Source organism: Pleurodeles waltl, chromosome 5, assembly GCF_031143425.1.
Source record: "Pleurodeles waltl isolate 20211129_DDA chromosome 5, aPleWal1.hap1.20221129, whole genome shotgun sequence".
In the NCBI taxonomy this organism is placed as follows: Eukaryota; Metazoa; Chordata; class Amphibia; order Caudata; family Salamandridae; genus Pleurodeles; species Pleurodeles waltl.
The window spans coordinates 1,459,766,125-1,459,838,213 of record NC_090444.1 but is presented as its reverse complement, the minus strand read 5'-3'; positions in this window follow the sequence as shown (position 1 = coordinate 1,459,838,213).

Below are 72,089 nucleotides of genomic sequence, written 5' to 3'. Positions count from 1 at the left end.
TTATTGTTTAGGGGAAGTGGACCCTTTTTTTATGGCTGGGACCAGGGGGTGGGTGAGGTGGTCCCTGGGGCCAAAATCAGTGTAATTCCATTGAGCAGTTCAAACTGTAGTTGTGGTCGAAATCCCTATGGAGAACAGGCTTTGGGACCTCCCCTTTTTCTTGGCCCCCGCTTGACGAATCACACCAAAACTGTCCAGACAACAGTTGAAGTGAATGGCAAACTAATTTTGATTTTTTTTTCAAAGGGCACCAAAGTTATTAGCAAAACAAAAAACCCTTTTCTTATGCAAACTAGGTCCTAACTATAACTACATACTGGCAACCACCAGTAGGTATTCATAATTAGGACCTAGTTACCATAGGAAACCATTTTTTGATATATAGATACATATGTATATATATATCATAGTAGATTAGCCATATATCAAAGCTGGTTTGCTGAAGGTTTGAATGACTCTGCATTGTTCTCATGTGCTATCCTGCTGCTCATTACTTTCATTCTGACCAATCAAAGAATCAAATCACATGTCCTGTGGCAAGTCATCTACATGATTTTTTGGTAATAATCACAATGAGGATAAAATCGGTTAGATTATAGTTTTACACCCAAAATGCTGCACAGACTATCATGTGTGATTACCGTTCCCAGGACCATGCCACAAAACGACTTATCATGAACTACAGTTGATTCCCATCTATTGGTGAAAACGTTGGACCCGGTTTAGAAAGGAAACATCTTGTACATATATGATGCTCCAAAGTTCTCTTTAGTTTGCAGTGGAGATCGTCTGATGAATGAGGTATTTCCCTGTTTCTAAAAAAGTACTAGGTTGGTTGACAGTTGATTGATTCTTGGTTTCTGCTAAATTATTATCATACTTTCCTTCAAACAGCACTGTGGGATTCACATTGCACCATGTTATCATATTTAATTATTATTAGCTGGAGAGTATTATGATTACCACCTATGTGTGTGTTTCTCTATAAAAATATATATAGGTTTGAAAAGATTATGGGGGTCATTATGACCCCAGCGGTGAGTGTTAATATGGCGGTATGACCGCCAACAGGCTGGCAGTACATGATGAGATTGGTTGGCTGGCTGCAGGCAACCCACCACATCTCCACTCATACCGCCATGGAGGTATGAGCCGCCGGGCCGGAGATGTGCATCTCCAGCCTGGCGGCCAGCATAGTACCGCCAGTGGCATTATGCGACAGACTACCACCATGGTTTTTGTGGCATTTGCAATGGCAGGAAAACCATGGCGGTAAACCTTACCACTGACAGAGAATTCCTTTCCTATCACCGGTAGGCGGCTCGCCCACCCCTTTCGATCCTCAGACACACCCTCCACCCCCTTCGATCCTCAGACACCTCCCCACTCCTCATACATGCAAACACCAGCAAACACGCACTCACACTGGCATACACGCATTCACATACACACTGGCATACATGCATACATCCAGACATGCTCACACACATTCTTACAATGATCACACTGAAATGCAGACACGCACTCACTTCACCATTCTTACATGCATACACTCACACGCAAACAACACAACACACACAGACACATTCACACACTCACTCAGACATTCCCACCTTCCCAGCCCCCCATCCCCTGTCAAAAGCCCGACTTAACTTGGGTGAGGAGGTCTTCCAGTAGGGAACAGAAAGGGGCACTGCCACCGTCAGCAGAGCCCGCCAGCAGAACACCGCCAGGCCATTTTACTTGTCGTTATACATTTGCCAGTGTGCTACTGGCGTGGCGGTGCCCGTCGTAGCAGCGCCAGCTTACCACCATCCACCACCATGAACACTGCCGGATTTCCGACCTTATTGTGGTGGAAGTCAGGCAGTGCTCTTTATATGGCGGACGGATGGTAGCCACAGTGGTGGTACTTTGGCAGCCGTCAACCCCGGCGGTAGGGTTTTTTTTATTGCCGATGTCATAATGAAGACCTATATTTCTCTTCTGTATAAAGGAAAATTTGAGAAGGAACCATTGCTTAAAAAATATTGCTTAATTTTGGTAAAGAACTTGAGTACATATGTTTATTATGTGATATGTGGACCTTCAACTCATGACATGGTGTCAGAGTGAAGATGAGAATTAACTGCTCAAAATAACCCAAAATCCTGCCAGGGCAGAAAATAAAAATAAAAACTAGCATGCCCATCCTTATGGCAGGAATAAAGTGCAACCGTGACCACATGTAACTCTAAAAAGGCACAAGATGTTGTGGAGTAACCTCCGTTAAACTTCCAGTGTTGGCCATAAGTATTTTGTATTTCTGTACAAACATACAACTCAACCCTAATGATGAGGGAAGGAAAGAGCAGTTGGGTATGTTGCCTTTCAGCCGTTGTGGCATGTCCAACTCTGCTTCCATCCCAACAGTTACCTTTGTCTACGACTGACAACTGATATTCGCGATTTTGCTCCACTTCTTTTGCACTCACATCTGATTAATACTGGTACCTCTGTCACAACATAGAAACCAGTACACTTCCAATCAGTGGAATATGTTCCCTGAATCAACATGACTGGTGATTCATCCTGCTCCTTGCTGCTGACCAATGGTAACAAAAACTAAGTAACCCTCAACTTTCAATTACGGTGTTATGCTACAAAAAACCCAAAGCTGCACTTTGGTACATTTCTACCACTCATGTCCTAAAAGCACACACACAAAATTATTAACACACTGATTCTGCCACGTCGGGCAGGGTCTCATTGATTGACCTATAATTCTTAGCTACGCTAGAAGATGTTTTTCATCACTATTAATAGCCCTGCTTGAATATTGTATCTAATAAGAGAGATACGAGTGCTAGCAGAATGTCATCTCGTAATCAACCTTCAGCACTAAGACCCCATTGTTACGTTTTGCAACCCGCTGAAATTCAAAGGTCAAGATATCAAGGGCCAGATTTATGCTTTTTGCATCAAAAATTTAAGGCGGGCTATCACCATTTCTTAACGCCGCCCACGCATCAAATTTATACTTTGACGCACAGTGGCGCTAAGAACAGGTTAGAGTCATATTTTTTTTTTACACTAACCATTGCGCCTTGTCGTAAAGCAAAATGACGTTAATGCAGGAAAAATTACTCTAATCCGGTTTGCGACATGGAAAATGTCTCAAAAAGGATATGCACCTTTTCTCACAGCAATAGCCTCAAAAAGCGACACAAAAGCAGCAAACAGTGCTAGGGAGCCCCAAAATGGTTCCCAGACGCTAAGAGTGATTCTAGGGAGACCTCAATCAACCAGGAATGAGCCAGGAGGACACAGACAAGATCCAGGGGAGAAACAAGAAGAGGAAGTGTCACTTCATTGCAGAGGAGCATGAAATACTGATCAGAGAGGTGACGGAGCACCAGCATCAATTATTTATCACCTCTAAATTGCCGATTGGAAGGAGAGAGACAATTTGGCAATAAATTGTGGACAAGATTAACAGTGTGGCAGAGGTCAGGAGAACTGTCACCGAGTGTAAGAAACACTGGCATGACTGCAAGCGCAGGACAAAGGAGAAAATGGCAAGGAACAGGAAGGCAGCACTGCAGACCAGAGGTGGGAGTCCAGAAACGCAGGAGGACCTGGACGAGATGGTGGAGATGGTTGCATCCATCATCCCAGAGGAGATCGTCACAGGAATCACAGACCAGGACAGCACAGACTTCCAGGAAACAACATTTATGCGGGGTAAGATGCATGTGGACAAAAATGCCTAAATGTCACGTGCAAGAATGGGGAGGAATATACCTACTACACAATGCATGTCAGCCCGGAAATCAGGCAGTGGAAAGGGCAAAGGGGTACGCACGGGTGCATGGGCTATGTAGGGGCATCCTGGGGCACAGCACTACACAACACCAACAACCTTTGCATGAGGGTAAACCGCCATGCCAAGGCTGCTGGAAATGCGAAAGCAAACCAGGAGGGTAGGGTAGAACGTAAAACTGGGCTGCTGTCACAGGACAGCTGGTATTGTCAGAATGTAAACTAGAGGACAATGCCCAGTCTCAGACCATGGGCTCAAGCAGCATTTACCATTGACAGCACTTGCCACTGCTACCTGTGCTGTGTGTGCTGGTCAATTAGGAAATGGCAGTTAAGTGCCTATGGCACAAACACACTCAAAATGAGGGTTCAGTATGACTACGTGATCAACCCCCATCAATCGCCATCCAAGTGCAACTCCTGTGTGGTGCTAGGTCTCAGCACTGCACAGGTATTTGTGCAAAATTAAAGAGTGGGACAGGGCCATATTGTAATGTGTAGTGCTGTGGCATCACCACACCAACATTCATTGCAAGGCCTCACAAGCTAAGACAACAGCATTGAAGGAGAGGACATATGTGTGTAGCTAGGGAAACACACCCACACAGTCATAAGAGAAAATGGAACTCTCGCCAGGCCCATCAGTGCAATGCAATGTAGCACACATATGCAAACATCAACATGAGAAAATACCAATGCTGACACCTGTATTGTTCCATGGAAATGCAATACATGGTATGGTGCTATGTCTCAGCACCATATAGGGGTATGTGACAAATGATAGACTGGGACAGGGCCAAATTTGTATGTGCTGTGCATGTGGTATTAGCACACAAACAAGCATTGCAAGGCCTCACCATGCTAATGGTATAAGAGGGAGGGTTGATTAGGACAAGAAGGTGGCAAGCCAAAATTTGGACAGAAACTTCACCTGGAAGATGTGACGCAGACAAATCCCAAAACTGCCCACACTACATGTGATATGCAGGTGGGCATAGGCCTGAGAGACTGCAAACATTAATGATAGGAACAATGATTACATAGTACCACCAAATGGAACTTTTTGATGTCACATTACAACTGCCACAACACAGACACACTAATTGTAGAATATCTCATTGCAGAGGACGGTGGCTCTCCTGTGGATCTGTCTGTCCTAGACTACCCTGATGACATGGATGAGCAGCTGACAACCATCATACAGGAAACCCTCCAAGATCTCCTGGGAACCCTCCAGACACCACGTCCAGTCGCAAGGAGGAGAACACATGTAGCAGCCATCCCAGAGGATCCACCCACCACCACATTGTACAACCTGCCAGCTCAAACACAGCTGAGGAGTCTGTTGACACTGGGACCACCTTTGGGAGGACAGTTGTGGGAGTACAGCGGGAGCTGGCCAAGGAGGAGCAGGTGGGGATGCAAACTATGGCAGCCAGCCTTGAGGGGATGCACAAGTGCATGATGACATCTGCAGAACAGTCAGCAGCCATACAACTCACCCAATCACAACTGCAAGGAGTCCAACACTGTGTGAGGGACCTCACCACTGATGTGAGGGAGTTGCAACAACACCTGCCCTCCCAATCGTGCAGCTGCATGCATGACAACAAGCTGGACTCCCTCAGGGCAGACATGGATGCCTACCACAGGGATGTTGCTGCCATACTCAATACTCAGCAGCTCTTCCTTGCTGCAGTTATGCCATATCTAGTTACACAGATGGCAGCTGCCGGGAATTTGGAGTCCACTTCTCCAACCACTGAAGTGTGTGTTGCCCCGTCAAACCCACCACCACCACCATCAAGGGCAGAGGAGACAACACACACATCAGAGGATGAAGATGTGGAACAGATCACCTTCACCTGTAGGAGTACCCGGTAGCACCAGCCCATGCCACCTGCCATTCCTTTGTCCTGTGCTTGACAACATGCCAGTGTTGCTACAGTTGGTGATCTGCAGTCTTCACCCACACACTGTTAACCTTACCACTGTGGACTCTCACTAACCAATTGGCAATTCATGCTCCTCTGCACTGAATGACACTTCATCTTAGCATGTCAAATGACATGTCCCTCAACCTTGCACTTGTGGTGTGTCACATTCAAATGCTTTACACTAATGGGCTCACAAACCTGGACTATGCAAATATTGTGCTACAGCACTTTAAAATAAACAGTATGTAGCCGGGCGATCCCGGCTACAAGCGAGTCGGATGACGTATCGGACGAGGCCGATACGTCATTTCCGCGTCTTCCCGTTGCCGGGGAGACACAGCGCAAACGAGGCAGGCGGGACGGCGTTGCCCGGGAAACAAAGTCAGTTTCCCGGGCTAGAGGACAACAAAAGGGAGACGCGCTGGGAGAGAGGGAGAGAGACAGGAACACGGAGACCGCGAGACAGGAGGAGAGCGAGGAGGAACGAAGGAACAGGAGGAGAGAAGCAGACGAGGACCAGGAGGAGGGAGAGAGAGAAGAAGAACACCAGAGCCTGGGAGAAGGGGACAAGCAGGAGGACCACTACAAAGCCAGCCACGACCCTGGAGGGTCGTGGCTAAACAAGGTACGGTCCTTTTGGACAAAAAGAAGGGAAATTGGAGGAAAGGGGACTGGGGAGGGGTTATAGAGGAGGGTTGGACAGGGAGGTAGAAGGAAGGGCACTATAATTATCACACCAGTGTCACTTATTCCTGTACTAAGAATAGATGTGGTCACACTATTCCCTAAAACTCCTCACCGGCACCAACCCCCTCCCTTTGTGTTTACCGCTTCCCAGTCCAGAGATAAGAGAGAGGGGAGAGCCCCAATTATAAACCAATGCTTACCTTAGCATTTTCCCTTCTGTTTCCGGCATCACCCTGGACTCCGACGAGCGAGCAAGAAAGATGGGTCACCTGTAAAACAAGAAGCACAAACATAAAAACACGAACCTGGGAAAAGATACGGAAGAAGAACAGAACGACTGAGAAAGACAATAACACTTGTGATTTTGTTAACATATCCTACTTCCCATATAACTAAAAATAAACCACTTACCACTAACAAAATAACGCTTCAGTGGTCTTCATACTGTTCGACCTGCCACACAGTATTTACACAACCACTTTGTCTCTATGTGATGTGGAGCTCACTCATATAAAATGTCACAAATTGCTGGAGATTTGTGATGCATGTAACATTTAATGGTCACAGAGTGTCAATACCAGAGTGCAGAAATAATATGGGCAGATATTTGTGCACAAGGGTCTGGATTTTTTAATCATCTGTGCTGCCTGTGGCTCATTTCTGAAGTGAAAGCAGCACAAACCTAAAAAAGATCATTGTAATTTGTATGTTTGTGCTGCTGATGGGTTAAAAAATGAGGCAAATGCTGTGTAAAAATGGTATATTTCAGGCCCAAGGTACCTACATGATTAAACTCAATGCTGGCAACATCCCCTACTAGACAATCATTGTGTATGTGGCATTTGACTCAAAACATACATGCCACACCCACAACATACAGCAGGAGTGTTTGGCCAATAACGTCAGCTGGGAGTAGAATTTAAACCCATAGGCATGAATTTTGTATTCTTAAACTCGTAAAAAAATTACACCACTCAGTTTATCAGGGTTCATATGAACCTCAGGCTGCAGGTAAACGTCACACAGTGCCCAAGATTCCAACACAGGACCCAAAAGATGACAGTTTTAAAATCACACCTACCTGTCCAATACATGGGAACCATAGTCACCTTGAGTGGTGGGTACAATGAATGGCAGATGCAAAGAGAGGTAGCTTTGTTGTAGCTGCCAATGTGACAGCTCAGTTGGAAGTGAGAATTAACTTGTCAAGAGTGGGATATGGATGCAGGACAGAATACACAGGCCAACACAAATATGATCTGTACACTCATGCAAAGACCCAGATCCACAAGCATATCACACATGCCGTAAAGGAGTACCTAAAACTTTATTAACTATGTATAAAAGAGAATTTAAAGCTATGTCAAACACCTATACTATCCTAACCTATCCCAACTATACATTACCCACAACTGGCCCTACCTACCCTATGCTAAACGTACTTACTACATTAACTAAACACTCTAAACATTTACTCACCCACCCCTTATATGACAGGACACAAGTAGGACAACATATACTAACCTAAACACATACTACCCAATACTAAACAAAGATACATTTGTTTGTATTTTTTAATTGTGTTAATTGTTTTTATAGAAAACACAAAAGCCCCAACATCAACCCCCATCCACCCACGCACAAACTACCATGTAATAATATAACCCCCAACCTAATTATCCTATCTAAACTACTAGCCTACTCTAAACTACCACTAAACCCCCTAAACCCACTAACAAACAGGATAAGGAAAGAGGAGGGAGGAGGGAGGGAACGAAATTAGGGGTGTGGCAATGCAGGGGTTAGAGGTTTGCCCTCTTGAGAGTTTTCTTAATGGATTTTACCTCCGGCTTTTCCTATCAACGTCCCGCTGGAGACTGTCAATTTTACTCAGGACCTTTCACATGTTCCTCTGTAGCTGCCTGATTGTGGCCATGTCCAAAGCAGCTGCTGTGGTGGTCTGTGTCCCTGATGTTGTTGCTACTGCAGGTGCCATGGTCGGGGGTGCTTGAAGTGAAGGTGCTGCAGGTATTGTGGCTGTAGCTACTGAGGATGAGGGTGCAGCAGGTGGGGCTGATATACTACTGGCCACTGTGCCACTGCCTGCAGTCGTGGCCCCCTTGGTTAAAACCCCGCCCTGCTCCTGTAGCTCTCTCCCTATGATAGCGTCTTGCCATCATTCTAAAGCCAGACTCAACATCCAGGATATGCTTGCATCTCACTGCCCGCCTCTGGAACTCTCTAATCTCTGGGGCATTCATGTTGGCAGCTGTAAAAATGAGACAGGCAACCATTAGTGTCATCATTGTGTGATGCATGTGCAGATGATAATCGAACACTCTCCCTCAAATTGCACATGCACTCCAAATCACAGTACAGATGATACATTGTCCCTGAGGAATGACATGACAACGCGGCCTACCCATCAAGTATTTAACAGCACAGCAAAGCACAACAAGATGTGTACCAAAAAAAATTATCTGTGCATTAATGTAGTGCAATATGTCACAATGCAAATGCAGCAAGTACTTAACATGGGCCAGGCCGACTAACCCCTATCATCTGGATTAACTTCAAGGCACACAAGACCTGTGATTTGTATATGTAATTGGCAGGATGATATGCAGTTGCTAATCATAAGGGGTCAGTGTTGGTTGGGACACATGCATGCTTGAATTAGATGTCTGTCATCTACACTGTGACCATCACACCTACCTACATATATGTTCTCCCCCCACCCCTGTGCCTCGGGAGGGATGGGCATGCAATACATCATCACAACCGTCAAGGACAAGAACAAAGCCTTGGCCAGCTGTACATGGATTTAGTGAGTGGAACACATGTGAGGAAGCCTGCCAACTAGGAGTGAGATATACACTGGTCAATCACATCTGCAGTCATGTTTCCATTTGTGGACCTCCATCAACATCTGATCTGCCAACACATTTCCTTAATCACCCACATTGATGCAAGCATGCATCTGGCCTTGACCTGCATGCACGCCTACTATATACCACATAAGTGCCACGTAAATGGAGTACAACATTTGGGGCTAGATGCTGGGGGACAGTCACCCATACAGTCCTACATGTATATTGCAATACAGGGATGCACAATTTTGTGTTGAAAACTGATGCATCACTGCCTTGTGTAAATGAGGGTATGACTTGCTGTCAATATTCTGACACTGGACCACCTCCAAATCAAACGTGGCCCTACATGTGGCTACCAATCACCTTGTTCACCTGCTGCTGCCTATTGCGCAGCAAAAGACTTCCAAGATATGACTCTCTGCCAGTGAATATCTAACCCTCACATGGAAGACTATGTCAACCTCCAGTCAAATCATATATCAGTTCACGTGCCAGCTCATCATATCTTGCAATGAGTCCAACACACAAGAGTCAATTGCACAACAGCTGCAATCACAACACAGGACAGTCATTTTCACACTTACTGGATATGTCTGGGTCCTCAAATCGAGCCACTTCCCTGATGGTATAGGGGGCCGGTCCACCTGTAAGACATGGAAAGGAGATATATGCTCAATATCTGATCACTGTACAAACGTGGGAACAACAAATCACAGTGTGTGACATTTTATATGAGTGAGCTGCAGATCAGGCATGTAGACACTCCACCAGTTATACCACCGCAAACTTGCATTGACACTGACACTCCAGTGAGTGATAGGCACACATATGCACACATGCACTGGCCCTAACAATCATGTGGTGCTAAAACTGACTACAAATGTTTGTGGCTAATCCATTTCATTTGGTACTCCATGCCATGATTTGTAATTGTGTGACAATTGCAATGGCACTTCCCTGGTGCACTGCAATACAAGTGACTCAGGTATTGTGGCTTGTGCATCAAGGGACAATGATTAACTGTGTGATGGACATGTGGGTCAATTTTCTGTCAGCAATTATCGTGCATTCAGTGGTCCATAACAGATGTGGCACAGTTGTATGCGTAACAAATGCCCCATTGGCAGTGTCCCCTAAGCCATATATGCCCCCTGTGCCAACATGATGGCAGAGATCAGGTGTGTGTAATGATGACAATGTAGCGCTTAACATGGGTTGCCCACTTTGCTGTCCCAAAACTTTGAAACATGGCATGCTGACAGTGTCTTAGATGATCATCATTGACAGAATGCATGGGCACAGATGTGGTCATTGCACCTGAAATTTGTCACTCAGGGCCATATGTACCTATATCAGGTTTTGTGATTCACACATTGGGAGACTTAGCAGCTCACAATTAGCAAGTTGGATGATCAGAGGTAGAACACTAGAAAGGACACTGTTTGCAATTCAAAAATGGGGTAGCAAATGACCAACCTCTTGAATAAGGATGAGGTAGGTCTAATTTTCCACTTGGAAATGGCAGCACATACAAGGGATGCTGGCCTGCTGGGCCCAGAAGACCACCATGTCTGTGACTGCTTTCATATTGGAATGCAAATATTCCTTTAATTGCAGCCTTATTTCAGCAGGGGTGAACAGAAAGTATTTTAAAAAACTATTTTATTACTGAAATACATTTTTGGAAGCAGTCAGTGATCTGTGGCAGAACTTACTGGTCAGAATCTTTTTTTGGCCATGCATTCACAAAGAGGAAGGGATCCCATGGGGACCCCTCCCCTTTTGGAAATGGGTTAGCACTAACTTGAAACAGATGGTAACTGCAATTGCTTAGTGCCAGCATTTGTGCCCAAGAAAAAAAACAAATAGCCTCCTGCGACTCAATGATAGGATAGGAACGCCTATTCCTAAATGCCACTAGAAAACCCTGTTTTGTGATTGTGCAATGTGATAACAGAATGGCAAATTTTGGTTTGTGCATTTGAATGAATATTAGTCCTGACGTAAACACAAAAATTCAGTAAACTATCCCATTTGATAAATTTATAGCTTGGTACATATGGTCCTGAATAATAGTCAGACATGGCTCAAGGAAACTATGAACTGCATTGTTAACAGGTATAAACATGTGTAATACATCTCAGTACTGGTACACTAACAGTTTGTTCAACTTGCATTCCACATGGAAACAAACATTGCATGCAGCACTTCAAGACATCTGTTACTGTCACTCAGGAGCATTCTACTGTACACATTTGTCAATGTGATACTCACCAACAGGGCCACCGATCACCACATCCAGGTGGTCAAGCAGGTCCTGTTCTCAGACCACAAGGTCAGCCAAGTGATGCTTCAGCTGGTGCTCGTTCTGGGAGGTGTTGAAGACTCGTTTAAGGTGGAAGAGCACCTTTGCCCAACACAGCCGCCTGTCTCTGTGTGATACCCCTGTATCACACGGCCCCCTGCCTCCAGCATCATTGGAAGGAAGTGGCACACCAGCCACACAAATGCCCCAAGCTCCTCCTCACCCATGCGCCCCAGCCTCGCCCTACCCGACATGGTACAGACCATTATTTCAACAAAAAAATGAAAAATAAAGGTCAAGAAAGTAGAAAAATCAAAACTTACAAACCCAAATTACAGACCCCAACTAATCTAACCCCCAAACAGACACCCGACAGTACCAATACAATTCAGACAACAATAAAAGACACAAAAACACTTACACAGGTACAAAATACAATAAGGATACACCAAAAGACAAAAGATAGACCACATAAGATACAATATACGCAATCCACAAGAGAGCAACACCAACACACAGCCACACAGTCAAGAAAAATCACAGACTGCAAAGAGAAAGTGAAAGTACACCCACTGTACCATGTCTGTAAACAGGATTTCCTATTACATCACTTCTTGTCCCCTTTGCACCCCGTTTTCCGTCTTGCGCATACGTAGTTTGCATGAATATATTCAACGTACAACCTGCATGTGTGGCAAAATCCAACGCATTACCAGGAAACTACTATTTTTATGGATATCCGCACGCGTGGGGTGCACTGGTGGAATTAACACTAGGGACCCATTGATGTTTAGTATGTGTTTGTGTGTTTTTTCGATTCATTTGCATCAAAATTCCTGACTCAAACTGTGTTTGCGTGATTTTTCATTATTTAACATGCAAGCAGTCTGTATCCAGACGAAGATAGGATGGTATGGCCTGCAGTGTGTGTTCTACTGTTTTGCCACATGTGGTAGACCATGCAACTGTGGCCCACATTTCTACTATCTTTCCGCAGGATATCCCTTCTTTTTTCTGACGCAAAAACACCATAAAGTTGGGAAATTTCAATGGAATTCGTAAGTTTGCTCTGATTTTGCATCAATAAATGACAGCAAGGCTGTACTACAAAAGTATAAATCATGGCCTGTGTGTTTTGTGTGTGAATTGACTTACAACTATAGGTGTGCTTCTGATGGAACGGCATGCAAAACATTTGGTGTAATGTTCACGTGTGAATGTGTTACAAATGGGTATCAACATCAGATGGCAATCGATGATGTACAACAGTCATGATATGTGTTTGTAATATGTGTTGACTCATTTGCTGTGTGTAGTTGTTTGACTTCGGAGACATGACATTTCCCACGACAAACAAAACACAGGGAAGATTGAGGATGGCTGGTGAGGGCTATGTCGGATATGCTACCTCTCACATGTTATTAATTTTTGGCTACAACTTCATGGTGACGTGTGTAAACTACCCAAAAGTCGGGCATTTGAACAATTTGGTAGGTACAGTGTTTGCAACACAGCCTCAGTTCCAATCATAAAATTGTTATGAACATGTCAGTTTGACTAATGTAAATTACCTATGTTCCTCCTGTGGCTGTGGTGGACCTGCATCCCTGGGTGCATGTGTTCACATATTTTCAGAGGTGCATTGCACAAAAGTGTCCAGTTCAAGTGTGTGGGCATGTGTACCCTGCGTCAGTATTGGGCTCCATGGCATTACGGTTTCGTGCAGATCTAGTCAGGAGTCTGTTGGGACAACCCTTGAGTTCACATAGTATCTTTCAAGACAGATTTGTCCTAAAGCCGACGATCAGCTAAAGGCATACAAGGGAAAAGGGCAGCTATGGTACGGCAGATAACACAGAAGAGTGAAGACAGATCAACCTTAGTGTGGACAAATATGTAACAGGTCAGTAATGGACAAACATGCAGGACTCATCACTACGTTTGTACACAGGGTAGGGCTTAGAACTTCCCACAGCAACAGGAACGTCAGTGCCTCTGTGCATATTAATCTCACAGCTAGTCACCATGCAAGCCCCATCGAAAGGTGAGGTGAATCTGTGTCTGGACCCTCAGGGCACAAACATGGATTGTCCTTACATACACAAGACTAGCCTTTGTTTGTCGGGCTGGAGACACAGTACCAAATCCAGGAATACAGCCATAGCACACTGTCACTGTTAGGCACTAATAAATAATACATGCAAAACTAGACAAAGGATGGGGGCTGGATTAAGCTCCTTGAAACCATGTGCCAGTACAAATACAACATTAAACAATTCTATACAATTTTGGACTGATAGTACATTTACCTGACACACTACCCCAAGAGGAAACGGAGAGCAAGGGAACCAATTAGGAGGCAATTGCAGGCACAAGGAACAGGCTCTGGTTGATGCAAAGACTGGAACAGGTCTGGCTAACAGGAAGCAGGCTCTGTCAGGAAGCAACATGAACAGGGCTAAAAAACAGGGAGCAGAGTCTGACTGGAACACGCAGGAACAACACTGTGTAAACAGAGAGCAGTTTAAGGCGTAATCAGGACTGTAACACAATCCAACAAGGGCTCTGGTACTCAAATGAATTGTACTTCAGTGCACGACGAGGAGCTTCAGGGAATTGCAGCTTCTAAGCAGTTCCAGGGAGCAGCAAGGCTAGGGCAGAGTCACATGGCTGGGCTGCACAAGAGAGCTCAAAGGTGTGTGCAGCTTCAGTCTCTCCCAAGTCCTGGAGGAGAGAATCCAGTATAAGGGGACAACCGGGCATTTCCCATGGGAAGCTATGGACAGAAGATTACAGGTCTTACCATCTACAAGGCAGTGCATTATGGGACCTGAAGTCCATGCAGGCTAATGTAGTTGTTCTATAGCATGCCATATAGAAAAGGGAAGCAAACAGGAGTCAGAATGGGAGTCTGGGTGAGTGTTAATGAGGATTCCCAGGGTACAGATAGTCCATTTACAGCGCCCCCTAGAGAAGGGAGGGCAGAAACTTAACACATGGCAGTGGCAGGGATGGACTGCGCAGGACATGTGTTGTGACCATTGATTGTCATACCTGGGACACTCATGCTATACATTTTCAGGATTGATGCACCTCTTGTCACATAAGCTCCTTGCAGAGATAACAAATATCACACTTACTAATGTCAGGGGTCTGTTCATACATTCCTGTTACCAATGATACTTCAAATCCAGTGCCTCATGTAGGATGTGCTTAATTACCTTATGATTGAAGATGTCATAGATGTATGGCATGTGCTACAGTAGACCATGTTGGCAACGTGGATGTCTGTCATATGCTGTGCGTCTATGATTTCGTCCTTCGTATGTGAAATAGAAAAGATGTTTTTTTTTTACAAACTGTGTGTGATGTTTGCTGACCAATCATACGCATCACATGTGGTGTTGCATCAGAAGTAGTCAGATTTGTCTTTGTGACATGCTCCCAGAGGTAATGCTCACATTCCTAAAGAACATGTGATGCATAAATAAGTACCCAGAGCAGAATTGAGCGATAAATTGAGGTGTTTAATTACATATCGGAATAATGTGTTTATAGTGACTATTGTTGAAAAATGTTTTTAACTATCTGCAGTCTGTGACGCATTCCTGCAACTATGTTAGGATGCCCCCCTCATTTTCCCTGGCACCAATTGCCTCCCCCTCCTCAGGCAGTTCTTGTTTGGGTTCATATAGGGGGATGTTGTGCAGGATGGCACAAGTCAATATGATCTTCCAGACCATTTCTGGGGAATATAGGAGGCTGCCTCTGGTGATGTCCAGGCACCTGAATCTGGACTTCAGGATGCCAAATGTCCGTTCAACAATGGTGTGTGTCCTCCGATGTGCCTCATTACAGGCACGCTCTGCTTCTGTGCTTGGGTTGGGGAATAGGGGCATGAGCCATGGCTGGATCTCGTAACCCTGATCAGCTAAAAAAGAAAATAGGAGTAAGTATTTTTGTGTTGCTTGCACCAAGAATGTCATGTACCATGGTAGTTGATATCTTGTGTTGTCTGTGACTCATATGTGTTTGTGGCATTGTGTGAGATCCTGGGCTTCTGTGAGGTTCTTTCTGCATTGGGTTGTTTGACTTGACAACTTGTGTTTGGCTCATTGACCTGATATGTATGGTTTAGTTTCCAAAATGCAGTTCATTGTGTATCGCCCATGAATTGTGTAGTGACCTACATTTGGCAGCATGGAGGTGTTCAGTATTGACAATGCACAATTGTCCCATGTGTGACTTGGTTCTGTGTAGACCGTTGTGGTTCCCTCTGCCAGTGGCTCATGTTCAACCGTGCACCTACACTACCGAACTTGCTCCAGGTAACCTGGCTAACTGCCTTGTGGAGGTGGATGTATCTGTGCAGGAAGGGCCATCTCCCTGTACATCTGTTATTTCGATGGAGAACTGGCTCTTTCAGTATGAGCAGCAGTGTGCAGTTTGCATTAGTGGCACATCAATATGTGTTCATAGCATAGTCCACGTCCTTATTGCTAGCTGGCAACGTCACCCAGGAGTGCTGTGTGACGTTAGGACTGCCTCAGTATTTCAATGTCACCTACATGTGAGTTAGCATCATCATACTATGGCCCTCATTCTGACCTTGGCGGGCGGCGGAGGCCGCCCGCCAAAGTCCCGCCGTCAGGTTACCGTTCCGCGGTCGAAAGACCGCGGCGGTAATTCTGACTTTCCCGCTGGGCTGGCGGGCGGTCGCCTTCAGACCGCCAGCCAGCCCAGCGGGAAAGAGGCTTCCACGATGAAGCCGGCTCGGAATCGAGCCGGCGGAGTGGAAGCTGTGCGACGGGTGCAGTTGCACCCGTCGCGTATTTCACTGTCTGCGCAGCAGACAGTGAAATACATGTAGGGGCCCTCTTACGGGGGCCCCTGCAATGCCCATGCCAGTGGCATGGGCACTGCAGGGGCCCCCAGGGGCCCCGCGACCCCCCCTACCGCCATCCGGATCTCGGCGGTCCGACCGCCGGGATCTGGATGGCGGTAGGGGGGGTCGGAATCCCCGCGGAGGATTCAATGGGGCGGCGGTACACTGGCGGGACCCCGCCAGTGGTGCCGGTCCGACCGCGGCTTTACCGCCGCGGTCGGAATCCCCATTGGAGCACCGCCGGCCTGTCGGCGGTGCTCCCGCGGTCCTCCGCCCTGGCGGTCAAAGACCGCCAGGGTCAGAATGACCACCTATGTGTCTCATGGTGTTTGACCTGCAGAAACACACATTGCACACCCCTTCCACAGTACGTATTGCTTGGGGGGGTGGGATTGACTATGTGGCCTAATGTAATAGTAAATGGTTCATCTCCCAAGTTGTACTTCCAGTGCAGGCCGTGTCTTTGTCACTGTGTGCTTTGACATTGATCCCTTGTAGCTCTACTGTGGCATCTATTGTTATTGGCAGCCGTCATTTTTCCATAGGTGTGTAGCCCATTGTGTCAGGATGTCCAACATAACTACCTGTGTCACACCTCAGTGTCTTCCTGCCTACATGTCAATGTAGTGATGTATGTATTGTGTGTCCTACATGGTTGCTGTGCCGTGTGTATATTACTAGGTTTATGGACTTACCAACTAGAAGGCCATTGCCATATTGTCCGTCCTGGAAGTGCTGATTGATGGTGCTGTGGCTAAAGATGAAAGAATCATGTACACTCCAAGGATACTTGGCCAAGATGTTGGTAAACAGTCCCTGGTGATCAACTATGGCCTGCACACTTATGGAGTGGGTGTGCTTTCTGTTGCGGTATAGATGCTCTGTTGCAGCAGGTGGTACTATATGGACATGGGTGCAGTCAATGGCACCAAGCACATGCGGGAAGCCATGTATTTGGTAAAACCCCTTTTGAACAGCTGCTTTGGCAGCTGCTTCTGCCATGTGTTAGGAAAGCTGATGTGGTGGATGTGAGGGAGATGATGAGAACAAGGACCTTGGGAAGGAAGGCAGAGAATGAGGGCTGTGATACCCCAACAACCAGGGCACCCGTTGTTTGGAATGATCCACTTGCCAACATGTGCAGGACAGCTAGCAGCTTGGTCACCGGTGGAATATTGTGTGGTGCCTGCAGGCTTGCTGTTATCTGTGGCTTCATTTAGCTCAGCAGCTGCTATATGGCTTGCCAGGTGAGTCTGTACCTCCAGATTATGGGGGTCATTCTAACTCTGGCGGGCGGCGGAGGCCGCCCGCCAGAGTTCCCCCTCCAGAACACCGCTCCGCGGTCCGAAGACCGCCGCGGTGATTCTGTGTTTCCCGCTGGGCTGGCGGGCGACCGCCAGAAGGCCGCCCGCCAGCCCAGCGGGAAACCCCTTCCCACGAGGAAGCCGGCTCCGAATGGAGCCGGCGGGGTGGGAAGGGTGCGACGGGTGCAGTTGCACCTGTCGCGAATTTCAGTGTCTGCTAAGCAGACACTGAAATTCTTTGTGGGGCCCTCTTATGGGGGCCCCTGCAGTGCCCATGCCATTGGCATGGGCACTGTAGGGGCCCCCAGGGGCCCCACGACACACCATACCGCCATCCTGTTCCTGGCGGCCGAACCGCCAGGAACAGGATGGCGGTATGGGGTGTTGGAATCCCCATGGCGGCGCAGCAAGCTGCGCCGCCATGGAGGATTCCTAAGGGCAGCGGAAAACCGGCGGGAGACCGCCGGTTTTCCCTTTCTGACCGCGGCCAAACCGCCGCGGTCAGAATGCCCTTGAGAGCACCGCCAGCCTGTTGGCGGTGCTCTCGCGGTCGTTGACCCTGGCAGTCAATGACCGCCAGGGTCAGAATGACCCCCCATATCTTGTTCCCTGAGGCCCAGGAGGATTGTCCTGGCCCTGAAGACCCTCTCCTGTCTTCTGTGTTGCCTTTGGGGTCCACGTTGGTTTGGTTGTAGCTGCTGCTGTTGGTCCTGTGCTCTGCGTCGTCTGGCATGCTGCATGAGTAGCACCTCCATGTCGTTCTTCTTGAGCAATGATGTTGATTGTGTGTGTTTTCCTTAAGTAGTGGTGTGTTTGCCCCATTTTAACACCTGCCCTGACCCAGGCATTAAACTTTGACGCAAATGGGGCTTTGTGTCATTTTTCTGGTCCGCCTCCCACCTGTGCGTCATTTTTGCCCAGGTGGATAAACATGGTGCACGGGTGTTTGAGTCATTTTTGGGATGGGAACGCCTACCTTGCATCTCATTGACACAAGGCGGTTTCACACATCCAGAAAATGACCCAAACTCAGATATTTTGACGCTAGATGGGTCAAGCGACAAAAAAATGGAGTTAAGTTTGCACCGGATTTGCTTAAAAAAAAATGACGCTAATCTAGTGCAGAGTATAAATATGGGCCCACATCTTTTACAATGTATTGTGCTTGCAGTAGAATATTGCTTACGTGGTTTCAGAGAAAAACAGCAACACACGTCACAAGGTCTTCCTAGTTGCCCTTGAGTAGCACAGGTCTTAAAGCACTGGCGGTAAACCCTACGTGTCTTTATTGTGGTGGGCAAGCTGGTCTAATTTGTGCCTCTATCTTTATAGACAGTTATGAATGTGGGTTGATTCTAGCGTTCGCACTTATTTGTATAAAACATATATTAATTCATCTGCTAGGGTAGGCTAGGGTAGGTCGCTTCCCCGCCGCTGCAGCTCCACCTGCCCAGGCTCCTGCCACCTCCCAGCAAAGCCAGCAAAACCGTAAGTACTCCCCCCGCCCAGCCCCTCGCCCAGCCCCTCGCCCAGCCCCTCTTTACTCACCTCTGTTTTCTGAACTTCTGTCTTCGGCTCTGTCCTCCAACTTTTTCTTCGTGCCTCTGCTGTCCTCTCTCTGTCCATCTCCCTTCGCTTTCTGCTCCTCCCTCTGGTAGCCATCTTCCTCCGGTTCTGCTCCTCTCCTGTGTACTTCTCCTCCTCCTCACCGCACTTTCCTTGTGTTCTGCTCTTCCTCTGTTTCCCGCTCCTCTTCTTCACCGCATTTTCTTCCTGCTCTGCTCTTCCTCTGTGTTCTTCTCTTCCCCGCTCCTCTTCTTCACCGCATTTTCTTCCTGCTCTACTCTTCCTCTGTGTTCTTCTCTTCCCTTCTCCTCTTCCTCACCGCATTTTCTTCCTGCTCTGCTCTTCCTCTGTGTTCTTCTCTTCCCTTCTCCTCTTCCTCACCGCGCTTTCCTCATCTCTCCTCTTCTTCTGTGGTCTTCTCCTCTTCCTCTGGACTCATCTCTCCTCTTCTTCTGTGGTCTTCTCCTCTTCTTCTGGACTCGCCTCTCCTCCTCTTCTGTGGTCCTCTCTCCTTCCTCTTCTATTCCTCTCTTCTTTTCTTCCTGACTCCTCTCCTCCTCTGTAATCCCCCATTCCCTATCTTCTTTCCCTTCCCTTCTATCTGACCCCCCACCCTCTGCTTTCCCGCCACCACCTCCTGCTCGGCCCCGCCCCCCCGCTCCCATTCGTCGGCCCCCCTCCCGCCTCCCGCCCCCAGCTGACCCCTCCTCCCCCTCCTCCCTCTTATGGCGGCCACGCGCAGTGGGCGCGCCGCTGGCGTGCCAAAGGCAAGCCCGTCTGCGCCCGTCTGCGCCTGGACCGCACCCAGCGCCTCGACCCCTGGCCCCCAGCACTCCCAAACCCTGCAGCACCGCTACGACCCCACCTCCCTCCACGCTCTCAACCCAGGACGGTCCAGAACATGCTTCCAAGCCAACCCTAAACGCACTCATGGACCCTTCGCTTGCCTTACCTGCAAACACACCTTCCACCGTGACTGCACCCCGCCCGCCAGCTCATGAGCCAATAATCATCTCAAATGCATCCTCATCAACGCACGCTCCGTCCACAAGCACGCCATTGAACTATGGGACCTCCTGGACTCCACCGCACCGGACGTCGCCTTCATCACCGAGACCTGGATGAACGCCTCCTCGGCCCCTGACATCGCCATAGCCATCCCCGACGGCTACAAGATCACCAGGAGAGACCGCACCAACCAAGTCGGTGGAGGAATCGCCATAGTTTTCAAGGACTCCATCAAGGTCACCACCTCCACCAAAGACACCCCCCTCGCCGCCGAACACATACACTTCCAGATCCACACCGACCCCAGGACCACCCTCAGAGGAACTCTCATCTACAGACCCCCTGGACCACGTGCCCTCTTCAGCGAATCCATCGCTGACTTCATCTCCCCGCACGCCCTAGCCTCACCTGACTACATCCTCCTCAGAGACCTCAACTTCCACCTGGAACAGAACAATGACCCCAACTCCACCACCCTGCTTGACAACCTCGCCAACCTCGGTCTCAAGCAACTGGTGAACACCCCCACCCACATCGCCAGACACAAGCTCGACCCCATCTTCTCCGCCAGCAACCACGTATCCTTCAGCCACTCCTCCTTAATACACTGGACCGACCACAGATGTGTCCACTTCACCTTCAGACGCAAGGCTCTCCACCTCCGCACACAACCCATCCCACGTAGACATTGGAACAAAATCCCCTCGGAGCAGCTTCTCTCCACTCTCAGCGACAACCAACCCACCTTCTCCACCGACCCCAACAACGCAGCCCTCAGCCTCACTCATTGGATCACAAACTGCGCGGACAACCTCGCACCCCTCAGACGCCTCCTAAGACAGACCAGCACCAGGAAACCTCAATGGTTCACAGACACCGTCAAGAAATCCAAAAAAAACTGCCGTACCCTCGAGAAAGCCTGGCGCAAAGACTACACTGTAGAAAACATGTCTGCCCTCAAAAACGCCACCCACGAACACCATCAGCTGATCCGTGCCACCAAAAGAACTTCCTTCACAGACAGACTGGACAAGAACACTCACAACAGCAAATAACTCTTCAACATCGTCAAAGAGCTCTCCAATCCTAACGCCAACTCCAACTCCATCACGCCCTCACAAGACCTCTGCAACTCCCTCGCTTCCTTCTTCCATCGTAAGATCACCGACCTACACGACAGCTTTGGACACCAGACCCAGCCAACCACCACAGAACCTACAACCCCAGCCATCACCCTCAACGCCTGGACTCACATCACATCAGCGCGGAGGAAACCAAAGTTACCATGAACACCATCCACTCCGGTGCCCCCTCAGACCCCTGCCCACACTTCATCTTCAACAAAGCCGACGACATCATCACCCCTCATCTCCAGACCATCATCAACAGCTTGTTTGCTTCGGCCACCTTCCCCAAGAGCTGGAAACACGCGAAAGTCAATGCCCTCCTGAAGAAACCTACGGCAGACCCCAGCGACCTGAAGAACTTCCGCCCCATCTCGCTCCTCCCCTTCCCTGCCAAAGTCATCGAGAAGACCGTCAACAAGCAACTGACCAACTTCCTTGAAGACAACAACCTACTCGACCCCTCCCAGTCCGGATTCCGAGCCAACCACAGCACAGAAACCACCCTCATCTCAGTCACAGACGACATCAGAACTCTGATGGACAACGGAGAAACAGTCGCCCTCATCCTCCTCAACCTCTCGGCTGCCTTCGACACCGTCTGCCACCGAACCCTAATATCCCGCCTGCGCCCCACCGGTATCCAAGGGCAGGCCCTGGACTGGATCACCTCTTTCCTCTCTAACCGCTCCAAAAGAGTCTACCTCCCTCCATTCCGCTCAGACCCCACCGAGATCATCTGCGGCATCCCACAAGGCTCCTCGCTCAGCCCGACTCTCTTCAATGTCTACATGAGCCCCCTCGTCGACATCATACGCAAACACAACATCAACATCACCTCCTACGCCGACGACACTCAGCTGATACTTTCCCTCACCAAGGACCCCACCAGCGCCAAGACCAACCTGCAAGATGGAATGAAAGACGTCGCTGAATGGATGAAACTCAGCCGTCTGAAACTGAACTCAGACAAAACGGAAGTCCTCATCCTCGGAAACACCCCGTCCGCCTGGGACGACTCTTGGTGGCCCACGTCCCTTGGCACCACACCAACACCCTCAGACCACACACGCAACCTCGGATTCATCCTGGACCCACTTCTCACCATGACCAAACAAGTCAACGCTGTATCATCTTCCTGCTTCCTCACTCTCCGCATGCTCCGAAAGATCTTCCGCTGGATCCCTGCCGACACCAGAAAAACTGTGACCCACGCCCTCGTCACAAGCCACCTGGACTACGGAAACACCCTATACGCAGGAACCACTGCTAAACTCCAGAAACGTCTTCAGTGAATACAAAACGCCTCCGCCCGCCTCGTCCTCGACATACCCCGCAACAGCCACATCTCCGCCCACCTGAGATACCTGCATTGGCTTCCCGTCAACAAAAGGATCACCTTCCGGCTCCTCACCCACGCACACAAAGCCCTCCACAACAAGGGACCCGAATACCTCAACCGTCGCCTCAGTTTCTACACGCCCACCCGTTAACTTCGCTCCGCCAACCTCGCACTCGCCGCCGTCCCTCGCATCCGCCGCACCACGGCAGGTGGGAAATCCTTCTCTTACCTGGCGGCCAAGACATGGAACTCCCTCCCTGCGAACCTCATGACCACCCAGGACCACCCTGCATTCCGGAGGCAGCTCAAAACCTGGCTCTTCGAGCAGCAGTAACCCCCCTCCCCTAGCGCCTTGAGACCCTCATTGGTGAGTAGCGCGCTTTATAAATGTTTTTGATTTGATTTGATCTGCAAAGGCCATATCCTTTTGAATGTAGCTTGCACGGCAGGAAAAAGGCACTATTTGTAACAGTCTACGGAGAGGTTATTGGACTTTATGTTGATTTACTGTATTGAGCGCATATTTTGAAATGGAACGCTCAAAGAACTACTTGAACAGAAAAGGTACAGAGTTCATCTCAGCTAAAATAAAGAACTAATATTTTGTACAGATTGTAACAATTTGAAATGCAATATAACATGAATTGATGTTAATTTTCAGAGGTCATTGTACAGGGGAATTCAATACTTAATAAACGTCAGAGGCTGAATTTGTGATTTAATACCCCGCCCAGATGAATGTTATTGCATCTTTTACATCGAATACTTTCATTGAAACAACTATGTGTCTGGCCTTTCTGTTATCATGCTTCATTAATAAGTATTGATAATATCATAAGCTCTGAAACATACAAGCGTTACTTTAACACCCAATCACCGTTTTATGAAGACGTTATTGAATTAATAAAAACATATTTGCTGACAATTGCAACATTTTAGTGCCGGACTGTCAATCTTTCGTTTTAATTTAGGGCATGCTCATTTTAAAGTACGATGATAATTGTGAGGACCACAGAATTGGTTGCAATACAAATACAATACAAGTGGCCACAGAACTGTAACCTGTGAAATGAAATACGTTTTGTGCATCCCTATATATTGCACACATACTGCATTATTTTTGTTGGGGTAGTTTAATGCAATTTGTCACGAAATAGAAGCCTACTGAATGACTGAAATCAGAAGATGATATTTACAGTAATGTAAATCAGTTGTATGTGCAATGGTATTGTTCTGGGCATTTTGGGATACAAAAGCTACTCTGAGAGGATGAAGGAATGAGATCTTCTAGACTGCAGGTTGTGTACATGCGAAAGAAGATGCATTGACCCATTCTTTTTCCCTATATCATTATAAACTTGGAAAACACACTATAAGCACAATAATTGCCTTTTGCATACTGCTGGAGGGATGGCTCACTGCAATGTTCCATGGGAAAAGACCATATGCAGTACTGATGCCCATGAGGTGCCTGTGAATGAAGTAAAAGGGTATTATTCAGACACAGTAGGAGACCACTCTTATCAAGGGCATTGTCTCTTTGAGTTTCATAATGGTTGGCTCACCCTCAGCATGCAACAATGTAAATCATAATAAAGGCTGATTGTCAGCCGTTGGGGCACACTGCAGAGTTATTAGTAAATGGGGGCACTAACAGAACTGAAAGGAGAGCGCTCAAATAAGAAGAGCGACCTCGTGACAGCACTGTGAAGTATGACTGAATGACGGCATTTACACAGTGCTCACTACCATGGAGGGGTCTGGTGATGCCAGTAGTATATATTTAACTAAAATAATTGTTTCGAAGCAATTCTTAAAACTTGTCAAAGTATACATTTCCATGTGGGCAGTCATATCCAGTGAACAGATAGGGTGAGTGCTTTGTTTTGGTGCGGAAAGCTGGGGTTGCCAAATACTAAGGCTGAGAAGTCTTTGTTCTACTGCATACCTCTTTCTGCCACTATCATACACTCCCTGCCGGTTTTTTTAAGGTTCTTTTTCATTACTGTTTTCTCCTGTAGTCCCTGTTATTTCTCTTCCACCTCCTTTCACCCCTTTCTGACATTCTCTTTCTTGCTGTGGGCCAACGTCTGATGATGAAAAATAAATGCAGGTTCCCAAAAATGATGTACTGGTGGACCACATCTGCAACCACCAATTGAAATTAAGCCCCGGATAGGGACCACCTTCCCCTGCATTTTGGTTTTATTCAAGAGCCTGTCTGAAATGCGTAATATTTGGGCTGACTGATAGAGGGTAATTCTATCAAAATATTAAAAGGCAAAGACGTTCGCATATTTAAACATAATACAACCCTGTTTCAAATTGACGCCGCTGAACAACAAGCCAGCGCAACTGTTTGTAGACTTACGACATACGGGCCCATATTTATACTTTTTGACGCTAAACTGCGCTAACGCAGTTTAGCGTCAAAAACTTTTGCGCCGTCTAACGCCATTCTGAAGCGCCATGCGGGCGCCGTATTTATGGAATGGCGTTAGACGGCGCAATCAGACCGGCGCTGCCTGGTTTGCGTGGGAAAAAACCACGTAGACCAGACAGCGCCGGCGTAGGGGGAAAATGGCGTATGGGCGTCTTAAAATGGGGCAAGTCAGGTTACGTCGAAAAAATCGTCGTAACCCGACTTGCGCCATTTTTTTTCGACGCCCATCCCCCATCAACATGACTCCTATCATTGTAAAGATAGGAGTCATGCCCCCTTGCCCAATGGCCATGCCCAGGGGACTTCTGTCCCCTGGGCATGGTCATTGGGCATAGTGGCATGTAGGGGGGCACAAATCAGGCCCCCCTATGCCACAAAAAATAAAAAAATAAATACTTACCTGAACTTACCTTAATGTCCATGGGATGGGTCCCTCCGTCCTTGGGTGTCCTCCTGGGGTGGCCAAGGGTGGCAGGGGGGGTCCCTGGGGGCAGGGGAGGGCACTCTGGGCTCATTTTGAGCCCACTTGTCCCTTAACGCCATGCCTGACCCAGGCGTTAAAAAGCGGCGCAAATGCGCCGTTTTTAGCCACGCCCACTCCCGGGCGTCTCTTTTGCCCGGGAGTATAAATACCACGTAAAGGCCTGGGAGTCATTTTTAAGACGGGAACGCCTCCCTTGCATATCATTAACGCAAGGAAGGGGTTCACGCTAAAAAATGACGCACATTCCGGGAACTTTGGCGCTAGACGCCTCTAACGCCATAGTATAAATATGGCGTTAGTTGGCGTTAGTTTAGCGTCGAATTTGCGTCGAAAAAAACGACGCAAATTCGGCGCACGATCTCTTGTTCAAAACTGCAACCGTGAGGTAGCGACACTTTGTCCTCATAGTAGGCGCTGCATTTGGAATTTGGGGGAAACTGCACACAGGATGCTGCCACTCTACTTTAGCACCTGAAAACTAAGGAACCTTTCGCCCAACACTTGCTGTGCACTAAAAATGTGCTAATTTTTACCACAGGGATGATGCCGTGATGTCGCAAAAGCACAGAGGATCTACAAGCAGGAGTATTTAATTTTACCGAACTATTCCACAATTTGTATTCCATATTTTTGAGTACTTTATTTGAAATTTCAATCAGTCCTTTTAGTGACATCCGTTTGATTACAGTCTGCTCATTTAATTCGATCCGTTTAATAGTATTGTGCTAACACGTCTTGCTGTCGTTTATCCCAGCGTGTTTGAGTTCTCCTATGTATATTCAAGTTAGATGACACCTCTTTAAGTGGTATCCGGGTCCCGGCTATGGAATAAGGAACGAGATCCCGACTGTGGACTAAGGGACGTGATCATCTAATAATGAAGGATCTTTTCTTGGGCCTCATATACATTAGGGGTACTCAACGTTGATTTGGTTTAATCATAATAGCAGTAAATGAGTCAATAATCTGATTTATATGTAGTTAATTTATTTTGAATGCCATGCGTAAGACAGATGTTTTAGACCCCGTTTCATCAGGACAGCATTCAATTAACTGTAAGGAAAACTCAAGTTCACTGTATGTATTTAAGAAAAAATTAAATGTTCTTAGGAAATATAATTGCCTGCTAAAATGAACAGCAAAGACAGTAAAAAAAATTCTAGCTATCGCGTCAAGAATTTTCAATTCTATTAAGGACACGGAGGCGAGGATTATGGTTTCTCTTTCTTTACTGACTTAAACAGCAGCCAATCAAATATAAGTAACAGAAAAAACTACATCACCCAGGATGCCTAACATCCTGTCACATGGTCCAATCACCATCCATGTCCTCTGCTATTAGTGCTTTGACCTATGAAGTCACTTCCTCTTTCTTTGTTCATAACAGATAAGATCAACTTGAAAACTAAACTTCTTACGCCATCCCGAACCGAATCTTGGATAGCTCCATGCCGGAGAAACAACTGGTTAGAACATTAAAACCCAAGCTTCCTTTAGATTACAAATTTCTGGCGTTCTTCTGATCAGAAGCTGTAACAACAAACAGGTAGGTAATATCTCAATAAAATAGACATTGTCTCAAACTTTATAATTGACAATAAATGGGAGGGTTAAATGACAATATATCATCAAATATGCACAATAATTGATATTCAATATTCATTGTATATATAAGGGGGGGATAATCCTTGCCTCCGTGTCCTTAATAGAATTGAAAATTCTTGACGCAATAGCTAGAAAATGTTTTATTCTATGTCAGGACCGGAGGCTCCGATTATGCTAGTTTAAAGCTGTTCCATCACAACCCTAGCTACATCCAATACCGGTTTATGATAAAACTTACGAAAAGTATTTTCTGAAGACCAATCTGCCGCTTTCATTATGTCCTCTAAACGAGAACCTAATGCAAATGATTTTGAAGCCATAGCCCCTCTTGCAGAATGGGCCCCAAAAACAGAGGTGTCAATACCTGCTTCACTCATCAGCCATCTCATCTATCTAGCTAAAGTAGCTGAGGAAACTGGTTTAAAAGGTTTTTGCAAAGCAATTAACAATTGACCTTTAACATCCTGTCAAAATTCTTCTGTGACAATTTCATAATCCTTTAAACACTGAACAACACATCATTTCGAATTTTCAGTATAAACTGGATAGGATACTGACCTGAAATTTGTTTTAGTTCTTCTTGTCACCGAAAAGGAGACTCCTTCTGGTGAAAAAGTTCTACCTGCTAAATCTAAGGCTCTGACGTCAGAAACTCTTTTGCAAGAGATAAGGCATAAAAGCATGGTCAGTTTAGCTGAAAGTTGCTTGCGAGACAAATACCTGTTGGCAGGCCAAGAATCTAGGAATTTTAAAATAATATTAACATCCCATAACACAGTATATTTAGCTTGAGGTGGTTTTGAAAGACGTATACCCCTCAAAAGCTTGCAAATTAGTGGATGTTCTCCAAAGGGCTTACCTTCTAACTGGGAATGTCCTGCTGAATTGGCAGATCTAAAATTGTTGATCGTCCGATAAGCTAAACCCGAACTGGCTAGTTCTGTTAGAAAGTTAACAATCAAACCAATATGTGCTTCCACTGGATTAGCACCCCTTCCATCACACCAACTAGACCATCTGCTCCAGGCTGAATCATATCTCTTATGGGTACTACTGGCCCAGGCCTGTTTAATGTACTCTGTAGCTTGTTGCGAAACATCTGGGGTACTCCATCTCGACCTGAAATTAATCAGACTAGAAGAGTTAACTTCCCTGACAAGATCGGTGGATGTTGAAGGCCCTCTGGACTCAAGTGAAGATTCGGACGAGGAGGAATCAGAAGAGGAGAGGCACAGGCTAAATGAAGAGCACTGGGGACCCAAGGCTGTGCTCTCCAAAACTGAGTCACCAGAACAATCTCTGTTTTCTGTCTCCGCACTTGAGACAGAACTCTGGCAATCATCAGAAAAGGAGGAAATGCATAACCTCAAAATTGGGACCAGTACTGAAGAAAGGCATCTGTCTTTAATGCATAAGGGTCTGGACGCCAACTGTAAAATTTTTGAATTTGGCAATTGAGCCAGGAGGCAAACAGGTCCACTTTGGAATTGCCCCATTCCTTGACTATCTGAGCAAAAATCAGGGGATCCAACTTCCAGTCGCTGGAGTCTGATAGGTATCTGGAATTCCAGTCTGCCATGATATTCTGGTCCCCAGGCAGGCATTCCGCTATGACTACTAATCGCTGGGTTAGGCAATAATGCCAGAAATCCTTGGCAATCTCCGCCAGGATTCTGGACTTCGTGCCTGCCAACTTGTTGACATACCTCACTGCTGATACATTGTCCATCCGTAATAGTATGCAACAATCTGTTTTCTGCGGGAAGAGGCTCTTTATGGCAAACGAACCCGCTAGAAGTTCCAGGCAATTGATGTGAAGGGATTGTTCCCATTCTGACCATCTGCCCCCGTCACTAGGGAATTGCAGCGAGCTCCCCAACCCCATCTGCTGGCATCGGATTCTATCACTACCTCTGGGCGAGAGCCGAAAATCGCCCTGCCATTCCAAGCTTCCATGTGATGAAGCCACCATTGAACTTCCGATCTTACTTCGGTAGTCAAAGGGATTTGTTCTGAGTAACTCAGACCCTGTTGCAAATGCCTGATCTTGAGTCTTTGAAGTGTTCGATAATGTAGGGGTACAGTGAATATCGCCTGAATAGATGGAGCTAATAAGCCCACTACTCTGGCTATAGTCCTCAATGAGACGGTCTGGCAGGCTAAAACCGATCTCAATTCCCTCTTGATGTTGCGTATCTTCTGAGAGGGAAGAAGAAGTTGACATAAAGTGGAATTTATTTGGAATCCCAGAAACTATTACCTGTGAAGGTTTCAACAATGACTTCTGTACATTGATCAGGAAACCTAAATCCTGCAGGAGACTGATGGTCCAATCCAAGTGCGAGATTAGGACTTGAGGGGACTGAGCCATCAGCAGAATATCGTCCAGATATATAATCAATCTGACTCCCTTGGTTCTGAGGCATTCCATCACTGGTCTCAGTAGTTTTGTGAAGCACCAAGGGGCTGACGATAGACCGAATGGGAGTGCCACTGGAATTGTAGGAATCTCCTGTGGGGAGGAAAAATTGGAATCGACAAGTAGGCATCTTTTAGATCCAGACGAACCATCCAATCCCCTTCTAACAGGCTGTCCCTTAGTATGTGGATACCCTCCATCTTGAAATGTCTGTATAGGATCCACTGGTTGAAATCCTTTAGGTTCAAGACTAAGCGGTGACCTCTTCCTTTTTTGTCTACGACAAAAATAGGAGTGAGGAAACCGAAAAGATGAGGGGAAGCAAATTGTACGGCCCCTTTGTCTAAGAGAGCTTGCACTTCTTTGTCCATAAAATATTGATTTGCTTGGGAAAAACATATTAGTAACGCAGGGGAGGGTTGTTTGGGAGTACTGACAAACTCCAGTCGAAATCCCTCTACTGTTTGGAGAACCCATGGATCTCTGGATATCCGTTTCCAATTTGCTAAGCAAGATGCAATTCTGCCCCCAAGTTTGACCTGAGAAAAATGAATAATGCTCAACTGTGAAACTTGAGTCTTGAATGGCTCCTTGTTGCCCCCTGCGATGACCCCTGCCGAAGCGGGGTCGACCCCCTCTGGGTCGCGTGGGGTAGAAGATGAAGTCTTGATCTCCGTACCAACCGCCTCTGCCTCTCGGGTAGTAGTTTTGGGGACTGTTAAAGGAGCTGCGGCCGGACATACGTCCCCCGTAGCGACCGGCCCTGCCAAAAAGGCCTCGTTTGAAAGCCTTCTTGAGTGACATTTGTGCTTTGTCAAGGGAAGAAAAAGTGGAGCAGGATGTGGCTAAGTCTTTGATAAATGAGGATCCAAAGAGCAGTCCTTCAGCCGAAGGTCCCGCTTCTGAGGACGCAAGATCCGATAATTTGGGATCAATGCGCATAAGCACCGATTTCCCTCATTCTGCTGAAATGGCACAGTTAGAGTTTCATAATAGGCACACAGCTCTTTGTGCCAATCCGATAAGGACATCGGTGTCCAATGGAGAACCAGATTCCTTGGCTACATACGCCAACTCAAGGATCTTAGTCAAAGGTCCTGAAAGGTCCAACAGTTTGTCTTGGCAACTACGCCAGGAGCAGTATAAACCTTTTTTGGGATCCTTAGCAAATTTTTTCAATGAAGGTGACCATGGTGGGGTCTATCTCTGGAGTATCAGAAACCTTGCCCTCCAGGTCAGGTCTGGGACACTCCGCTTTCAAGCGTGACCTAACTTCTTTATCGAAACTTTTTCGCAAATTGGCTTGAACATATTGCACTACTTCGGGAGGGGGAACCCAATTGGAGGACCTGGGGTGAATAATTTCCGTAGGATCAAAGTCCAAAACCCTTTAACGGGGGCAGTTTCTTACTTTTCTTACTCGGTACAGGAACATCAGAATCATCTGAATCGTCAGAGGAGGAAGTCTTATCAGAGGAAGAGGTAGAAAGTGTGGTTCCTTTATTCGAACTGTAATTATGTTCGCAACTGCGTTTTTTACGCAGTTTCTCAAAAGCGTCAGCATTAACACCACTGACCTCTGCTCCTGGTTCCAGATTTTTTGCTTTGTCTTTTACTTTTTTAGGTTCGTGTTGAGGTTGTTGTCCCTGAGACCAACCCTGTGATCGAGCAAAGTCAAATATTTGCCCTGAAAATGGGCCCAGAGCTCTCACTAGAGCATCATTAACTGATTGTTGGACCCTGGTATCAAGGGCTTCCACCAGATCAACTTCAACTTGATTGCCCAACTCCTCTGTATAGTACTCGGCTTCTTGTTCATCCCATTGAGCCATGGTTCATATAGAGTAGCAACAGTATTGAGGAGGAATTTTTTAAAACAGGAATCCAACAAGGGGAGTGCAAAAACCCCAAGTTCAGGCAAGGAAAAGGAGCCCTTAAATTAAAGTGTGAAGGGAGCAGCCTGAAATGCACTCTAGGCAGCAGCCTCATAGATATTTTACAACCCAGTCAGTTTTTTAATCTGCTAGGCGTCAGGGAGCAAGGTTTTTGTTGAAGGGGAAGGCACAGACGAGCACGCAGCACACATGAGCCGATCGTTTCCAAATCTGGAAGGAGATCGGCTCGATAAGGCGTGCGCGCGCGTGTGCGTGCCAAAAATAGAAAAGAGACTGCCCGAGGGCAGCTCCGCTCCCGCTCCAGTCGGGCTGAATCTGTTGGCAAAATGCCAATAATACGAAGCACGAGGGCGCTTAAACAAATATAATGAAAGCGCGCTGAATCGCGACGCTTAACCCGGCAATTTTTACAATTTAGACACTCATAAATCTTATAGAATACAAGAGAGAAAATAAACGTGTACTTATCTGCTGTGACTTCATAGGTCAAAGGACTCATAGCAGAGGACATGGATGGTGATTGGACCATGTGACAGGATGTTAGGCATCCTGGGTGATGTAGTTTTTTCTGTTAATTGTATTTGATTGGCTGCTGTTTAAGTCAGTAAAGAAAGAGAAAGCCTAATCAGAGCCTCTGGTCCTGACATAGAATCGTATTTGTATGTAAAGGGACGTTGCATACCATTTTAGTTTTGTTAAATCCTAGTGAAAGTATACACAAAGCATTGCACTGGAAACAATGAAGCATGGATGTGTTTCATGGTAACTTACCTTCGGAATGATTCTTTGGGTAGGGGACCTAAGAAGCCACTCATCGCAAGTTGTGTTATAATTTGGAAGAATTAGTTTACTGAAAATAAATATTCAAAACAGAAAAAAGGAAAAGAGAAGGAGACTTTAACAGAAAATTATATAGTTTAACTTTATATTTTGGGCATCAACAATTTTGATTATTTAATTCAGGACATATCTCAAAGTAAGGTAAATGGCTGACACCTTTCATAGCTGACTAGAACAGTTCTGCAAGCCTTTATCAGAATGAATACAATAAAAAAATAAATAGTAGCTGTTCAACTTGGCGTCATTGACGTGGTCTCCCCTAACTTTTTGCTTCTACTTCCCAGGTTGTTTCTGTGTGCTCGACTCTGTTTTTGCTGCTTCTGCTACTCTGGGCACTTTAAAACTGCTGAACAGTGCTAAAGTGCAAGTTCTCCCTATGTGAAATTATATGTGTAATTGGCTTTTCCATGATTGGCATATTTGATTCACTAATATGTTTCTAGTAAAGTGCACTAGAGGTGCCCAGGGCCTGTAAATCAAATGCTACTAGTAGGGCCTGCAGCACTTGTTGTGCCACCCACATGAGTAGCCTTGTAAACATGGCGCAGACCTGCAGCTGCAGTGTCTATGTTTACAGTTTTAAGCTGCCAGTTCGATTTGACAAGAAAGTGTACCCACTTGTCAGGCCCAAAACTTCCCTTTCTATACATGTAAGGAACCCCTAAGGTAGGCCCTAGTTAGCCCCATGGGCAGGGTGCAGTGTATGTAAAAGGTGGGACATGTACTGATGTGTTTTACACGTCCTAACAGTGAAATACTGGCACATTTGGTTCTCACTGTGCAAGGCCCATCTCTCTTATAGGATAACATGGGGGCTGCATTTAAATTTCAATAAAGTGCAGTTTCCCTTTGAGGGCAGATAGAAAGGTGGAGTGTGGGGTCCCTGAGCTTACACTGGAAAATTACATCTTTTGGTGAAGATTATTTTTAGATTGTTAGGTTGAAAATGCCATTTTTATAAAGTAGGCATTTTCTTGCTTAAACCATTCTGTGACTCTGCCTGTTTGTGGATTCCCTGTCTGGGCCGGTTTGACGGTTTGGCTGTTTGTGCTTCTCCTCTAGACAGTGACACAAAGGGTGCTGGGGTGTAGCCTGTGTATCCTGATGAGCCATCTGTGCTAGAGTGTAAGGAGGAGTGGTCACTCACACTTGAATGGGCTCTGCCTGCCCTCACACAATGCAGTCTCCAAACCCCTGGTGTGTGTCCGGGGCCTGGCCTGGGCAAAGCAGATTTTGAGAACAAATGAGACTTTCCCTGAAGTTCGGCAACTTCAAAGGCAAAAATGGGTATAAGTATTGGACCCCAAACCCCAGACTTTAGATCACTTCTGAATCAAGAGGAACTTCTGCCAAGGAGAAGAGCTGAAAAGCTGAGGAGAAGTGCTGCCCCTGACTATGACTGTGCTTTTTCGGGCTATCCGGCAGATGCTGCTTCTGCCTGTGGAAAGGGGTTCAAGGCTGTACTTTGTTGTGCATTCCTGCTTCAGAAGAATCTCCAAGGGCTTGGAGTAGAGCTTGCCTCTTGCTTTTAAGCCTACAGGACCTCAAAGGCTTCACCACTGAGTTTTGAGTCTGCATGCTGTGGAATATAGCTTGGCAGTGGGTCTCATTTCAGTTCCTGGCCGCTGGAAGTGAATTTCTGGTGAAATCCTGTGAAACAATGTCGGACGATGCCGTGCGACTTCCCTAGGATGCTGCTGCACGGAACCCGCATCGTGGCCTGCACCTGAAGCCGTGGACCTCGCAGAAGCACGACGACCCTAATGACTCCACAGGACCTGCATCTCTGTTGATCCCACACAACTTCGCTGAGATCAGAGTGTCGTAGCACTGATGTTCTTGTTGCCCGACTCTTTTGCAGCGCCTGTGACCCCGTGACTTGAGTGTGACCCCGTGAGGTCACTGTGCAGCATCGTGACTTCGCCAGACTTCGTCTCTGCAGGAGGTACCAAGGGACTGACACCTCGCAAACAATGCCAAGTCACCTCCACCACTCTGCAGTAAGGACCCGACACCGCTGTGTAATGCCTCTGCTCCTTTGCGGCATCGAATCCAGTGATGCCTTGCTCGCTGACTCCATGCACCAGCCTGTTTTCTACTTGTTTTACAAAGGTACTGTTCCTGGGAGTCCGTGTGTCTCCGTAAACGGTGCCAGTGGTGCCACATTGTGGGAAACAACTATGTCACAAAGCAGCTTAACATCATATTTTGGTGTTGTTAAGCACTGGGATCACATTTTTAATGGTGTATTGTGGATTTTTATCGAATTTGGACTTGTTTATTTGGATAAAATATTTACTATTTTACTAAACCTGTTGTGACGGGCTGGTTCCGAGACCAGACCCGTACGTGGATGCGGCAAGACCTACCTTTGCCACTTCTAACCCGGAAGGGGAAGGTCTGTCAACCAATCCTCAATGACTTCCGGGTTCCGAGGAGTAGCGGCAAGGGCTGCGCGCCCTTTCCGCAGTAAAAGGGAGGATGAACAGAGAGAAGGGGAGAGAAGCAGCCGGAGGAGCCGGGGAACAACGTCAGGACGTCCCGAGGAACACGCTGAGCCAAGGACTACCCAGACGATGGCCACGGGAAATCTGGAACTCCAACAGTGGCGCGGGATGCGCCCCGCGTGACATCCAGCCATGCTTCTGGAGAAGCGTGGCCACTCCAGGTGTCTGTTGTGTTCAGGGAAGGGAAACATAGAGGATTGGGAGGGAGTACACTGGCTCCAATATAGACGCAAGGGAAGGGTTGGGAAAACGGGGAGTCTCTTTATTTAAAATTTGTTGTTCCAGCACAGAAGAAGAGGGGTGTGGTGGTGGGGAGTGCGCATCAAGGGAGAGGGAAAGAGAAAGTATGAATACAAATAAGTAAAAACCCCAAGAGGACAGAAAGAAAAACAAATGGCTAAAGCAGAGATAAAAAGACAGCCCGAAAAGAGACCTACCAAAGAGAGGAAGTAAAGCAAGAGAAGGGACAAAGATCTGAACAGGACAGCAGAGAGAGAGAGAGAGAAAGAGAAGAGTACCACAAAAAGAACAAACCAGAAACAGGATACAGGGAAAAGAAAACAAGAGAAAGAAGAGAGAGGGAAACCTAGCCCACCCAGAGTATAGACCCAAAAGGATCGAAAACTGACAAAGAAAGAAAAGGAAGAATAACAAGGAAAAGGAAAGGCAAGAAAAGAAGGAAGGGTTAGATAAAACCTGTATGCAGGATAACCTACTTACTGGTGTTTTATCTTGTATTTCCTCACATGTGCCTCCCCGGAGCCCTGGAAGTCGAGAAGACCAGAAAACGAAGACTGTGAACCACAGCAGCCACCAGAATAGGACAGAAACCTAATACATATTTATTGTGCACATTAAAAAAATAAAAACTCACCTGAACTGTTAATGCGCTGACTCCGCGTCCTCCTTGAGTCACCCAGCCACACGTGGTGTCAAAAGTGGGATATTGAACCACACCAACATGGAGGAAAAACCCACACTTGCGGATATGATAGTGCAGTTAGCCGAAGGTCAGCAACATCTACAGTTGGTTTGGGAACAACAGTTGAAGGAAGCTAAGGAAGAGCGGGAGGCCTTACAGACAGCTCTGAAAAGCCAGGACACCATCATGGCTAACAACCAACTGGCCCATGAGAACGCCCTGCGAAAATTAAAAGACACTATTGCACACACCAAAGTGCACCCCAACGTGCCAAGAAGCGTACTTCAGAAGTATCAGGAACAAGAGGACCCCGACTCCTTCTTTACAAACTTTGAGCATGTGGCAAGTACCGCCAACTGGCCCTTGGACAAGTGGGGACAGTGCATAGCTCCCCTCTTAACCAGTACTCTACAAGCAGCCTACCAGGCGGTAAATCCTGGAGGGGTCACCCCTTACAATGAGATAAAGAAAGACATCCTCAAACGTATTGGGTTAGACCAAGAAAGCTACATAGTCAAGTTCTGTCAGATAAAATGGGTATCCCAGGAGAATCCATGTACCTTATTCTGCAGGGTACATCATGCTGGAGGCAAGTGGTTACACCCCACTGAGACCACGAAAGAGGACATGTTTGATGCCATCATACTTGAGCAATACCTGGAAGCTCTCCCTCCAACTACACGTAATTGGGTCAGACAACATCCCGACCTGACCAATCGCACAGCCATAGACCTTGCTTGTGCATACTATCGAGCCCCGGACTTCTGAGGAACCCAGTCTAGACCAACAACGTCCATGACCTCTCGAGTGGGGCAAGCAAAAGCAGTCCAACAACGATCCATGGTGCCTCCTGGTACTGAATGTTACACCCCTAACCAACCCTCCTTACCTCGAGATCCCATAACGGGACCCCAATGTTTCTACTGTTCAGAATGGGGACATATCGCTCATCACTGCCCATTAAAGAAGGATACAGAAAAGTCCATGGAGATAGGAATGATGAAGGGACGAGTACTATGGTCTGGCACCAGGAAAACAAAGTATACCATAACCGTGGGTCTTAACAGCAAAGAAAGAACGGCCTTGATAGACTCCGGATGTAGCCAAAGTGTGGTAAAACAGGACCTGGTGAAGCCCGAACAAAGGAATCCACACACCCAAGTCCTTATCACCTGTGTCCACGGAGATCAATGGTCATACCCGGTAGCCACAGTCGCTCTCAATTGGAGAGGAACAGAGGAGCGGCTCACAGTAGGAAAGATTCCATCATTAGGGGAAGATCTAATCATGGTACTGATTACAAGGAATTTCTTCCATTATTAGCAAAAGCCAGCCAGGAATATGTAATTAACGCATGGTGGGAAGATGCACCATATGTGAAGGCAGAGGTAGAAGAAAGGCCCCAGAGGCTAAAGCTTAGTAGAAAACAAAAGCGGGAGCAAAGACATTATTATCACACCAACTCGGCTCCTGCTTCCCTCTGGCCAGCTCCACAACAGTCCACGGTATTCACCGTAGTGGGGAGTTTTAGACAAGCACAACGAGAGGACCCCACCCTGAAAACTGAGTGGCATCAGGCTTTAGACCCTGAGGACACATCCGTAGGTCCCATTTTTTCCATAGAAAATGACTTGTTGTATAGAGCCAGTCCTAAAACTCCGGGAAGAGCCATTCAACTAGTGGTACCTCAAACGCATAGACAGCAGGTCCTCCACTTGGCCCATGGGGATAACGGGGAGGGCCATATGGGAAGAGAAAAAACCGAGGTGGCTATATTACGGCGGTTTTATTGGCCAGGTGTTTACGGGGACATTAGGAAACACTGTCAGGAATGCCCGAAATGTCAACTAGTTAATCCATTAACCCATGGGGTGGCTCCTTTACAACCTTTACCCATTATTGACACCCCATTTTCCCATGAAGGTATGGATATTATGGGACCCTTAACCCCGTCAGTGAAAGGTCATCAGTATATCCTGGTACTGGTGAACTATGCGACCCGAAATCCTGAGGCTATCCCAATTTCCAAGATGCACACCTAAACGATATCCCAGGCAATGATTGAGTTCTTTTCCCGAGTCGGTTTCCCAAAAGAAATACTTACAGATCAGGGAACTCCTTTCATGTCCCGGCTTATGGCCGAAATATATAATTCTCTGGGGGTCAAACAGATAAGGACCTCAGTGTATCATCCACAAATAGATGGTTTAGTGGAAAGGTACAATAAAACCATTAAAACATTGCTACGAAAAAATCATGACCGAGGCAGGCAGAGATTAGGAAAAGAAGCTACTATTGGTTCTCTATGCCATCCGCACACATGTCCAATCCTCTACGGGACATAGCCCCTTCGAGTTACTGTTCGGTCAACAACCCCGTACGCTTTTAGAAATGTTCGCGGAACATTGGGAGGAATCAGAGGCAGAGACCAAAGATATCCTCACCTACACGAAAGATTTAAGAGATAACTTACACACCTTATGGGAAGAGGCCCACACCGCGTTAAGGGTCGCCCAAGTCAAACAGAAAACCGTGTATGATTTGAAAAGCACGACTCAAAGTTTGAGGGTGGGAGACAGGGTGCTTGTGTTATTACCCACCAGTGAAAACAAACTGCTTGCCCGGTGGCAAGGACCATATAAGGTCCTAGAACAAATCAATCCTACCACATATAAAATGGAGATACCACCTAACACAGGCGGAGAACAGATATACCATATCAACCTCCTTAAGAAGTGGTATGAGACCCCTAATGATAACCCAACCCTATACATATCGAAAGAGCCCGAACAGGACATACCTATTTACCCAATCCCTGCCATTCCAGCAACTGAGACCCACCTTCCTCAACTAAAATCTTCCCTCACTGAAACCCAACTTAACCAGCTCACCACCTTAGTCCGTACAAGTCTTGATGTGTTATTCAAAACACCGGGTCGCACTCCCTTAATTCAACATCCCATTTGCACTATTACAGATACAATAGCCCGTCAACAACTGTATAGAATTCCTGAGGCTCAAAGGCAGACAGTAGAGCAGGAAGTGGAAGCTATGTTAAAAGCAGGTATACTCGGACACTCATCCAGCCCATGGTGTTCCCCAGTGGTGTTAGTACCAAAACCAGATGGAAGTACCAGATTCTGTATTTACTTCAGACAACTCAATGCGATATCCCATTTTGATTCTTACCTGATGCCACGGATAGATGATCTCTTGGACCGCTTAGGCCAAGCCCGATATATGTCCACCCTGGACCTGACAAAAGGCTACTGGCATACTCCTCTGCGATCTGAAGACAAGGAAAAGACGGCTTTTGCTACTCCTTCCGGCCTTTATCAATTCACGGTTCTCCCGTTTGGTCTACATGGGGCACCGGCCACTTTCCAACGGCTTATCAACAGGATACTCCGACCCTTTCACAAATATGCTGCAGCATATTTGAATGATATTGTGGTCTATAGTGCCAGTTGGGAGGAGCATCATTGAACACCTGGGTCACATTGTACAAGCCCAGAGGGAAGCCAACCTAACTGACAACCCGAAGAAATGTAAGTTAGGCCACATAGTCATCAAATATTTGAGCTACATACTAGGGGAAGGGCAGGTGAGACCTCAAATATAGAAAATCCAGGCCATCACACGAATACCCTTTCCCCATACAAAAAAAGATGTCCGCGCCTTCTTAGGACTGGTGGGATATTATTGATGGTTCATACCCCATTTTTGCCACCATAGCAGGGCCACTAACGGATTTATTAAGAAAAACAAGCCCCAACCCTATAGCAACCCTTTCGGAATATGAACTACAAAGTTTTGAGTCTCTGAAATGCCTCCTGACTTCAGAACTTATCCTATTTTGCCTGGACTTTACTAAGCCTTTTGTGGTGCAGACTGACGCCTCAGATGTAGGACTAGGGGCGGTATTATCACAGGCGGATAGTTATTGGGCCTTACACCCCATTGTCTACATCAGTCGCAAATTGCTACCCCAGGAGCAGCACTACCCTACTCTTGAAAAGGAGTGTTTGGTCATCTAATGGGCTGTGGAATCACTATGGTATTATTTGGCAGGGAGAACTTTCATGTTACTTACTGATCATGCCCCGTTAACATGGCTGGCTCAACATAAGGATACCAATGCTCGGGTTCTCAGGTGGTTCCTTTCACTCCAGCCTTTTTCCTTCCAGGTTCGTCATTCTCCAGGGTCCTGCATGGCTAACGCCGATTACCTGTCCTGCTACCCTGCTCCGGAGCGGCTCTATCAGCCTCTCGTTAGGGGGAGTGTCTATGATGGGCTGATTCTGAGACCAAACCCGTCCTTGGATGCGGCGAGACCTACCTCTGCCGCTTCTAACCCAGAAGGGGAAGGTCCGTCGACCAATCCCCGATGACTTCCCGGTTCCGAGGAGCAGCGGCAAGGGCTGCACGCCCTTTCCTCAGTAAAAGGGAGGACGGACAGGGAGAAGGGGAGAGAAGCGGCCGGAGGAGCCGGGGAACAACATCAGGACGTCCCGAGGAGCACGCTGATCCAAGGACTACCCAGACGATGGCAACAGGAAATCCGGAACTCCAACAGTGGCGCAGGAGGCGCCCTGCACGACATCCAGCCACGCTTCTGGAGAAGCGTGGCCACTCCAGGTGTGTGTTGTGTTCGGGGAAGGGAAACATAGAGGATTGGGAGGGAGTACACTGGCTCCAATATAGAGGCAAGGGAAGGGTAGGAAAAACGGGGAATCTCTTTATTTAAAATTTGTTGTTTCAGCACAGAAGAAGAGGGGTGTGGTGGTGGGGAGTGTGCATCAAGGGAGAGGGAAAGAGAAAGCATGAATACAAATAAGTATTCCTTGAGTCATCCGGCCACACCTGTGTTGTGTCATTTTTGTAGTGGTTCACTGTATTACTGTGTGTGTTGGTACAAACACTTAAAATATTGTTCCTAAGTAAAGCCTGCCTGCTCGTGCCAATCTACCAAGGGAGTAAGCGTGGGTTAAATTAGTGTGATTCTACTTTACCCTGACTAGAGTGAGGGTCGTTGCTTGGAGAGGGGGTAACCTGACTGCTACCCAAAGACCCCATTTCTAACAGTAGCTTCCTCAAACTTGTCTAAAAAACTAGTAAAAAAAACAGTGGATATTTCATGTAGCATTCTGCACATTTTAAAAGATCTACGGGGATCAGTGGAAGACAACATTCAATACCTGCTTTGGCTACTAAAATATCTAGTCAACTTTTACAAGCACTGCAAACATTTCTAAGCCACCATACAACTGATGAATCATTTAACAAGGAAGTACCAATATTTTTAGCGGAAAGAAGAGCGTGCATTTCAGGTGCTAAAGATTGCATTCACCATCATCAGGGGCAATGAGCCTGAGCTACTGTATCAAAGAAACAGATACATTACTGTGTGCCATTGGGGCAGTACAATCCCAAAGAACATAGAGACTTAAGCAGTGTACTCAGTAGCATCTTACTCACAAACATTATCACCCTGTGAATGATAATCTACTATTTATGATAGATATTGAAAATTGAACAAGCTATTGTTCAATAGTGAGTGAATGTTTTGTCATTTTGGGGTCAAATAATTTATCAGAATTTACTCTATTTTTCTAGATTGGTGTCGGATTTTTCTTGTTCTGTGTTTTCATCTATTACTTTACTCTAGTGCTGTACTTTACAGATTGCCTCTAAGTTAAGCATCTCTACTTTTGTGACAAGCTACCAGAGGGATGAGCACAGGTTATTATAGTGACTTTTTGTGGTTCACCCTGAAAAAGATTGTGGCTGCTTCTTCAGCAGGGTTTACAACCCACATCAACCAAGTACATAATTTCTCACATTGGGACTTCCTGACTGTTGCAAGGAAACCTTCCTTTAACACAGACATTTTAGTGACAAGTAAAATAATCTTAAGATGTGGGGAGGAATCCAATCAGTGGAACCGGAGTTCTAAATTTTTTATGTTTCAAGTGAACAATAGCACCTAAAAGATTAAAGTTAAAAGTTATAGCCATTTGTGATTGAGTCCGGGTCACATACACAAATTGGACTGGTACTGGTCCCTGCTTGCGTACAGACTTAAAAAAATGTCTGAGAGGGTAAAGTTCAGTAGGACAATTCAGCTGGTGTTGTTATTGGGGAGCCGCTAGCTGAAGTCGTAGTGAAGATTCCTATAGGTAGATGTGAGCCTGATTCAAACTTCAGCAGGCTCACTGCCAGTATGCCACAGAGGAGACACACCTGAGTACCCTGCTGAGTAGCCAGCCTCTCCACCAGCTGTAATAAGAGTTTTCTGCTGCACTGATAGGCCAGAGGCAGCAGAGACATGACAGTAGGATGTGTTCCTGCTGAGAAAGCAGCAGCGACAGTCAGTTGGACAAGCCTGGGAACTGTGATGCTGCATGGTATGGGGCAGCATCAGTGAACGTGGGGGAGAGTTTTATGGTGTTGAAGCACAAACAGAGCATATCCCGTACTTCCCATTGGCCTCCTACTGTCAGGTAGCTACATTTTTCATTTTGCTCAGCTGGAGTGTGTCATACATACAACAAAATCCCCTAATTATCATTACCTTACTGCCTTTCTGCTGAGTCGTGCATGGCAGAGTAGCCTCCAGGAAATGGTCGACGGAAAGGCAAATCGTAATGACCCTGGCGGGAAAACTGGTGAGAACCTCTACATGGGCCACCCTTGTCTTTTCCGCCACCCCTGCAGGAGGTGGATTATCAGCGGTGTAGTGGTCTTCTGGTGGTATATCTGAACTGCCAGTAATCTGGTGGCGGGACTGCCAAAAAGTCAACAGCCGAACACTTCCCACCATTATCCGAATCAGGCCCTTAGTCTCTTTTTTTGTAAGTAAAAAATATTCGGCAAGATGAAACTGGAGGCTGTAGCCGATGAAGTCTCCATGAGGCCGTATACTTCTTCTGTGAGGAGCTGTTGAAAAGGTTTTCTGCTACAAAGAAGAATGTAGCTGGAGCTGCCGTGAAGTCAGGCAGACATCTTTTTGGGCACAAATGTTGCACATTCGAAGGTTTGCTTTTGGACTATCTGGGCACCTTTAGCACCATGTTAAAGGGTCCAGGAATGGAGATGCACTACTAGGAAGGTCAGCACTCACTCAGGCACAGACAAGGTCAGGTTCAAGATGGTGAAAGCCTTTTCTGTCCTGGAGGCTTTAATCAGGAGACCAATCAACTAGCCCTTGGAGTCACGCTGAAGTCCAGGGTTCAAGCAGGGCAGAAATCTGGGGCTCAAGATGAACTTCAGGCAGCAGAGCAGTCCTTCTGAAGTACACAACAGGCCACATGAACAGGCAGTCCACAGAGAGTCCATCCGCAGGTCCAGGAGTGAACTGAAGATTGTGGCTGAAGGTCCTATATTTGTACCTGGGGACTCCTTTGAAATAGAAGCCACTTCTGGAACCCTCTCCTCACAGACATATTTGGAATTTCCTACATCCCTGCCATAGTCCCTCTCTGTCTGCATGCACAATAGGCTAGTCTGAAGTTCTTTGTCTGAGACATGTGTACAAATAACAATGTTTGAAGACAAATACTAGAAAAATCAGTCCATATGGCCAAGGTCATGAGGTATTTTGACTAGCAGGTAGGTCCTGCTAGTGGATATACCACAGGATGGTGAAACTTTTAAATCCATGGTCTTCCACTGACATTGTCTGTACCATTAACTGTCATGGAGAAACACTTTACTGTCCAGAGTTAATCTAATCACCTCCATGAGCAAATCATAATGCTCTAAGAAGGTTGCATCCCTTTGTCTTAAAAAATATTTGATGGCTTGCATAACTCTTTTTCACGCTATGTTGGTATACAGGGCGGTGACATCTAATGAGGCCAGTGTTAATACATTTGACCACACAATGTCAATCAGTTTGTTTAATATGTCCTTCGTGTGTTGTATACATGCAAGTAAAGTCTGTACAAATGGTTGTAGAAAGATGTTGCTATACTTGGACAATCCTTATGTCGGTGAGCTATTTTCCGCAATAATGTGTCTCCCGGGTGTGCCAGGTTTGTGAATTTTTGGAAGAACATCTATACATGGGCAAAAGGAGTTGGGTTGAAAATACATCTATATTCAAGTTCACTGATTAGACAGGTTTTCCTCCATACATTAATTTATCCTGTAGTAAGTGTGTTATCTTCTTAATTGGATTAGACTCTAGTTTCATGTATGCTCTTTTATCAGATCAGTTAGTGGCCTGTTTCTGTTCTGTATTCTTTTTTTGTCCATCACCATTATGTAAATGCCTTTTTATGCTTCTTTTATTATAATGTTATAGATTGAGGCAAGTCTTTTTAAGGCCTTGTTCTCCTCCAAAGAAAAATTGTAGCCTAGGCTGTTTCGATCCTTTTTCTGCTTATCATCTAGCTTCTATATGTCCCTAGTCACTAGTTTGTAGAAAAGATCTATATTATTTTCCAGAGAAAGTGATGGAACACATTTTAATGTGGGTTTTAACCAACTGCCTGTGTTGAGTTCTGAATGGAGATCTAGTACTGAACCTAGCTGTGTCATGCTGACTATACTTAATCCCTCATTATTTAGGGACATTAAAAGATATTTGATAAATCTGTTACAAGATGAGGTAATGGAAGTAATTTCGGGGGGGGGGGGGAGGTCTAGTTGTCAATCTCTGATGGAAAAGCTTTCTTATTTACCAATGTATATATAGAGTTCTATATGTATCTGAACAAAATTGCCCAAATGTGTGGGCCAAAAATTAAGGCCTTGTGCAAAACATTTATTTCAGGTTCAGTCAACATGTATTTGATTAAATCCACTATTGTTATGCTTGTTCCATAAGCATTGGTATCTGCTGATGTGCAGATCGTTTTTTCTGCTCATAATATGCCCCCTCCTCCATTCTGTTCTCCTCTTTGTTTTTCTTTTTTGCCTTATAAAACAGGTGCTCTATCATAGATACTGCCTATACACACAACATGGCAATTTTTCTTTTCACATCTCAGCTGTCTTGTCAGGTTTGGCTCTAATAGTGCTGTAGTACTTGTAAGGAGCATTATAAGTTTCCTGTGGCAGTCTAACTGCAGTTCACTCTCAGGTTCTGTTTGTACCATCAACAACACAAAATGCACATGCTTGTGTATGAAATGAACAGATTTCGTATGTCAGGTTGGTCTCACTTTTGCTGGTTTCATATTTGTTTACTACACACAGTCTTGAAAAAGTCCCATGAGGGATGAAACACATGTTGGCTGATGATCATGTAATTGGATGAAAATGTGTACACACAATGAAGAAGATGAAAACATACTGCATAATCTTTGACTTGTGGACTGATGAGTTTCCTTTCCTCAAACATTGTAATTTATACAAATTGTTGGAGTGCTCTAGTACATTGTTTGAATATTTTGTGGAGTAATACCATCATTGCCTTTACAGGTAACAGGGGTGTGTACTTTGGTAGCACCAGTCTTTGAACAAGTATTTTCCTGTATACTTTCTACCCTGACTAGTTCAGTACTGTGCAACATCTGTTATTATTGTCACTGCTACTATCTTTTTACCAACTTGTTTGTGTGGGAGCAAGGCCCAGTGTTTTGAAGTGAAAGTCAGGCTGTGCGCATGTCCACATCCCCATCCTTCTTGAGACGGACTATCAATGTAAACTTAGCCCCCCTATAGTGTGACTGTCTGGGAGTAATTCCCAGAGGACAGTCACCTGATACACTCAGTGATGTGACCCAGGAACAGACTGAAGGTGCCAAATGGTTAGGAAAATATAATGCCAACTTTTTAAAAGTAGCAACAAGGTGATGGATGGAATGCTTCAATTAACCTCAGCCACTGCCAGTTGCTCAGGGCAGGATCGCAATCCCTTGCTTTTTGTTCCCCATGCCACATCAGTCATGATCCAGCCATATGCAAATCAGTCTTAACACCTGTCCAATGGGAATAGACCCACCAGAACTGCCAAACCAGGTCCTTACTGTTCTTACTGTGCCAAACTCGAGGGCTGAAAAATCTCCCTCTTGTTTCCAGATACAAAGGTGGACTCCAAAAGTCAGTTAGCTGAATTATTTTTGGCTATAGACTAGGCCTGGGTGGAGTTTGCAGGGTTCTGCTAAACAGAACTCTGTGAAGTGCTGAAAGAACTCTGTCATGCTGCACGGAGTTTTGCAAGTGGCAGAGTTTGGGTAAGTGGCATTGTTTGCACTGACTTTCAACGCCATGAGTTTCTCCTGTGCTGTAAAATCAGCGCAAATGGCATCAAGTAGAGTGCCAGAGGGTGCTAACTTTTTATTCTGCTTGAGTAGATTTTCTACTCGAGCTGCAGCTTCCTCAAAACGAGCAGCAGCTTTCTCAATGTGGGGGGGAATGACCAGCCAAGACCGCCCACATTCAGAAATCTCGCTCTCGCTCACCAACATAGAGATTTCTCTTGCTCACCAACTTAACATTGGTGAGCCACGTGAGAGTAAAAACTCCACTCCACTCCTCATCACTTGACAGACTGTTTTGGGGGGAACTCCGCACTCCGGGTGAAGCGTGGAGTAGGCAAAACTCCATGAACTCCACCAGGATCGGAATTCTTTACCCACCCCTCCAATAGACCTCATACGCTTCAAGACACCTTTTTATTGAAGAGGCTAGTAACCAGTGGCTCTGCTGGAGTTGAGTCCTTATCACTATGTGATGTCATTGAGGCTTTAGGGGCCGTTTTGGTGTCCAGAAGGATTTATTTGAAAATCAGTGAAAGATTTGGGCTTGGACAAATATGGGATTTCCAGAGCTCCGAAGAAGTAGGACCAACCATCCAAGAAAAACCATCCAAAGTTGAATCTCACTTGGCAGGTTGATCCCACTCAGATTTTAGCAACCTCAAAAACTAGTTCAGCACACCTTTGTGGAAATCCTATACAACTTTGTTGTGAGCTTAATAAATACAGTCTGCTGATTTCCTCGCTGAAGTCATCCAAGTACCGAAAATAATCTAGGCCCCAAGGTAGAAACTTTGACCAGACAAAAGCACAAAAAGTGCCCATCCAATGAGAAGACTTCCCTGGGTGCAAAATGTGACTTTTCCTGCCAAAACCAATGGCTTTAGAGGGACCTTGCTCAATACCTATATGACTTAGAAGGGACTTTGCCAGATACAGCCTGATGCTTTGCCCTGCTAGAGGATTTTGACTTCCAATTCAGTAACTAAGGGACTCAATTAGATCTTGGCAGATAAGTTACTCCCTCCCAACAGTGACAGATATCATGTCCACTGAAATATAGATCCCATAGGATTTAATGAAATTTATATTTCGATGGACGTGATATCCGCCACTGTTGTGACAGAGTAACTCATCTGCCAAGATCTAAATCAGGCCCAAAGTCACATAAGGAAAAAACTTTGACCTTGGTTAACCTGTTTGGCAGATCTGAGCTTCACTTCATCATGGTTAGCTGGAAAATGTGTCTTGGTCCCGGTCACATGTGACCAGTACTCTGTTTAGCATTTTACTTTTTCTTGTGGTTTTCTTCCCTCTCAAGCACCAAAATGCATTTTATTGGTTGCCTTTATTTGTTTTTTGTTGAAGCAGTTTTGTTTTGTTTATTAAATGTTTTCTCTATTTTTATAATTTGTGACCCCACTTCAGTAGCCTTTTAAACCTGTCTCAGGCCTGTCATTGCAGGGCCTGTGTGCAGTTTCACTGCCACTTCCACTTGGCATTTAAAACCTCTTGCCAAGACTTAAACAACTTAATCTCGCTTTTTATTACATATAAGGCACCCCCTAAAGTAGGCCCTAGGTGACTTACTGGGCATTGTGCTATATAAATAAAAGGCAGGACATGTACATTTATGTTTTATTTGTCCTGGTAGTGAAAAAACTCCTCAAGTCATTTTTCACTACTGTGATACCTACTCCTCTCATAGGCCAGCGTCGGGAATTCCTTGATATACTTTTAAGCTGTAATTCCTGGTCAGAAAGGAGTAGCTACAACATGTTTCATATCACTAGAAAGGTAATGATGAAACCTATTTACTGGTAAAGTTATATTTAACATTAGTAGTTTAGAACTGGCACTTTTAGAAAGTGCGCTTCAAAAAATAAGGGAGCTCATACATAAACAGGGACGTTGAGTAAGGCAACGCTTAAGAAAAAATGCTCCCTGAATTAAATCAGATGAGCATAATATTCATAGAGTTTTAATGACATCTATGAAAACAGGTGAATACATTGTTTCAAGATAAGTCACATACATATGTTGCCCATGCTCATAAACATTAACTTAGTTACACCATTGTGAGTCAGAGAACTTTAGTCAATGACGTTTCCACCCCACAATTAGTACCGGGATAATCATCAGGACATGGAATGTGCCTGAGAGACTGAGCAATGCTGCACAAGCAGCCAACACCTGTGTAAATAACAGGAGGAAAGAGAGAGAGAGGACAGGGGATTAGGAGAAGAAGGAACAAGGAAAAAGGAAAATATTTACTTGAGTTATATTAATATAAAGAAAAATGAAAACACCAAGTGAGGGAGAAGGGCTGGGTATGTGAGTGATGGCAACCAACGTAAAGTCGGAGGCCAATAAAAATGCATCATCAGGTGCCATAAGGGAGAGGATGAGGATACAGAGGTGACCAGAAAAGCATGAAACATGGACAAGGGACCCCCTGTGAACCCATATAGTCTGGATGCCATAGAGAATAGTGAAACATGCCTGTGTGAAAGGTGGGACTAATTGCCCTGTGACATGAAGGGATTCCTGGTGAAAAGTGACTCACAACTTGATATATCAAGATTAAACTTTACCAGGCCAGAATGGCTTGAGGAAGTTAAGAAGTAGGGGGCCACTATAGAGTGGCGTTTAAGGGCCACAAGCACGGTTCACCTATGAGAAGAAGTAAACCAACTTGTGCTAAAAGCCTTGTAGAATTAGAATTAGGCAATGGATGGGGTTGGACCTCACAGATGAAGAGGTCAGTTTAGAGGCCAAGCCACAATTTCTACAATCTAGGGGAGGAAAACCATAAATCAAGACATGTACTGATTAACCAATGGGACTACATAAAGGCAAAAAGACCCGGTGTGGGTCCAGGAGGCTCACTGTGCGCCCCATCACCCATGTGATGTGCTGAGGTAAAATTACCTTTGTATTGCAGTGTATCCCAAGGGTGGACAGGCTGGGGCTTTGCATAATCAGTGGGGAAACAAGTGCTGTTCACCATGTAGATGCAACAGAAAAGTAGTGGCCATCTTGGTGGGAGCATGTATATTGAGAGAAAAAATCAAGATGGCGGAATGCAGTGAGGAAAAGGTGGTGGCCATCTTGCAGGGGCTATGAATGAGAGAAATTTAAATGGAGAAATTAAGTTGCTTGGCCGAACAGAGCTGTCTAGGTAAAACTCACTAAGGAGAACCAAGGCATACACACTGCCACTTGGCAGGGCCACAACCATATTGCATGACACAAGGAATTTCTGCATTCCCCTAAACAGCCACAAACCCAGGAAGGGTGGGTGTCACAAAGGACTCATATGCATTAATATTCAATCTGATAGGCCTTCCAGGGCTGGAAGGGTGGAGGGGAGCTAACTCTCACACTTCCAAAGGGAAGTGCCTAACCCTACACAAAGAGCTGATTACCCTCCTCTGGTAGTCTGGAGCCAGGACAAGGAAAACCAATACATCGCTTTGAGTATGTGAGAAATTCTGCAGCATCGCTCCTTAGACACTGATGCAGAGGCTTTTTGGCGACAACAGATTCACAGCCTTCATGGCCTGATGACAACACTCTACACAACTCGAGAACAACGCATCACATTCCAGTCATCACGTTCCATTCACTGGAGCCCAACGACAAAACAGTGAACTGACTGTGTGGAAAATACCCCAGCATCGAGCCCTCAACATCGACATGGTGCTCCATCAAAGGCACTGTTTCAGTGGACTCTGATTGGGTTCTATGGCCGGCCTACCCTCCATCAGGGTCAGTCTGAACTTTGGATTTTCACCAGTCCCTCTCCACCTCAAGTTATCTGCCCTCATTTTATGGTGCTAACTCTTTGCCTTACAGTAACATTATCCAGGAGTCTATCTCTATGCAGCAGTACCCTTCTGCCATGGCTGTCTCCAGCTCCTTGGCCACTCCCCTTTTTAGATGAGTTTTGCTCCCATCAGATAGGTTCCAAATGTATTTTTCTCCACTACGACTTTAGGCTGGCTGTCTAGCAGGGTCTTGGAAATGAGTAGGAGAAGACCTCCCCCGGCATGTCAAAAATCAAAAGGGTAATGCTAAGGATATCATTTGTTCTGACACCTGTTCCTATCCAATCCTGTAAAGCTAATCACTTCTAAGTGCTTCCCAAATAATACTTTCACTTTCAACCTGGGCTCCAAGGCAGGCCTTGTTTTCAGAGCCAGGATTGTTAACTACCTAAGTCATGGACATGTACACAAATCTGAAGGTGATTGTTAGACCTTAAGGTAGACTTTCACCAATCGTTTTGCCTACTCTCCTCCTATTTTTGTTGAATTTCATGTGTTGACTTTAGTACTCTGTACCTTAACATGCTAACTTGTGCTAAACTGCTTCTGATCACTTCCTAAACAGGGTAAATTGGCTTACACCTAATTAGCATATTTAATTTACTTATACGTCCCCAGTAAGGTGGCACACTATATGCCCAGGGCCGGTGAATTAAATGCAAGCAGTGGGCCTGCAGCACACATTGTGTCACCCACTAACATAGCCTCTAAAATATGTCTCACGGTCTGCCATTGTTGCCTGTGTGTAGTTTGAAACTGCCAGTTTCCATTTGGCAAAACAAACCCTTTGTCAAGCCTAAAACTCTCATTATAATAAATATAATTCACTCATAGTGTAGACCCTAAACAGCCCATAGGCCAGAGAGTGCATTGTATTTAAAATGTTGGGCAACTTTAAGGTTTTACATGACCTGGTATTTGAAATCTCAGAAATTAAGTTTTCACTACTGTTGAAGCAGATATGCTAATTATGAAAAATTATTAATGATCTATATGTTATTACTAATGAGAAAATATGTAGAGAAATTAATCATAGAACTATTAAATTAATCATTAAAACTATTCTCGCGCTCCCGCCGTCGCGGGAAGCGCTGCTCTGTGCCAGGAGGTGTGCCAAAAGGGCAGGAGCCCTTTAAAACTTTCTTTGCGCTCCCGCCGTCGCGGGAAGCGCTGCTCTGTGCCGGGAGGTGTGCCAAAAGGGCAGGAGCCCTTTAAAACTTTCTTCGCACTCCCGCAGCGCGGGACGCGCGCGGGCGGTGCCCGGGCGAAGCCCGGGCCAAGGGCGGGCCCGTCTTTGCCCGTCATTGCCAGGAAGAGGCAGGGCAGGGCCACCCCCCTGACATCCAACCAAAGACGTGGACCATACAGCAAACTTGTCTATGGCTGCCTGAAGGAGATCTCAAGTTCCACTGCTCGGTGCGTGGGTAGTCCTCTCACAGAGCCCCAGGCCCCATCAAGTACGCGGAAATCTATTAACCTTAACCGGATACTTGCAGACTTTTCCGTGTACCCAGCCGAATCTATTTCGGTTCATCATATAACTGCTTATTGAATCACGTTTTTTAGAGGGTGGCAGGAGGTGGCACCATTCTTCCTCTCCCAAGGGCAGGAGTCCATAATTTATTACCCGCCCTGTGCCCGTCTGCGCCCGATAAGTGGTTGGGTCTGGCGATATATATTCATATATACGCTTTGGGCATCTTACTGTGGTCCTGTCTTTGAGATTTGCTAACAGTAGGGTCTGAGAAGCTTATTAATCACACTATAGTGCCAGTGGCTGGGTCTCAAAGGCCTACACATCCACATAAGCCGGGGGCTCACTAAAGGCCCCTGATTTAAAGAATAATGGGCCGTCGACGTGGGGGTGGGTTGGAAGGAAAGCAGCACTCTAACAGAACCCTAGATGGTTTCCTGCAAAAGGCTGTTGGGGAACTTGAAAAAGAAATTGAGTTAGTGCAGCGACGCTTAGCTGCCCCCTCTTCTTCAACCAACATCCTAGTCCATGATAGCTCGGCCCTACAGCCCTCCCCGCGAATAGAATTTCAGCCTGTACTGACTTCCCCTTTCCCTTCCCCCTCTAAAAACTCCCAGGAGAACCAGGACGAAACCACAACTGTAATCACCACCCGCGCTGTCCCTATTCTGCCGGCCCAGAGTTTCATAAATGAAGGCCCCCTCACCTTAGCAGATTCCAATACCAAAGGAAAAAGGAAACGAAGGAAACCCGCTCTTAAAAATAAACGATCTAGGACTTTGAGCCCCCCTATCATGGCCCAACCCTCTAAAAAGGATACGGCATTAATCCCCTTACACAACACAAACGAGTGCCATGCAAATGAGCACACCAGGGATCTCATAAAAGATGAGCTTTCAAAACAATTTCTCCCAATTCTAACTCGCCTCCAATCAATCGAGGACAAATTGGAAAGCCTTATTAATAGTCAGCCACCTAAAACTGTTACACCCGTAGAAATCCAATCCCATCCCCTTGTCAACCATGACCTCATCACTGCTAACAGATCCACTGGCCAAACAGCCAAAATCCCTTTTTCTTCTTTAAATCAAGATTGGCCCAGCACCGTCAAAACAGCTAGTATTTTTATGAATACGCCCCACAGGGTTTCAGTTCCCTTCATAAAAGGAAACGCCCCATTGAATAATCCAGTAACTATTTTGGGAGTTGGCAACCCCACTTGGGAGTACCCGCATACAGAACACCAGAAGAGTGACAAGACCAGGGGCCTCCCTGATCAAAAAGTGCTTCATTTGCCTCCAGAATCATGTCATTATGCACTCATTATATCGAATGTCCCTGAACTCAAACCTCATTCCACTGAATCTTTTATCGAACTTAAAAACAAGGTTATCCATTGGTTGCACGTGAATGCAGGGTTTGCTTTTTCCATGACACCCTCAATACTGATGGTGAGAAGGGTTGGGTGGGTGGGCTCCCTAGCGAAGATCGGTTCAGGGGACTGCATAGTCATCAACTTCAATTCTCCTGACCTTGTTCAACGGCTCTTTTTAAACGCTAATAGACCTTATCCTACAACTGAAAAAACCTCCCTTTGCAGGCTACAAGTGTTTTATCCACCTCCCATGCCAGCTTGGAGTAGACAACTGCCAACGTTATACGGGGCTCCCTCGGCTATCCACACACAGTCTATCCCTGCACCCAGCCCTAGATGCCCTTCGTCATCTCTTTCTGAGACAGACTGACTAGGAGATGACCTTTCGGAAGTGGCTTTGAGCAATGGTGAGACTGAGGTCATTCATCCCACTGCCCTCAGCATCTCTAACTTTGTTGCCCCTTTGACCTTGGCAGATCCTGTTAATCAGGGATCACCCACAAGCATCACGAGTCAAGCTAGCAAGGAATGTATTCTGTTCCCGGCAACTGTTCTACACATTCTGGGGTCTAATCTACCTAATTCATATATAGCTGGGGCTATACCCAGCGAGGTTAACAAGGCACATATTGAGATAGCCACTGGTCCTAATATACCTGAGGGAATTAGCATGGTTCCTAGCAGTTCCCCCCCCGGTGGGAAATATCCTCAGAATAAAGCAGGGTTCATAAAAACAGAAGATCTCGATAAGGTACTCAGCTGAAACATAGCAGGGTTGGAGAGCAAATTACAAAGCCCAGGATGGGGCTGTCTTATTGATGATCACCTGATCTGTCTCTTCCAAGAAACGTGGGCATTAGAACCCAAATATAGACTTGGCTTCAAAAGCTATTGGGTTCCAGCACGCAAGTCATCTTCTGGGAGACCATCGGGAGGGCTGCTTGTGTGGATCAACACTTCTCTTAGGTGCAAGATAGAAGAAATAGATACGGGTTGCCGTGACTTGCAAGTCCTATTAATAATGATTTCTGAAGAGAGACCTTTACTTTTAATTAATATCTATAACAGGAATGTGAGCTCCCATGCTGATTTTGATGTCCTGTCCATTTTGGACAGTCTCCTCAAAAACAATCCCTCCTTCTTTGTTTTGATTAGAGGGGACTTCAATGTCACTTTTGAACCTAATCCTCTAGTCCAAGGAATTTATAAAGAAGAGGATGCCCATTGGGGCATCCCTCAGCTAGTCTCCAACAAAAAACCAAGGCTGAACAAATCTGCGCGCTTACTGGCCGATATCACACTAGCCCATGGCCTCCGAGCCTGTAATGGTCGCTCGCGCTCGGATGTAAATTTGCAAGCTACCTTTAGGCGCGGAAGGCTCAGCAGTCGCATTGATTATATACTTCTTGACATCCGACTGTGGAGCCACATGTTCGATATGAGGGTCCAAAAGCAAATTGAGAGTGATCATGACCCGTTGATTTTATCGACCAGAGGACTTTTTCCTTTGTTCAATGTGCCCTACTCCAAGAGTCATGCCTTCCAGCTGGCTCTAACTAATAACAGACGCAACCTAAAATGGGAATCTATTAGTTCTTCCCCTAAATATCTGGCACCTATTTACAACCTGCTTGCCAACCAGATGGAGTGCATGATCCGGCTAAATGAAAATGGGGAGGGTGACAAAGTCTTAGCAGCCCACACTGACCTGTTCCAATCTTTAAAGCATCTCTTTACAAAAAAAATTCTTAATAATCCTAACAAAAAGCACTGCGCTCCTTGGTTTGACAATTGTTGCAGAGAAGCACAACTGTCTCTCCTGGAAGCAATAAAAGATGGCCATGTTGAGCTGTTAAGAACAGCCAGAAAAGTTTATAAGAAGGAATGTTCTAAGGCACGCAGAAGTTGGGAAGAGGCCAGATGGGTTACTATTTTGGAGACTGCTAAATCCAATGATACATCTAGGTTCTGGAAACGAATAACTGACGATTCTAGCAATTCCCCTGCCGCACCTGGTTCTTCAATCCCCTCAGTATCATGGGTAGAGCACTTTGGGCAACTATACGAAGGGCCATCTGAAGCATCCCTGTGGGCCCCCGATGCCTCAATAAACCAAGAGACCACCTCGATCTCATTCTCTCTAACCGAAACAAGAGCAGCAATAGACTCACTGAAATGGGGAAAGGCCCCTGGCCCAGATAAGATTCCAGGCGATCTATACAAATCAAGACCAGACATATGGGCACCATACCTCAACCTTATCTGCAATGCTATTGCAGCAGGGGCCCCCGTTCCACCCACTTGGAAAGGGGCTGAAATAGTACCCATTTTCAAAAAAGGAAATCCGAGCATCCCTGCCAACTATCGTCCGATTAGTCTCCTTGATAACTCAGAGAAAATCTATGCAAAGCATCTTCTGTTCCATCTCGAGGAATGGATTATGGAGTCCGAAGCTCTCTCTGACCTACAAGCAGGTTTTAGACCTGCAGTGAGTACAGTTGACCAAGCCCTAAGATTCATGTCAATAAAATGGAAGAACGTTGACCTGGGGAGGGGCAATCTTTACGTGGTCTTCATAGACCTCAGAGCCGCATTCGATTTGATCCCCAGGAACCTGCTGTGGTCAACATTATCTAACATGGGAGTGCCATCTGGTCTCCTGAAACACATTGCTCAACTGCATGAAGATACCTTTGCTCAAATTAGATGTGGCCAGGGGGGCGAGTTGACTGACCCCGTAGCTATTAAAAAAGGTGTTAGACAGGGATGTGTCCTGGCACCCACTCTTTTTCTGCTATATATCAACAATTGCATTCACTACTTAGAGAACTGTATAAATGATTCACCTAAATTGGTTGGGAAAAAAATCCAGTGTCTGCTATATGCAGATGATACAATTTTGATATCTAAATCGCCAATGGGAATCCAAAACCTGATCAACCAATTTTGTGTTTTTTGTAGTGATTATGGTCTGGACATAAACATCAAGAAAACAAAACTCATGATATATAGTACCTCCAAGAAACGATCACGTGCTAGCATAGAAATGAACTCGATCCCTTTGGAGAAAGTAGAAGAGTTTGACTACTTGGGTTTCAGACTATCGACCACCGGCAAATGGAAGGCAGCCCTTGACAAAGGGGCTCTCATTATAAGCCAGAGAGGTGGGGCCCTTGTCCGTAGATCGAGAAAGGCTCCGAGCCCCCCCTTGAACATACTTGCAGAGATTTACAATGTCCAAATCAGAGCAGCGGCCCTTTATGGAGCGGAACTTTGGGTGTCCCACAAAAACCTTGATATCCTGCAAACCAAGGAAAACCATTTTCTTAGACAGATCGCCCGCCTAGGTATGGGCTCACCAATGACCCCTCTAAGGCTAGACCTAGGTTTAAACAGTATTAAAACCACTGCAGCCCTAAGGCCTCTTTCCTATTGGATTCGTTTATGGAAATCTGTTGAACTCGAACCATACAGGCTGGCCATAAGAGAGCTCATAGCCACCCCTCAGGCACTGGAGAAAATTCCATGGCTGAAGGAATTTAAATCTGCCTGGGTCAAAATAGGTTTTCCTTCCTACTGGAAATATCCGGAGCAAATCCCCGATAATGCAAGGAAACTTGGTACTAAAAGATATTGGGAGAAAGTAAATGAAGACTCCTTGCATCAAAAAGGGGCGGGCAGGCTAACAATGGAATTTCTCCAACTTAAGCACGAGCCCTGGCCTGAGAACTTCTTGAACCTTCCCATGCCTCCGTACGCCCGTGCTTTATATCTCCAACTAAGATATGGTACACTGCCTATCAATGGTTTTACGGCTCACTGGTCCTCTAACATCGTTTCAAATGATAGATGTATCTCTTGCCAAAATCGTAAAGAAACAATAGAGCACATACTATTTTTTTGCCCTTCGTATAAGAGCCACAGAGGGAGGTGGATCATTCCCCTCTGCAAAAATATGTCATTACATGATAGAGCAAGCGCCACCAGAATCTGTACATACGACACATCCTCTGTGGTAGCTATTACAGTTACCAAATTTTTAGCGGAGGCCTGGTACATCCGGCGTAGGCTTATTGTTTTAAAGGGCATGTGAGCCATCTTGACATTAGTCGACAGAAGGAGCCCCAGCTGTTATTTTTTTTAGTAGTATCAGTAGAAATTTCTTAGCAGGAACCTGTTGCCCCCTATATGAGGATTGATGAGGACCAGGTCCTACGGGGAAACACTTGCACACATTGGTATGTTAGACAGAATTTTATATCCTAGTTTTTATCCTTTCTCTCTTAACATTTTAACCCATGTCTTATTTATTGTACTTTTTATTTACAATCAAATATCTAGTCTTGTTGATCTTATTCTAATAGTGTCCTGATTACTACTGTTTTTATACTGGTATTATTATTATTATTATTATTTTTTTTTTTTTTTTTTTTTCTTCTCTCCCCAAACAAACACTATTTATTATGTTTGATTGTTATCTCTGTTATTTTAAATGGCCTAGATTTCTAGACCGAATGAACTCAAATAAATAAATAATCATAGAGAAATATTATGCACGTTTGAAAATGTGCCCTCGGGGAGTGATCACCATGTGTACTAAAATGACTAAAATTGTATGAAATAATGAAAATATATGAGACAAATGTAGTAATATGTCATGATGAAATGTATAACCTCTGTTTTGTATTAATTTGTAGTATTAAGTTAGCTGGACTAAAGGCCTAGTTCCACTGGCCCTCGCACACTGGAAAGTCTAAATACTGAACGCTTTGCAAAGGACTTGAAGTTGCTGTAGTCAACCTTGACCTGCTTGAATTTCAAGTTACTAGCTAATAATTTTCTGCAATGTATCAGCGGACAGGAGATGATGAGGACAATTTGATACAATTATGTGTAGAGCAGGCTAAATGTACTTTCCCAGGACTTAAACAATAGACGCACTGACCGAAGAAGAAGATGCTACAATTTTGATACCTAAAGGCTGGAAGATGAGGGCATCGCATGGAAAAACCAATCCGCTTCTTGGGAATGGGAATATATGAAAATTAATAGATTTGGTAAACAAAAACTAGAGGGTAAAGTCATATCTGCTGACTGACTGACCAATTAGCAATTAGTGGGATGGACTGGGAGACCCTAATAAAAAGTCACGACAAAGGACAAAAAATCAGAATTGCAGGAGAAAAGTTGATGACGTCAGGAGACGCTGTCCGAGGTGCCGTTATTGGGCTCATGGTCTGTGAGCCTGATGCGTAGCTGACTAGTAGCTGACCTGAAGAGAAAGACTGACTTGTTGCTATTCCATCCTGGATAGGTAGCTATGAAATGTGACTGACTATTTTTATGACTTTTCTTCTAGGTACCAACTGCGCTGTGTTTTACCATTCTCACTTAGGTAGATTTTTCCAAATTTATGTTTTCTCTAAATTGTTTTTGCATGAAGACCCCCATGCTAATGCTAATCCTGGTTAGGTAGGCTGTTAGGGGTGACGTTTACAGTGACAATGACTGATGAACTTAATTGCTGAATTTCACTACTAATGCTGGTATTCTTAGTTGTGGTATTGTATTGCCGTATAAGCTTTCTTTAAGAATTGATGTCTTTTATGATGGATTAATAAAAATATTACATTAAATAAAGATTGAACTAACAGATGATTTAGAATTGTAATAAATAGGGAATAAAAATTGTTAACACTTTCCTGAGTAGTGGTTATTCTTGATTAATATGGTTTAAAGATGTTCTTCATAGAATGTTTTTGATTTATTGATATGAGCTGTTGATCCAGTAGTTACTGCATGACTAGGATACTCCATGCAATTCAAAAGGTTCATCGACCTATACACGTCCCCTTGTAAGTTTACTTACTAAGGACAAGGCGCTCTAGCAGTTTTTTGGTAGCAGCTTGATGCTTAGTTTCCTTGGAGAACTAGTTATGTTGTGATTATTTGGTTATGGTATTAGTTTAAAGTTAAAGTTAGTTGTTTATAATTTTATGAGGTTTGAATTTTGTTTTTCTGAAATGGCAATTGTAGCAAGGATAATGTCCCCTTAAGCCCAGAAATGACTTTCCAAGATCCTGGATCCTGCTAGAAAAGTTGGGTGTGTTCTCAATGTGTTTTGAGATAGTGTGAACGTGGTAGGTTGTGCTTGCACAGCCTTAACCAAACCGCAGGTGAATTGTGGTGTATGTGAGGTAAAGTAAGGAGTCTGCATACTGCAGTTGAGGTTAGTAGGAGTGTGCATACTCCATAGTATGAGAGTAGGGAAGTCGTCGAACTTCACGTGTGTGGCGCTTGATGCTCAAACATTATCCACGTGGCTGTTGGTGATGTATGGACCCTGCGTGGTCTAAGACTCCGGAGTATATTGACAAGTGTAAGAGACACTTGGTTATATGTTGTAATCTGTCTGGTTTAGTAGGTTGATCGGGCGTGGTCAACAAGTTGGTGTGTAAGATAGACGAGCAAAATACATTTTTCGACTGAGATTTGGTGAGTCCTATGTGCACCAGGACAGACCTATTGATCAGTTGAGAGTAAAATGTGTGGGTCGAATTTCGCTTGCGAATGTGGGAGACTGAGAAAGAAGAATAGCTACATGAGCAAAAGAGCCATTAGTGAAAATCCATAAGGTCTCTGAAGCGATTGTGTCCCTTCCTCTAGTAAACCAGCAGGTTTATTTTAATTATTGGTATTTGGTTAAAGTGCTCGCAATAAATTGTATTAGTTGAGTGAGTCGAAGTAGGAAGACTAGCCGCAAGACTTTGTCAGCTGCTGTGTGTGGGTGTGACATCAGAGTGTGCCGTGCTGGGATAGGTTGGTTCGTGAGTGAGAAGAGTCGCAAGCGGATTGGCAGCCACCGCAAGAGGCAATTGGTTGAGTAAGCGGGTGAAGGGAATCTTCGGAGTAAGAGTCATTCCATTATTGAATCGAAGTAAACAAACAGACAAAACAAAGTTTTTCAAGATGTTCAGCAGTGCGATGAAAGGTGATACTTTTATTAACGATTTCAGTGGGGGAGCTGACCTCACCGGAAAACTCTCTGGCTTATATTGTGATGGAGGAGTGATGGGTAGCACTGTGTCTTTGGTGAAAGCAGTGGTGTAAGCTAACAAAGAAGCGAGGGTCCTTAGCATTTCCGGAGCAGGGAACGTTTAATTTGAGAATTTGGACCAATTGCGAATGCCATTATATAAGATGAAGCTGTTACCAAGACCAGCACAGTTTGAGGCTTTAGCTGTTTGGGAACTGGTAGCCAGACAGCAACAAGAGATGAAGTTCAAGAGGAGGATGAAATGAGTAGAGAAAACTTTACCTGAAGCTAGATGGGATTGGGAACAAAAAATATGGAGAGCGGAGACAGTACAGTGTGCCTAATTGTTTCCTGCCAATATGGAGGAAAATGAGGCAGAGAAGGAAGATAGTGCTAAAGAGGATGGGAATGTAGGGAAAAAGAAAAAGAGGAAGTCATATGTAGACGATGAAGATTCTGATGTTGAGAATTTCATTACGCAATTGTTGAGGGATCAAACTCCACCCTTTGTAACATTTTCAGGGGTTCCAAGTACTTTGGCCATTACAACTACTCCAACACAAGCACAGAGATCTGAGGGAGCAGCTCAGACAGATAGTACACAGATACCAGGGGTAGTACAGAGTACACCTAATGCAGGGACTACTACTGTGGTCCAAGCGCAGATGCATCCACCTTCGGTACAGAGAATTTACCCGGATGTACCAGTTCTTGAGACAGTCTCGAACATAATGGTACCAAAGGAGCAAGTGCTTCCAAAGCCAATGCTAGTTCAGACAGAACCAACAACAATGTTATTGCCTTCAGCACAGGCCCAGGGTTTGCTGAAGTTTACACCAATGACAGGAACACTGTCAGATGTTACACCAGTCATGAACCAGGCAATGGGGGTAACATTCCCACAAGGCGCGAGAGTTAGGGCTGCTCCAGATGCAATATCGCTACCAATTACTGTTGGTCCAGTGGTACCCTTGTTCGCACAGAAGAAGGCAAGTGTGGGAGAACAGAACGAGATGTCGCAATGTCTAGTAAGAAGGGGAGTAAGTGATCCATTGCAAGTAGTGTCATCAATAGGTCAGACTTTCAATGGATCTAGACCTTTAGTGGATCTTAGTCCACTTGTAGCACTTCCAGATGCAATAAATAGCCCAAATACGAGTCAAGGTTTAAAACCTTTTGACGCCACAGACTCCAGGTGGAGTGGTGCAACAATTACCAGTGCCAAATGCGAGTAACATCTCATTACAGGGATTTTTGGCACAACAGCTGAGTGAGTGGTTAGACAGTCTAAATACACCACAGAATACATCCAAGGGTGAAGAGCAGATAAATTGTGTGAGGCTGAATATAGAAGCAACCAAACTAGTTGAGGAGACAATGGGTGTGAACACACTGGAATCTTACACTGAAGAAGAGCTGAGGTATTTATGCCCAAAGATTTCAAAAGAAGTGAATAAAATACATCAGAAATTTGCAGAATAGCAGAGAAACATGACATTGAGATTGAGAAAACAAAGCAGTTGAAACACAGTTACAGATTCGATTTTGACGCAAAGGATTTTGAACACATGAGATCAGCAGGGATGAAAGCTTATTTGAGGGAATTGCTGCAGAGTATTCAGACCTAGAGAGCATTAGAGAAGTGGAAAGGTAGATGGACTAAGAAAAAAGACAAGCGAAAGGGGGATTCACAAGAGGGGTCCGAAGGTGTTCAAAAAGGGGAATCAGTAAAAATGTTTCCGATGAGAGAGATTCCAGGGGGCAGTTTGTTCATGTTCCATGGCACAGGAGTGATATATTGTCATTTACAAATGATTACCCAAAATTAAGAGATAAGCCAGTCATGTGGTATCATCAAACAGATAGATTTGTGAAACTTTCCAAATCTTTGTGGGAAGACTTGAACACGTTATTGGAGATAGTGGTGCCAGCCGATTTGTGGGTTGAATGCAAGAGAGCAGTGAATTGGCCAACAAGTGAACCGGAAAGGGATAAAGTAACGGATGTGCCTTCACCTGAGGTAATGAAAAATTATTATAAGGTGATCGAGTTCATGAATACAAGAATTTCTCCCCAAAATATTAATTGGCAGCGAATCGATAGAACAGTGCAGGTGTCCAAAGAGTCAATACATAGCTACTATGAAAGATTGTTAAAAGCATTCAAGGAGTACAGTGGTAAGGAATCAATTGAGCCGAAAGACATGTTACATTGTGGGGGTTATTCTAACTTTGGAGGAGTGTTAATCCGTCCCAAAAGTGACGGTAAAGTGACGGATATACCACCAGCCGTATTACGAGTTCCATAGGATATAATGGACTCGTAATACGGCTGGTGGTAAATCCGTCACTTTTCCGTCACTTTTGGGACGGATTAACACCTCCTCCAAAGTTAGAATAACCCCCTTTGTGTTCAGGTTCATCGAAGGATTGAGACCAGAAGTAGGGCAGATGATTAAGAGTCATTTGATTTGCTGGCAGGCAAAGCTGATTGATGAATTGCTGCAGTATGCAAAATATTGTAGTGATAAGAGTGAATTCAAGCAGAAACAGTTGAAGGAGAAGGCAATGGTAATGCAAATAAAGGCAGCTCAGACAGGAGTTCAAGGAGCTATAGTACAGCCTATGTCGCCGCAACAGAGAGCTGTTCTGTTCCAGCCTCAAATGAGAGGTAGAGGACGTGGAATTGACATGATGCGTAGTCCGGAGTTAGGAACCATAGTAGTTCAGAATGACATGCAGGGGATGAAAAAGATGTTGCTGTGTCATTTGTACAGAAACGTGGGACACTGGAAGCTGGAGTGTCCGCAGGATGGTGTTGTTCAGCAAGGTGATGTCAGTACATTTCGAACTGTGAAAGTCCCAAGAATGAAAGGATTTATTCCAAATGTTCATAATAAAGGACAGAATTTCCTACCAGTGCAGCATATGCAGGTGGCATGTGCACAATTTACACAGATGCAACGAGTACAGCAGCAGGTCCCCATGGTACCTAGAAAGCAAATGCAGATACCTCAAACCCCGATGGAAGAGCAACAGATGATGCTTACTCAGCAGGTCACAGGTCAGAGACAAGACAGTGGTAATAACACAATACATCAATTTCCATTTTATAGTGAGGATGAGATAAACGAAGAATGGATGAGTGACAGTTCGGATGAAGGAGCTTGTATGCTTGCAGCTTCCTTAGAGGTAGACCAGAGAGGACCTTTCGTAAAGGGAAAAGTGATGGGTTACAAGGTCACATTCTTAGTGGATACAGGAGCTACGCGTCTTCAGTGAGAAGTATAGAGGTCCCGAATTTACCTCTTTCAGGCAGGACAGTTCAAGTTGTGGGAGTGGAGAATAGACAGTTTACAAACCCAATCACAGAACCAGTACAGGTTGAAATCAGCAATTACCAGGGACTACATAGATTTGTGGTGTGTGATTCAAGTCCCGTATCCCTATTGGGGAAAGATTTACTGTGGACAACAAAATGTTCCATTAATTGTTCAGACACTGGAATAGAAGTTCAAACAAATAGTGATGATGAGAAAAAGCAGGTGACTGAAATGATGGTTAACAATGCCAATGAAGAATACCCATTGATTTAATTTTTCCCAATGTTTACGGTGAAGGAATTGCATGTAGACTTACAGGAAACAGTTAAGGAAGAAGTCTGGGACCTGACAGGTAAAGAAGTAGATCTGATTAAGTGAGTGGAGCCAATTAAGATCACTTTGAAGCCCAATGCAGTATTCCCACAGCTTCCACAGTATAATATGCCACAAGATGTTTTGATGAAGGTGGTGTAAATAATTGGAGATTTTCTAAAAGAATGAGGCCTGTATTTATACTTTTTTTGCGCAGCATTTGCGTCGTTTTTTGACGCAAAAACGGCGCAAACTTGCAAAATACCATTGCATTTTGTAGGTTTGCGCCGTTTTGCGTCAAAAAGCGGCGCAAATGCGGCGCAAATGCGGCGCAAAAAAAAGTATAAATACGGGCCTGAGTTTTAAAGGAAGTGTTAAGGAGCCATTGCAATTCACCAAAATGGGCTTGAAAAAGCCATGTGGGAAAGTATGCGTTGTGCAGGACTTCCGAAAAGTGAATAATTTGGTGATACTCTATCAGATTCCTTGCGATGCAGAGTGGTTCACAGTGGTTGATTTGTCACAAGCTTTCTTTTCTGTGCCTCTTCATGAGGATAGTCAGTTTCTTTTTAGTTTCAAATTCCTGGACAGAGTCTACAGCTGGTGCAGGCTGGTGCAGGCTTCCACAGGGGTATATGGAGTCACCATCACTGTTTAATCAGATCTAGAAAAAGAACTTGGAGTCATTGGAATTATCATACCAATCGACTCTAGTGCAGTACATTGATGATTTGCTGATCGTATCCAGAACAAGGGACGAGTGTAAGTATGACTCGATTGCCCTGTTGGAACCATTTGGGAGAATTTGGACATAAAGCTTCACTTGTGAAATTGCAGTATTGCCAAAAATCAGTAAAATATCTGGGACACCAGATTGAGAAGGGATTAAGGAGAATCTCTAGGGAGAGAATTATCATGATTCTGCAGAGAAGTCTCCCGACTTCACAGAGAGATGAGAGAATGTTTCTGGGAATGGTGGGGTACTGGAGACAGTGGATTCTGAATTTTGCTGAAATTGCTAAACCTTTACAGCAGTTGACACATAAGGAAGTTATAGATCCCATTACCCTAGATGAAGATCAGATGAAAGCATTCACTGAATTGAGAGAGAGTTTGTGCAGAGCTCCAGCGTTGGGAATGCCTGATTACACGAAGCCTTTCACCTTGTTTTGCCATGAGCATGGTGCTTGTTCTTTGTCTGTTTTGACACAGGTCCCTGGAGGTGCTTATCGCCCAGCAGCTTATTTTCCAGCTACATTGGATCCGGTCGCAGCAGCTTTACCAGGTTGCCTGCGTGCAGTATTTCCCAATGTGAGGGGGTAGTCATGGGATACCCGTTAACGGTAATGGTACCACATTCTGTTGAAATTTTACTGACAAGGACGGTGCAAGACTGACAAAGTATGAGACAAGCATATTGGGTGCTCCAAATGTAATGTGAAAGATATGTATAGTGCTGAATCCAGCGACGTTGCTTACAAGTGATACAGTTGAAATTGAAAAAGAAGAAGACATCGAGCATGGTTGTCTTGAGGTAACTGAATTATGTACGAAACCGAGACCTGACATTAGAGACACGCATTTAGAAGAAAATGACCAAATTGTCTTTGTTGATGGTTCATGTCTCAGAGATGGAACGGGGATTTTGATAGCAGGATATGCAGTATGCACAAGTACAGGCACATTAGAAGCTTCATGGCTTCCAGGTGTATACTCTGCACAGGTGGCAGAATTAGTAGCTTACTAGAGCCTGCTATGTTTCTGCAAGATTATGAGTGACAATTTATACTGACAGTCAGTATGGATTTGGAATTGTTCATGATTTTTGCCAGTTGTGGTCGCACCAAGGTTTTATGACCTATACTGGAACACCAGTGAGAAATGGTGACCGAATAAAAGAGTTGTTGTATGCAATACAGTTACCTGAGGAAATTGCTGTGGTAAAATGCAGCGCACATCAAAAGACACAGGATTACATTTAATTGGGAAATGGATATGCAGATCAAGTCGCAAGGTTTTCCGCATTGAACTGTATATCGTTTAAAGATAAGTGGGAACTAATGCCTGAAGAAGAAAATAATTGCACAAGTTTTGCTTTAAAAGTAATTGCTACACTGGAAGAATTGAAAACATTGCAAGAGAATGCAGATAAGGAAGAGAAACAACTTTGGATTACATTAAAGTGCATTTAAAGATCTGATGAAATCTGGGTTTCTGAGGAGGGTCAGATTGTGTTGCCAAATAGTTTGTTAACTCAGATGGCCCACTACTACCATGACCAGGCACATATTGGAAGGGATGCCATGATCAAGTTGTTCAAAGTTGATTGGTTCAATCCATAATTCAGACAGGCAGCAGAGGCAGTGTGTCATCGATGTGTAATTTGTCAGCAACTAAATGTGGGAAAAGGGACAGTGGTGAATTTGAGCCATAGTGGAAGAGCAGGGGGACCGTTCAGCCGAATGCAGTTGGATTTCATTTAGATGCCTGCATGTGGTGGATTGAAGTACGTGTTGGTGATTGTGTGTGTGTTTAGTCATTGGATTGAAGTATACCCTACACGAATAAATAACAGTCTCACAGTTGCAAAGTTGTTGCTTAGAGAGTTAATACCACAATCGGATTTCCGATCTCTTTAGAATCAGATAGGGGAACTCACTTCAATAACGAAGTGATCAAACTCTTATGTGCAGCATTAAACATTGAACAGAAGTTGCATGCAGCTATCGTCCTGAATCATCAGGACTAGTGGAACAAATGAATGGTATATTGAAATCAAGGATTGCCAAGATATGTGCTGTGACTAATCTGAAAGGGCCAGATGCTTTACCTTTGGTACTGATGTCAATGCAAAATATACCCGACAGAAAGACAGGACTGTCACCCAATGAGATCCTCATGGGCAGAGCAATGAGGTTGCCAGCAATTCCAGCCAATGCACTTGTCAATATTACAGATGATATGATGTTGGACTACTGCAAGGGTCTGGCTGATGTGTTTCACTCTTTCTCTCAGCAGGTGCAGGCTGTTACCCTGCAACCCATCCATGACCCAGGTCACAATCTGAGAGATGGAGATTAGGTAGTCATCAAAAAGCACGTTCAAAAGACCTATTTAGAACTGTGTTGGAAAGGTTCATACCAGGTGGTGCTAACAACTACGACAGATGTGAAGTGTAGAGGACTGCCAAATTGGAAACATGCAAGACATACAAAGAGAGTGGTGAGTTTGCAAGAACATGAAGAAGTGTTGTTGAGAGCACCAACAGCAGCAAAACAGGTGGCTATACCTGAGCAGGAACAAGAACAAGCTGAACCTGAAGTTGATCCTGAGCTGGTGGAAGATGGGTCAATCACCCCTGCAAGAGACGAAAGTGAAGAATTACAGGAGGGTGAGCAAGAGTCTAATCCCACAGATACAGCAGTAGAATCAAGCACAGTAGGGGTTCTTCCAGAAGCAGACGGTGTTGAAAGGCAAGCAGAGCGATTGCCAGATCAAGAGGGGGAAAAATTTGAGACGGATCAAAGTCAAAGTGGTCCGACTCTTCCTGAACCCGTTGCAGGTCCATCAAGAGAAAACACCATAGAGAAAGAAAAATAAAAGAGTCCAACTCTGAGAAGAATATTGACAGAAGGAACGAGAAAAGGAGATAATTGGCCTGAGTCGCAAATTGGAAAGAAGAAGGGATTGGTCATAAATGAACTGATAGAGGAAGAAGTGGATACTCTAAGAAAGGAGGAATTAAGTGAAGGAGAATTAGATGGAGAACGAAGGTTGAAAAGAAAGAGAGTAGCAAGTAGAAGATATGCAGGTCCTGAGTGGGCATATGCAGTAACAAGTGAATGGTAAAATGAGTTTATGTCTTTTTGGTTTGATAGAGAAGTATTGAATCAGTACTTTGATGCAACTTGAAGGTGGTCAATAAACTGAATTGTTGAGCTGATCTAAATAAATCAGAAAAGAGACTGTGAGATAAAACTGGAAAAGACATTGAAAACCTGATGAGACAAATTGAAAACCTGGATGTGACAAGCTGCTAACCGATTTTTGACAACAGAGAAAAAGGGTTCCTACGTGTGAAACTGAAACTGTGAGAAATAAATATTTGTCTTCATTTTTGATTTTTTCTGTTGCACTTTATCTAAGAGTTATTTCTACTTTCTGATTCTTTACAGATCATTGCTGAATTTAAAAAACACATTAAAAATACTAAATATTGTAGGTATTTGAGTGTTGGAATGGCAATTATGTGTGGAATAATGTTCATAATAATGATTGTGGGATTGTCTGTTCATGAAATGAAGGAGGCTACTATTGCCTCTGTTCCTGAGACTACTAAACTAACAGCTTTAGAGTGGTTTAAGTTAGATGAAAAATACTTGCATGACTATACTAATGCTCAAGGATTGCTTTCTTCTAATGTGTTCTATTGGTTGTTGAGTGAGTACGTTGAGAAGAAGGATGCAAGGAATTGTCTTGTGTGTACGCAAATTCCTTCCTCAGTGGAAGAAGGCGTTATGTACCATAGCCTGCCACTAACTTATGGCATAAATTGTAGTTTGCTATTAACAAGATTCTATAACCAAGAGTATATTCAGTATTTTAATTCTAACCATGATGTTGTATTTTCCTTTGTTCCTATTATTAGATATTTGTGTAAAGTAGCTAAAGAGCATGATATAGTATTAGTTGGAGGATTCTATGAGCCAACACTAACGTTTGGTACTGCTTATGCTCATAAAAATAATCTAACCTGCTTACTAATCCCGTTAGAAAAGAGCTTTATAGAGCATACTGACAACAGAAGAAAGGCATTGAAGGAGAATTTAGAGAAAGGATTGGCGAAAAGGACCTATAAGAATGATTATGCTTACACTGCTATTAAAACACAAGGGAAATTAGCCTTAGATGCATTACATGTAGGGAAGCTTTGTATATATAGGCCAAAATCATGCACTGACACTTTATTTTTGGGAACGAGTGAATGTAGGCATGTGTTATTGTTCCAGAGTAAATGGACTTTAATGCTGAATGATCAGGACCCTGCAATTCCTGGAATCTACTATATTTGTGGACTTAATGCTTATTACCGTCTTCCTGGAGAATGGTATGGAACATGCTATTTTGGGATAGTTTTCCATAAAATGCAACAAATAGATGATTTAAAGAAATTTCCGAAAGATACTGAATTGCATCATGAGCGACAAAGGAGGGAAACCTCTTCTGCAATTGGGGGAGACATTTGTACTGCAGTAATTCCTTCTATAGGAGTTATTTTGAATGCAATCAAGATATCAAAGTTGTCTACTATTGTGGATAACATGTTAAAAATGTAATAGGGGCAATACTCCTGTTGGTACTGAATTGACTGCTGATAGTGCTATGACGCTTCAGAATAGGCTTGCGTTAGATATACTTTTAGCGAAGGATGGCAGAGTCTGTAAAATGATTAATGCTAGGCATTGTTGTTCGTATGTACCCAATAGTGATAAGGAGATAAGAGACTTACTTACTAACTCAACTAATTCAAGCAAGGATTTGAAGGAATTGAGGGAACCAGAGGTTTGGGAAAAGGTTGGAAATGGATTTGCTTCTGTGGGTTAATTGGTTTAGTCAAATTTGGAATGGGGTATTATGGAAAATCGTACTGGAGCATTAATTGTGATTGTTTCTATATTAGGATTATGGGGTACATACAAATTGTGTCAAAAGATAAAATTAAGGAAGTCCAAGAATGATCAGAGTAGGGAAGAACAGACTAGGAGAAGAATCTATATAGAAAATTTAAGGAGAAGTCAAAGTACATCAGAAACACAACTGTAAAAATAATGATAAGGGAAGGTGTGATGACATATTTAGCCATCAGATGAGGGACTGTTGAAGCAGATATGCTAATTAAGAACATGTATTAATGATCTAAATGTTATTACTAATGAGAAAATATGTAGAGAAATTAATCATAGGGAAATAATATGCACGTTTGAAAATGTGCCCTCGGGGAGTGATCACCATGTGTACTAAAATGACTAAAATTGTATGAAATAATGGAAGTATATGAGAAAATGTAGTAATATGTCAAGATGAGATATATAACCTCTGTTTTGTATTTCTGTGTAGTATTAAGTTAGCTGGACTAAAGGCCTAGTTCCACTGGGCCTCACACACTCGAAAGCCTGAATACTGAATGCTTTGGAAAGGACTGGAAGTTGCTATAGTCAACCTTGACCCGCGTGAAGTTCAAGTTACTTAGCTAATAATTTTCTGCAATGTATCGGCGGACAGGAGATGATGAAGACAATTTGATACAATTATGTCTAGAGCAGGCTAAATGTACTTTCCCAGGACTTGAACAATAGACACACTGACCAAAGAAGAAGATGCAACAATTTCGATACCTGAAGGACCGAAAGATGAGGGCATCACATGGAAAAAACAATCTGCTTCTTGGGAACGGGGACATATGAAAATTAATATATATATATATATATATATATATATATATATATATATATATTATTTCTTCAACAGATGGACTAATAGCCATCAGACGGCTGCACCGATCCCATCACGTATCTCCCAAGTCTCGAAGTCAATTAGGTCCAAAGCGCTCGTATTTAGTTCATAAATTTATTTTTCTTATACAGGTAATACAGAGTCCCAAGTGAGATGTCTGTCAACGCGTTTTGGCAAAACGCCTTCTACTGGACAGTTTGGCTAGTCAGCCGACATCATTTTCATATAGCTATTAAGTCCTACATTTATTTCCATAACACTGTGATGTACTACAAACGCGGCGGCCATTTTGAAGTGTATAATCATAATTATTTAAATACAACAATTAATAAAGGAATGAACCTACATTGATATCAATATTTACAGATAAGATCAGAGTTGAGATTAGACAATCCTAAGGAATAAATATTAAATATTAAGTAATAAATATAATAGGCAAAAGAACAATAGCTTCCCATAATTCATAATGTTTGATCATATAAAAACATTAATCAAATAACAAGAACAATAATAGTATAAATATAAACGAAGAGACTGTAATATCGTATTTTTCAATTTTTCAATATTTAAATTATCATTCGTTATATATACTTATAATTATTAATAACTAATTAATATCTTGTATTAAAATCATGTTTTGACAGTGACAATAGTTATGTTGTAGTGCTATGCATATATCTAATGCCTGTATAGTCAGATCTAATTCCTCACTGTCCTTATCTGTATATTAGGTGATTCCATAGACACACATATAAATATGTTGTATTCAAATGAGGCCTTGGCATAAAGTGCAATGTGCTAAAAAACTAAACTAATAATAAGTGCAAAAGAGCATATAAAGTGCATAAAAGTGTTACAAAAAATCGAATTAAAACAACCAGATCTATTGATCTTTTGGTCCATGTCATAATCTAAATGTGCATCTATACCTCTATGTATAATATTAAGTATTTAGTATTCTACATTCACCAAGTTATAGGAGAATAAAATAAAATCAAACAGTCATCATCAATGGTACAGTACAGATCTGTATACAAGCTTACTCCATCTAGATTTCATCAGATTGTAATATGAATAAAAACCAGGGAAAGTTATTCAGTCATATCTATTTTGCAGATTTCATCATGGCACGATCATCTAAGTTAATTAAGATCTTCTCACCCATCTTCCCAAAAGGGGAATATAGATGACATATTACTAAATTAGCACTACTATTTATAAGATTAAAAAGCATGGGGAGTCTCTATCTAAAAAGCAATAAACGATGTATTTTCACCTAAGATGGACATGGAGCTCAGCATCAAGATTGTGCCCCAATGGGGACTCAGAACCCAATAATAAAATCATCTTGGATTCCATTTGTCTGAGCTCGAGCGTTCTATTGCCACCTCTGGGATTGTTTTTAATGTGTTTGATGCCATAGAAAGCTAAAGTGCCACATTCTCCTTTGTGTGCTTCCCAAAAATGTTTGGCCAGAGGATAGGTTTTATCATGATTTTTTATGGCTCTAAAGTGCTGAAAGAACATAACTTTTAACTTATGAATGGTACTTCCAATGTATTTTTTCTGGCATCCACATTCGATGACATAAATAACAAATTCAGTGTCACATGTGATCCGGTCCTTGATCTCGCACTGACGACCATCAAAAGTTTGGTATTTATATGTATTTTGAGCATACTTGCAGGCCTTGCAATGGCCACATTTCCAAAATCCCAAACTTTTTTGGCTCAACCAAGATGTATTGGTTTTTACTGAAAAATAACTTCTGGTTAGATAGTCTCCCAAAGAACGTGCTTTACGAAATGTTATGGACGGATGGGTTTCTATATGATCATTGATAATTGGATCGTTCTGTAAAACATGCCAATTTTTTTGGAGTATAGTTCTTAGTGACTCATGTTGTTGATTATACTCCAGGAATATTCTAGGTGCTGAATGTTGGAAATCATTATTAGTCACTATGTTATTAAAAAGTAGCTCTTCTCTGCTTTTATTCCGTACTCTATGTAATGCATCATTTAAGATTTTTGGAGGATAGCCTCTGCTTAGAAACCTGTCTACCATTGCCT